Source organism: Orbicella franksi, chromosome 5 (assembly GCF_964199315.1).
Source record: "Orbicella franksi chromosome 5, jaOrbFran1.1, whole genome shotgun sequence".
Taxonomy (NCBI): domain Eukaryota; kingdom Metazoa; phylum Cnidaria; class Anthozoa; order Scleractinia; family Merulinidae; genus Orbicella; species Orbicella franksi.
The window spans coordinates 20,513,224-20,574,171 of NC_138149.1; the positions used below are offsets into that span (position 1 = coordinate 20,513,224).

The 60,948-nt window shown below is 38.8% G+C and overlaps 9 protein-coding genes and 1 pseudogene across 16 annotated transcripts; 7 read left to right on the forward strand and 3 right to left on the reverse strand.

The window, feature by feature from the left end:
• The first annotated feature begins 2,445 nt into the window (after nt 1-2,445).
• On the forward strand, nt 2,446-9,122 carry LOC145487430 (uncharacterized). Its single transcript, XM_081466207.1, has 3 exons — nt 2,446-2,512; nt 2,975-3,045; nt 3,522-9,122. The coding sequence occupies exons 1-3, from the start codon at nt 2,508-2,510 to the stop codon at nt 8,063-8,065; spliced, it is 4,620 nt and encodes a 1,539-aa protein (XP_081322333.1). The 5' UTR covers nt 2,446-2,507; the 3' UTR covers nt 8,066-9,122.
• Nucleotides 9,123-12,352: 3,230 nt separating this feature from the next.
• On the forward strand, nt 12,353-17,880 carry LOC145488011 (uncharacterized). The gene is made up of 3 exons (XM_081466774.1): nt 12,353-12,820; nt 13,488-13,605; nt 14,214-17,880. The coding sequence occupies exons 2-3, from the start codon at nt 13,545-13,547 to the stop codon at nt 16,418-16,420; spliced, it is 2,268 nt and encodes a 755-aa protein (XP_081322900.1). The 5' UTR covers nt 12,353-12,820; nt 13,488-13,544; the 3' UTR covers nt 16,421-17,880.
• A 718-nt stretch (nt 17,881-18,598) lies between these two features.
• On the forward strand, nt 18,599-25,194 carry LOC145487379 (uncharacterized). Of its 3 annotated transcripts, none has more exons than XM_081466142.1 (8): nt 18,599-18,670; nt 18,920-18,976; nt 19,260-19,348; nt 19,947-19,973; nt 20,694-21,410; nt 21,673-21,702; nt 21,801-22,739; nt 23,945-25,194. In XM_081466142.1, the coding sequence occupies exons 3-8, from the start codon at nt 19,291-19,293 to the stop codon at nt 24,706-24,708; spliced, it is 2,535 nt and encodes an 844-aa protein (XP_081322268.1). In that variant the 5' UTR covers nt 18,599-18,670; nt 18,920-18,976; nt 19,260-19,290; the 3' UTR covers nt 24,709-25,194. The 3 variants fall into 3 exon arrangements, with proteins under 3 accessions (XP_081322268.1, XP_081322270.1, XP_081322269.1); XM_081466144.1 differs by having other exon boundaries at nt 20,979-21,410; nt 23,945-25,192; XM_081466143.1 differs by lacking the exon at nt 18,599-18,670 and having other exon boundaries at nt 18,778-18,976.
• Nucleotides 25,195-26,915: 1,721 nt separating this feature from the next.
• LOC145488020 (uncharacterized) lies at nt 26,916-29,588 on the reverse strand. Its single transcript, XM_081466783.1, has 4 exons — nt 29,421-29,588; nt 28,550-28,612; nt 27,996-28,034; nt 26,916-27,414 (listed from the first exon to the last, which is right to left on the reverse strand). Exons 1-4 carry the CDS (start codon nt 29,473-29,475, stop codon nt 27,113-27,115), a joined length of 459 nt encoding a protein of 152 aa, XP_081322909.1. The 5' UTR covers nt 29,476-29,588; the 3' UTR covers nt 26,916-27,112.
• Nucleotides 29,589-32,260: 2,672 nt separating this feature from the next.
• Nucleotides 32,261-40,324, forward strand: LOC145487443 (uncharacterized). Of its 6 annotated transcripts, none has more exons than XM_081466216.1 (13): nt 32,261-32,317; nt 32,660-32,760; nt 34,151-34,201; nt 34,475-34,516; nt 34,950-35,135; nt 35,549-35,856; nt 36,129-36,278; nt 36,857-36,959; nt 37,482-37,541; nt 37,835-38,481; nt 39,438-39,467; nt 39,874-40,011; nt 40,189-40,324. In XM_081466216.1, the coding sequence occupies exons 2-13, from the start codon at nt 32,709-32,711 to the stop codon at nt 40,234-40,236; spliced, it is 1,815 nt and encodes a 604-aa protein (XP_081322342.1). In that variant the 5' UTR covers nt 32,261-32,317; nt 32,660-32,708; the 3' UTR covers nt 40,237-40,324. The 6 variants fall into 6 exon arrangements, with proteins under 6 accessions (XP_081322342.1, XP_081322343.1, XP_081322346.1 ...); XM_081466217.1 differs by having other exon boundaries at nt 39,874-40,002; XM_081466220.1 differs by having other exon boundaries at nt 34,950-35,075.
• Nucleotides 40,325-42,429: 2,105 nt separating this feature from the next.
• LOC145488062 (metabotropic glutamate receptor 8-like) lies at nt 42,430-44,158 on the forward strand. The gene has a single exon (XM_081466836.1). The coding sequence runs from the start codon at nt 42,553-42,555 to the stop codon at nt 44,149-44,151; it is 1,599 nt and encodes a 532-aa protein (XP_081322962.1). The 5' UTR covers nt 42,430-42,552; the 3' UTR covers nt 44,152-44,158.
• On the forward strand, nt 44,069-48,961 carry LOC145488063 (metabotropic glutamate receptor 8-like). Its single transcript, XM_081466837.1, has 4 exons — nt 44,069-44,136; nt 47,105-47,347; nt 47,598-47,814; nt 48,178-48,961. Exons 1-4 carry the CDS (start codon nt 44,109-44,111, stop codon nt 48,887-48,889), a joined length of 1,200 nt encoding a protein of 399 aa, XP_081322963.1. The 5' UTR covers nt 44,069-44,108; the 3' UTR covers nt 48,890-48,961.
• Nucleotides 44,589-45,738, reverse strand: LOC145488064 (52 kDa repressor of the inhibitor of the protein kinase-like; annotated as a pseudogene).
• A 3,481-nt stretch (nt 48,962-52,442) lies between the features above and the next one.
• Nucleotides 52,443-55,525, reverse strand: LOC145487231 (major facilitator superfamily domain-containing protein 6-like). Its single transcript, XM_081465955.1, has one exon. It carries the CDS (start codon nt 55,197-55,199, stop codon nt 53,292-53,294), a length of 1,908 nt encoding a protein of 635 aa, XP_081322081.1. The 5' UTR covers nt 55,200-55,525; the 3' UTR covers nt 52,443-53,291.
• Nucleotides 55,526-59,200: 3,675 nt separating this feature from the next.
• Nucleotides 59,201-60,670, forward strand: LOC145487852 (uncharacterized). Its single transcript, XM_081466643.1, has one exon. It carries the CDS (start codon nt 59,201-59,203, stop codon nt 60,668-60,670), a length of 1,470 nt encoding a protein of 489 aa, XP_081322769.1.
• The last annotated feature ends 278 nt before the right edge of the window (nt 60,671-60,948 follow it).

Below are 60,948 nucleotides of genomic sequence, written 5' to 3' on the forward strand. Positions count from 1 at the left end.
TTATAAGCTTTATGAAATTTTAAAGAACACGATCTTTCGATCAATTTCAGCTGTTTTAAAGGAATTTCAAAAACTGTCAAGGAGCGGCAAGTTGATTGAAATAAGGAATTAAAAGATATCCTGTTGTAATTTCAAGGGCCCGTCTTTCGGGTGCTATTGCAGTCATAGTCAAGGTATACCAGCCACAATCGCATTACCTTATTTGTCAGTATACCTCTACTTCACCTAATCAAAGGCTTGCTGATCTTTCTCATGTGAAAGAGTTTTATTTTTTAATTTTACATTTTCTAACAAATAAAATTTTTTTCTGCCACCTTTGGCTGTGTAAAGCCGTTTACCAACTCTAAATATAAACAGACGTGTGAATAATAACGAGATATAGTTTTTTGCCTACCGGGAAAATACATGCACATCGTAATGCTGAATGGAGCGTGCCGGCCAGAGGGTGAATCCCTAACTTTATTTCTTCTAAAAATGATGTGAAATGTCAAAGAAGTCATAACTTCTCCCGAAAATAACCTCACCTCATTTAAAACAAATATAAGCTTAGGCTTTGTAACGAACTTGTAAGATATAAAACTTCCCTACCAATCCCAGCCTAACAAACAATATCCCCTTTATTTATTCCAGACTATGACAGCCTTACCATAACGTATCGAGTCTCCAGACCTTTGTTGTAAAGCTAAGTGTCAAAAGGAAAATTTTCTCATTGGAGATTGTTTTAGCTCGGTTACACCTATTTTACTTCAATAAATTATGCTACGGTAGTTGCTCCAGGGGGAGGAAGAGCCAAATGCAAAATGTTTCTTTGAAGACAAGAACACCGGCCCAACGGTGCCAATTAACCCTTTGGTAGACCGGAGGCGACCAAAAATTGTAATACGCATCAAGGATACGTTTTTCACCTATACTGAGGTGCATGCACACCACACAATAGACCATATTCATATTCTCGGCACTGGACTGAAACTAGCTTGCAACTGAGGCTAATTAGGGGAGTCTCTTCAAATGCAAATGATATTCCCCCGCATGAGCCTCCTTTGCAATCTAGTTCCAGTCCAATATCAAGAATACGGATATGCTCCATTATAACAGAAAAAGGCTTGATGCAATGTATACAAGCATACCCATGATATGGTTCCCTTCGACAAGTAAAAATTATGTCACTAAACGCACAGGGTACAGGTAACTGGCTCGAATTCTTAGGATAAGTGTAGTCTTAATGCAATTCTAAACTTACGGGTTTTTCCTTTCGAACATGTCTGAAGTCCGTGTCAATCTTTCGGGCCATCGAGCGCAGCAAACCTGCAGGATTCAGTTTCCGGGAGCCGATATGTTTGGGTCGATGCAATCTGGCGCTCCTTCGCACTGACTATGCTTCTAGCATTACTTACAAAGGTCCTGTTCTGTATTTGCTTCTTTCATTTAGTGTCTGAATTTGATTTCCGTACATTTTAAATGTACAAAAGTCACAAAATAATCTCGACGAAAATGAACTCGGGCAATTTTCGAATTCCTTGGCCCGTAACGAAGATACCAACCACAGCGACGTACTGGCTGAAAAAAATCACAGACGTGTTTACAACCCGCGCAGGGACTAAACTGGTTTAGAACTGTTGATCTAGAATTATTGTAATTACCCAACTGATTAACTGAAGTTCCACAGTTCCTACTCTTCCTGAGTGAAGGCGGTCAAACGCGACTACGCCATTATTTCGCTGGTACCAGTCAGAACCCTGGATCAAAAAGGCATTTTGAGAGTAAAGCGTATCGACCTATTTTTTCTCCACCTTAAGAGATAAAGAGTTCACTGATTTTTTGTTGTCGATGATTAGCATCTCTCGGACAATCTACTTCCCATTAAGCATAATAATGTCTACAATTTTAAGAGATAAATCAAGAGTTTTCAAATGCCTGCATGCATATTCGTTTTATCCATGTCTTGTAACCTTGGTTATTCAAGTCATTCTTGTAATGCTAATTGTAACTTAATGGACGTCGTAGCTAAATGGCTCGGCTAGTGCAGCTGATGAACGCTTAAGTACTAGCCGAAACGTCTTTGAAATAACAGCTGAAACCAATCAGTGTCAAACCACTGAATTTCAATGTTCTTGTTATGTCGTTCAGCGGATAATTACATGTGGTGTCTCGAAGCGTCGGGCAAAATCTTATAAATAAACAGTATTAATACAATAGCATGGAACTTTTCAAGAATTAAAGTACCAATCACGGAAAACCAGGTTTTAGTGACCTTCCTTCCAAGTGAGCAAGAAAATGCAATCTCCTGCATCGAACCTCTTCAAAACCGGCTTGTCCACAACAGAACACCAGCCGGTGAAATTATGTATTTCTCCCAAAAGATCACTGATCCTCAAAGAAATAAATATTTATCACTTCACTACGTTAGAGCTGTTGAGATAATGGAAGTAGAATGCATCTCAAAAACCGGAAGGCAAGAATCGAACATCTTTTAAAATTTTTGGATTATTGAAATTCATGGCTACAAAATGAGGTGAGGTGAATACAAAATGGTAACTATCAGATAATAGTATTTAGAAATCTTCTTATGGTACACGTGAAACGAGAGCATTTTGACATTTTCAGGTGCTTTGAATATTATATTCTTGAAGACAAGAAAACCATAGTGCTTAATCCACTAACATTTGCCCTGATCAAAGTGCTAAAATACTGCTATTCACAGAAATCGCTGTGAGATGTAAGTCTGTGTGGTTTGTTTTGGCTTATTCTTCACTCTGTGGGCCAGTTATTTTGAAGGCTAGCAAAACAATGTGACACATGTTTGATTTAGTTTTTAAAGCAGGTGGTTGAAGAATTTTGGAAACGTTAAATTCATGAGATAAATCTCCCAACACCTGAGATATTGTTTCGTTCTCATTTAGTCCTTTGTTCCATTCGTGAGTCTACCATATATATTGTTTTACATATCTATATATCTTACTATTACTCTTTAAAGAGCGGAACGTAACATTGTGGTGAACCTGCTAGTCTTTGTCTTGGCGGAGGGACTCTTATTAGTTTCAGCAGGTAAGCATTCACATTTGTGTTTCCACCGACAACTTCTGACTTTTGTTGTGTCCTTAATTTCTAGAACAATTACGTTTCTTTAGTCAAAATATAAAAATAACATGGAAAGCCTACGACGCAACGGAAAAATATCGAATGCTTTGTTAATTTACTCGCAAGCTGTAAGTAACAATAAACGATCAAACGGCGTTGAACCTTTATTGAGTTTTCAACCAAGCTCGCCGAATCAATCAATGCACAAATTGCAGCGCCTTTGAATCGAAAATGAAATCAAGACATTGCTAGCTGGAAACAGAAAACCCTCGATATTTGATGAAATTAGACAGCAGTTTAGAAGAACTTAGGCGCTACCTTGATGCAAGTGTCTTCATTTGTATGATAAAGAGTGACGTCCCTGAGAAATACGAAAGCTTAGGACATCGAGTTAATAAAACAGAAAAAATGGAACGCTTACTAACGCAATTAGTTTATTACAGGATCTGAATCACCTATACACTCTTTTTCCCCTCACAACAATGGCTTAAAAGAGAAGACAGATTTGTCTCATTCCTTGAAGACAAACGAGAACCTAAAACGGGAGCGTTCTTATAAAGCTAACAACGAATTTGTAAGAAGAATAGCAAACAGATGGTTTGCTACCGAAAATAAAGCAAGGAAGCATTCCGAGGTCGCTGATGGGAGTGGCATGGTGGAAGGGAATAGAATGGGTCAACAACATGATAACAGAAACGATGGATCTGTTGGTAAATACGAAACTAATGCATCCACAACCTCTCAAACTCCCCATTTAATTGCTGATTACGGAATTTTAGGAATTTCAGATGACGAAGACAGCGTTAAGTGGGCATCTGATGAGATGAAAAAGGCAGCAGCAAACAAAGAGAGAACTTCTGGGGAAATCCAAAGCACGGAAAATGCCCGAAATGCTTCCCCTATAGCAAACATGTCAAAACAAATCTCAATGAAAGACAGCTCACAGGACTTGGAAACTTCTGTGAAGATAGCACCTGCTAATTCAACTGAAAAAAATGTTGCCAAAGTAAACGATCTTCAGCCTTCCAGTGGTACCATAACTGGAAGAGGAAATAGTACAGACTTACTGTTCCAGGTCACGAATTTGCCCGAAAGTGAAAAAGCTCCGATTGCATTTCGCAATGCGACTTCGACGGATGGTTCAGAACTAAAAAATATCACAGCAAAGGGAAAGAGACCTGGCTCTATGATTCATAACACAACTCTGGCAAATGTTCAACAGCTTCTTAAATCTAATACCACTGTTAATCACATGGCACAGCAGTTGAATACAGCTCCGGAAATGAAAATAATCAAATACAATGAATCAATTTCAAACGTAGCAATGCATCAGACAGTGTCTGAGGCTATACAAAATAACGCACCAGGAAATGCAACATCAGAGTCAAAGCTTAAGACAGTAGACAACCAGACAGTGTATACCAGCCTGTTGCCGCAGAAAAACCGAACACATCTCAGTGAGCAGTTTTCGGCGCAAGCGCAAGCTCCTTCGCTTGAAATTAACGTCACAAGTCTGAGAAAAGGTCAATCGTTTGACCTACAGATACCGAGTTCAATACCTTCCAAAGGCTCTTATCAGGATAATCACTTTCACTTTGAGCCAAAAGATACTCTCAGTTCATCTGAATACTCACCAGAGGATTCAGAGAAAAACTCTAACAACAGTTTCTTCCTAAATGCAACTCTTAATATGGTCAGTGCGGAAGAGCAAGAGAAAGTAATGCAACCTGACAAGTTTCTACAAAAGCTCAATTCAGATATACTTGCTTCCAGAGCAGAATCTTTGACAAATAATGAAAACTTGGGTAGTGAGGTTACGGATGAGACTTTTCGCGAAGAACCACCCGCGGGTAGAACTTTTGCAGAAAACCTCTTACAGCCTAATACAAATGAGGCTTTATTAAATCGTAGACCAAGCAGTGTCCAAGGTCAAGAACGTCAGGCGGAGCTACAGCAAGATGAAAGTCTTGCAAGTGCTCTGAATTCCTCTTCAGTTTCGTCTGTTATCTTTTCTGCTAACCGGGCTCTCTTCGATACCGACAAAGAAGTATTCTCGAAGAAAAGCGCTCAAGGTAGATTGAATTCCACAAATACAGAGCAAAGGGATAAGCGAAGTGACCTTCTGCACCACTTTACAAAGAATCGTAAAAACAGTTTGGCTTCAAAGTTACATTCTCCAAGAAAAACTCATACCTTAGGAAAGCACGGGAAAAACTATCGAGATGTCACTACACGCCAAGTTATTAATCTTGGTAACCATTTTCTATGGTTCGGTGGCCAGAGTTCAGCTGATGCTAACGGTTTTCCACGCCACAACACAGCAACAGAAAGTACCCCGTATAATGTCAATGGCTACATCTCAAATTTTCTTAATACTGCAAATGGAAATGAGGTAGCCAGCACAACCAAAGGTTACAAAGCCTTGCAAAACGCGTTAACGTCTATGGAATCCAATCCAGATGGACAAAGTAACCCTTCAATCTCCGACTCTATGTTTGCTTTGCCAAGTGGTAAGGAATGGCAAGACACAGATCAGGGAAAGAGTCCAGCTAGTGTTGTTATTCAGGATAACACTGGAGAACCGGTATATCAGGGAGTTGTTGACATCGTAAAGCTAAATAACACAAAATCTAATGACAGTGTAATTTCTGAATCGGGCAGGCAGAACAACAATGTTTTAATTGGTCAAAAGGATGAAGCGTCAAACAAAGAAAACGAGAGTGATCATAATCAAAACCAGCAAGATTCCTTGAGTAACACAAACAGTAGCAGTCAAACGTCAACTTCTGGTATAGGTGACTCATCAAATCCAACTTTTGCGCATCAAAATAGTAGTAACGATGGTAACCAAACTGTCACTCAAAATTCAGAGGGTTCCACTAGCCATGTGGATGATCGGAATACCACTCTACCAGGAGAAGGCAGTTCTGATCAAAAACACAGTCAGGAAATACAAGGCATCAAACAAGTTGACCAAATGCAGTCCGAAATGCAAGATCTTCCAAAATTATCAAATCAGACACAGGAAAACGTTTCACCATCTGCCATTATAAAAAAGATAAGCACGAACTCTCAAGAACCAGAGACATATCACGTTATTGTAAATGATGCAGGAAAAAAGATCACAAACGCAAATGGTCATGTTACAGTTATCATTTCAGGTCCAACTGCGACTCAAGCATCCATGCCCAATGAAAACACTTTGCTTATACCACAGACGAGTCCATCTAATTGGTCGCCTGAAAATGATTACGTTTCTTCCATCGAAAACGCCCACTCAGCAATGAGCGAAAATGCTGATCAAGATTTCTCTACCCAATCTCAAAACGTTACCAGTGGCAGTAAAAACTTTAATTTTTTGTTGCAACAAACATTAAATAACTCCTCTTTGAGGGTCAACAAAACAGATGTGATGAACGCAAACCAAAAAGCTGCTCTATCACTTCTTCAGCAAGAGATAGTGCCGGCCTTAAAGATTTCAGATGGAATAGAGGGGCAACTCAGAAAAGGCGAGGCAGATGAAGCAAGACCACTTAAAGACAAGACACAAGACCAATATGAGCAGGCTTCAGGAGCTCATGCAACAGAAAATGAAAACAAAAATACACAGAACAAAGAAAGCACAGAGTCACTGATGCAAAATGAACACAGTTTTGTCCATGTAGGACAGGATTTGGCAGGTAGTATTGATGGTCTTCAAATGGAGGAAGTTTCGCGCCCTAACGTGCAACCAGAGCAACAAAGAGAACAGGAAAACCTCCTCGAAGGGCCTGTTGGAGGATTTATAGAAGGTGAGGATCAATACGCAGGGCCGATGCAACCCCAAGACGTCCCTACCTTGAATATCGTTTTAAATCCGACTCAACGAATTCATGGATCACTCTCGGTCGATGGAAAGGTGATTCCAATCACTTCAGCTAGGGACAGAGACTCACAAGCACAACAACAATTAGATTGCCATGCCGACCCTAAAAATGAGAAAACAAGTTCGACAGTTCTAACATGTCAAAAGAAACATAGTCTAGGAATTTTTCAATCCTTCGGTAAACAACCAAGTCCCCTGACTGGAGGCGATCTATATTATGGGAACCCGCGAATGACTGGTAGTCCTGCTTTGCAGCTGGACCAGGTGATGAATGTCCTTAATGATCAAGTAAAAACCACAATCAATAAAGAAATGAAAACTGAAAGCAAAGACATTGAGAATGTGTTAACAGGTATGACGGTGCCAAGTAGCACTCTTATGGACACTGAAGAAGCTTATTCTCAATCAGAACCTCCTCAAAGGTCATCACTAATGGACACAGATGAAACCTTTACGTCTCCTCCAGACTTTGGACGGAGAGGGAAAAATCGTCACCCTTACCACCGAAAAGTACATCAATTTGAATTTCCATATCATTTTGGATTTCCCCAACTTATTGGATTAGCCCATCATCATGGCTTCCCCCATAGACGCCATTTTTTGGGATACAACCATCATTCTAATCCCTTTGTGGTAATGGCTCATAAAGATAGTGATGAAGGTTTTTGGGATTATCAACACAACATATTTATTCCCCGTGACTTTGGCCATGAAGATGACAATGATGAAGAAGAAGAGAACAGAGAAAAGCATTGGGCGCCATGGGGCCATCACGGCCACAGAAGAGGAAACTGGATTATGGCTCATCCACCAATGCAACCGTTTCATCCACGTTTCTCGCCTTTCAGGGAGCCTGACCTAGTCCATCTTCGCTTACCCACTATTTTTGGAAGATCAGGTCCTTGGAGGCCGTATCATCAGATTATTAAAACAGCTCCTCAAGTCCACAAGCAAGAGCAAGGTGCAAAGAGAACCGCAGTGGTCCATAAGGCTCTAAGAGGAGACAGAGACATGTGTCGACCGATAATCGAGGGCCCTTCTCCTCCACTTAAGGGTGAATGGGAATACTTAGGAAAGGTTCTGTCTAGCTGTCCGTGTAGGTTGACTGATAGTGAGTGGTGAGGGAATCTCTTTAACAAGTTGCAGAGCTATAGGAACAAACTTTGTTGAACGGGCACATTTTTTCGCAAATCTTAAATTAAACAAGTGCTCTCGCATTAACATATTGACAAGATTTCAGAATGGATGGTTCTACGGCTTGTTTCGCTTGTTCGAGTCGAGGTTCGCTTGTTCGAGTGCAGGTTAAAGGTCAATCAAAGTTCTATTCCTCTCGTATAAAGGAAACTTTGACCCGCTTATTTTGAGTCACGGTTCAGTTAAATAAGACTGTGAATCATCACAATTCTGATGAGAAGTAAATTTTTGGAGTATGCAAAAGTTAGCATAAATTGTTTCAAAAAACCAAAAATTCTCATCTCCTCTCTTGAAAACTGGAAAAGTGAACGAGTGGCACGAGAGTCGATAGGAGTGTCTTAGAAATTGCTCTCAAATGAGAATTTAAGTCTTGTCGACTCTTTTTTTGTCGTGTTATTTTCCTTTACAGTCAAATTAGGATAATTATAGTGAACCATTCAAACCAGAATAAGGGATCTCATTAGAGAAAATTTAAAAACAAAAATTGAAAAAATTGAATTGAAATGTTACGCTGATCCTGCACCAGTTATAGGTTAATCAGGTAATGCATAATATATTTAAATAATTTTTGTTAAGGCCTACTATTCACGATTGAGTCATAGCTCTGTTTCTGTTTTAGCCTTTTCCTTAGCGTGATTAGGTTAAAGCTTGTCGGTAAAGAAAGGCTTTGTAGCTGACATCTCCAAAATGCTATCCAGAAATCACAGAACTAATGAAAGACGTCATTACAGTCTTCAATACCATGCTTTGCTTATCGCGAAGTAGGGGATATTCATTTAAAAATTAACATGCATGGATGGGATTTGGGGGTACTTGTACATAGGAGTATGCATTTTCCCAAGTCTCAGTTTATTGATGGTTGTCAAATCTTGGAAAACATTTAGAATCTTCAAAATAGTAATATTAATAATAATAATAATAATAATGATAATAATATAATAATAATAATAATATTTATACAGGGGGCGATCTCACATAAAGTGGTTTTCAGAACGACCCTGTGGAAAATATTTATTTACGACTGATCAATCCATTTGAAGAAAATATTTGTACTTGCCTTACAAAGTAGCTTTAAGTATTGTCGCGAACAAAAAAATCACTGTGTTGATCATGATTTTAATATTAATAAAACTAGGCATTAATTATATTTTTACCTAGATTCATTTTAATGAATTTGTGGAGATTATCAATTTGTTTTATTGTGACCTGAATTCGTGTAACCGGATTTGTGAAAATAAAGTATATGAAATAACGCTATAAAGTTTGGCAAATTGACTGACCTGTTTAAAGTGATCATAGAACAACAAGATGAAAATTAAGTGACGTGGTGAAGGAAGAACATATTGTAATTGGTTTTAATGGATTTTTCCAATACACAGAGAAAAACTTTGAAAAAGTCTACCAGAAGTTTTAAATTTGACATCACAGCTTTGTGCATGCGTAACCTATTAAATCACTCCTTTTATAGCTTCCGTGCCTTTATATAGCAATATTCAACAAAACTAGACCATAAAACAGTCGAAACTCTAATAACGGCACCTCTCTACAATGGCTACTTATTTTTGTCCCGGCGGACGGTCCATACAATCACTCGTATTTTACCCTCCCTACGACGGCCACCTCTCCACAACAGCGACAGCCTCTAAAGCGCGTTCCAACTGTCAAAATAACTTCTACACAATGGCCAGTTAATCAACGACGCACGAAAGGCGCATAAAAATCGCCATCGTAAAAGGTGCAAAAGGTGTAAAAGGTGACGAAAATTGACCATATTGCGCGTCGTTAGTCTCTGCTTCTGTTTGGTTTGTGTTGTATCGATATATTTTGAATGTGTTAGGTATTTGCATTCTAGAATAAGCATTTTTTAAAGATAAAAATGTTGCACCCCAGAAAAAATAAAATTGTCATATTACACCCGTACCTCCTCATAATGGCCACCTCTCTACAACGGCCATTTTCCTCTGTCTTTATGGTGGCCGTTGTGGAGAGTTTCGACTGCATTTTAATAAGATTTCAATCAATCAAAATATGTCTTTTCGGTTTTACTTTAGAGAGTTAAGCTGATGATAGTGTCCCTTGAAATATCTCCCTGTCTCCAGTTGCCACGTCATCATTTCATTACTTCAGCGTGCTGAAAGACACTCTATTCTCTCCTCACCAGGTTTTGGGAGAGTATCAATAGTAAAAGCTATAGTGTAGTGTTACGTTGTTTGTTATCCAGGAAAACTGCGACACCAAGTAGCATTTCGATACGACAAGTTTTGAAAACGCCAACTTGTGTATTTGTCGATTTCCATTTTAATACAATAACTCAAATGTTAATCTGAGGTGTTCTTATCGCTTTGTATCAATCAGCAATCAGATTGATTTCTGCACTAGAAAGGATTGATCATATGCAGTTTAACTTACACTTAGATGACAACCGTAGTTAATGAAAACCGTCATTTTTCAGGACCACGATCAGGAAACACTTAGCAAAATAATGATTACCTGTCAGAAGGTACCAAATTATTCTCCTCAGTTTTTGCGTACATATAGCCATTATGTGAACAATATAACAAAGCTATGAAGATGCGATTGATCATCGCAGTTATACACACAACTTCTAAAAAGCAGTTGTGAAATTAAAGCCTGAAAAAAAAAATTCAGGCCTGAACGGGATTCGGACCCATGACCTCTGCGATACCGGTGCAGTGCTCTACCAACTGAGCTATCAAACCAACTGGGAACTGGTCACATTGTGAGTTCTAAATATACCCGTAGATGGTGAAGGATACAAGTGAATATATGAAAGACCCATCTACGGGTATATTATCTTCATATCTTTCTCCGCAGTTCAAATATATGGTCTTTCATATATTCACTTGTAATATAACAAAACTAACCTCCTTGTCTCCATCATAAACTCTCTGACTTTGAGAAAAGGAAAATCACTTTTCGTTCAAGGGCACTCAAATTGGCTAATTTGCTATCATAAATCCTCCTCGAGGCCGGAAGCCACATCGCACAGAGCCGTTTGAAGTATTTTTACCAACAGAAGTACTAGTTTTTCTTCACTATACATTTTATCGATAAATGAGAGACTGAAAAATTATAAATCTCTAATTGTTGTTTCAAAGACCTAGTCAGGGGCACTATTGATTGGCCTAGCGACTACTGGATATCAGCTATTATTAAATTCTCAACTTTGAAGACCTTTGAAGGGTGTTTTTCTGATTGATTCACTGAAACTCGATGTCATTTGGTATACACCGTAGCTCGGTTGGAAAATGACGTCGGAAAGTATCGCTTAGCTTAATATTTTGCTCGGGAAGCGAATGTGCAAAGCGAAAACGGCTGAAAACAGCAAATATGGTTGATCAAAATTTCCCAGTTATTTCCCAGATATATGTGTTACTTGTGATATATAAAAGTAATGTGCAGCAAAACGAACACTGCGCCACAAATTTTTCCGCCTTTTCAAACCATCACTTCGTTTAGATGAAACTGAAGCGCCCACTACTTCCAGAAAATAAATAATAATAAAACAATTACTGCACTCGCCTCTGCTGTTGGATACATGCATTCATTTTTTTTTTTTTTTTTTTTTTTTTACTATTGCATACAATACTAACATTACTTACACTACTAAGACTTCTTACAATGGATACATGCATTCAACGTGAGCCTTTGGAACAATAGTTAACTACCATGTTCGATAAATGCGGCTCTACAAAAATTTGGAAGATCTACCGATGTTTGGGGTTGTTTTGAATGAACCAAGTATTTCACTCGCCCGTCATAGATAATTATAGCCGACTTGGCGAGCACAGGCCTCGTTGGCGGTCCAGCATGCGCTCTAGAAATAATTGTTAACTACGCATCGTGCTTCAAGATTGTTACTAATAAAGTTAGAAGGTAAATTTAACAGTAAGTGTTGTATTGTAAGTATAGTATAGTATTGCTAGTAGCGTATCCCACATTGTAAGTAAGTACTGTTTTGTAAGTAGAGTATAGTATTGTTAGTAGCTTAAGTATCGCACATTGTAAGTAAGTACTGTAAGTTTTTGTATTGTAAAGAAAAAACAAAAAGTTAGAAGGATTCTTGAACTACAAGAGACCAAAATAATATGGAACACTGGGCCGGGTTGTTCGAAAGTCGGTTAACGCCAACCCAGGATAAAAAGTTAACAAGTACTTTCCTTTTTTGTATAAAAGTGTTTTTCACTGCTTATGTTTTGTGCGCGCAGTTCAGGTTTGAGAATACTCAAACTCAAAACTGTAGAACAAACAATAAAAAAACCCCTAACAACGCTCCATTCAATTTGTTTCCTTAATTATTTGTTCCGTGTCTGAATATGACTAACAACTTAGATCCCAGCAAGAGTCTAAAACTATAGTTCCTTCCCAGTCTCCCAGCTGTTTATTTCTATCCGAGTTAATGAATAACAGCCACCTTAATTAAACGGATCCAAAGGACGCACTTACCGCTGCGAATTCACGCATCTGCACGCAGGTAGAACTACATGGTAGATTTAAAATGAGATTCAGGTCATAAGCATGGCCGCGCACAGCGGTTATAAGTGAGGCAACGTGACCTTTGTCGGGGTCCGCATTACATCATCCCAAAGTGACTGTCTGAAAAATATGGCTAACGGACGGGAAAGGACTTTTATGATAAGCTGATGAATAAAAGGGCTAAAGGTAAGGTCAATGTTCAAATTGAACAACATTTTTCTCATCAATTGATGAATGACCGGATAAAGGCTAAACTGTCACTAACAGTTAATTTATTGTTATTTGTTATTGAATATTACTCTGTCGCCACCCCACCACAGTAATTTTGCTCAGTCATATTACCTGGCGAGAATCATTTGTTTTGTCTGGTCAACACTCCGACGTTCATTTGTTGCTGGTTTGTTTTAGGGACACGCATTATCCTTTAAGAAACATAGAAACATGATTCACAATTTTCGAAAAATAACTATACTGCCACCAAATTCCGAACTTGCGGATCAAGGCAGACAAACGAAGGATATTAAAAAGAGGTGCTTTTGTATAGTCACTCCCATATGAAACAGAAAATTTAAATTAAATTGCCTTTACTTGTAATTTGGGTTTATCGCTTTGATACTGAAGCAAGGACAAGATTAACAAGATAACAGGTGATATTTTTACAGCGAAAGGAAATTTGAGCTAACCACCTGCCGATTTCATACATGGATGGCTTCGATTGCTCTCGTTATCTTCATTTTTCATTCCTACAAGAAGGCTTTTCTTTTCTTTACAGCTTTTCTCGTAGCTTTCTTCTGGTTAACTGAATTTTAACTCCATTACCTGTTGTACTCTTGCACATTTTCTTTTCTTTCAGTTGTAGTCAACTGAAGACAAATGTAACCTCACTGAATGTGAAGCGGATAACACAGACATGAGAGTATTGTCGCTCGCCCTTGTAATATTTCTACCAACAATTTGTGCTTTCCATTCAGGTAAGAGTTTACAGAATGCTTTGTATGCTCTTTCAAATAAAATTTATCGCTAGAAGTCCTTGATTGTATCGCAAATCGCGGTGTTTACTAATCAGTTGCACCAATTAACTGCATGATTGCACTGACTGTAGTGAATGTTTGTTACCATTTGTGTCAACAACCATGGAATATAATGTTATTCCAAATCACCAAGTAAGAATTACTGTGATACCGCTTTAATTTAAATAACTTCAGAATATAAGTCACAAATAAGGAAATAGCAAACGATATGTGTATTTATAGGTAAAGAGGAAGCTGCAATATTTGTTTTGAATTCTTCAAACAAAGTTTAGTCCCGGAAGCATATTGGTTAGCAAATTCTTTTAAACCACAAGAGTGTATATACCTAAGATGGCATTCAAAAACAGGAAGCGAAATGAAACACATTATGATGAACCTTCAGTCTCGTGGGCGTGCATGCAATAAATCAGGTAGTAACCACAAACCGCACAGCAGTTTGCCCTACCAACTGTGCTACCATGCCGCTGTAAAAAGCAAGTTGTATTCAAATCCGTAATAGACTAAAGTGATTCAAACTCATGACCACTCTGTGTTACTCATTCAATTAGGGAACGCCAAGCCAAAGGAAAGCGATGACAAACGGGATTTTCTCGCTGATGCTATGCGTGAGATGGAATCTGGTGGAAAATCGTCGAATCTAGCATCTGCTGTCAGAAGAGTTCCAAACGTAATCAGAGTGGTTATGAGACCGGAAATTCCCCCGACCCGTCACCACCACCGTGGACACCGACATCGACACAAGGGTGGCCTTGCCTCTGTTTTCAAATTAGCCGAGGGATTTAACAAACTATCTATGCAACTCCCCGGTAGTCTCAGAAACAAGACAGCTCGCTTATTCAATACAGCAAACACATTTAAAGAAACTGTTCGATTTCTCGAAAGAGTCAATAACCAACTGGACGATATGTCAAGATCTCAAGACAAGACAAATAGACTGACAAAAACAGTTAAACCTGCAAACGCTACCCTAAAAGGTGACGACGAAGTCATGGTGACGGATTCTTTTCCATTATTTCCAGAACTGAGAAGCATCGTTGAACATGGGAAGCCATTTGATCCGGATGTAACAAGAGCAGCGTTTGCGAGAGCAAAGCAAATTGTCTGGGATACCGTTGGGCAGGATCCGACAACCACTTCAGAGATTGGTCACTTGAATAACACTAAATTGACTAATGCTGTAGCTCTGCTTGAAATGGCTGTCCGAGAGGCCGAGAAAATGGAAAGAAATAAGACAAAAACTGTCGATCAAGAAACAAACCCCATCAAAATGATCCCTAAAACCTCCCAAACCAATACGAAAGTTAATCGATCAAAACAGGATGCAGTGCAATTAAAGATCTTAAAGAATATTCTTTTACAGGAACTAAAACAAGCAAACTACACTAAAGAAAAAGCTGGCATTCTCATCAGTGATATCCCATTTCAGAAATTAAGAAACGAAGAGCAAAGCAGCTTAATGCAAAAACTTTCTCCCTCAACAGCCAATTCTTCTGTGGATTCAAACATGAATCCCGGCAAAGGAAAGCCAGTCGGTGACACCCAGGCTCTTCTCGAAAACTACACTTCGTTTATAACCAATATATTGAAGGCTGCCCATCTTAGTGTTTTAAAGAACTTGACAGGTGCGGATTCATCAAGTTCACGGGAAAACAACGCTACAAACTTAAACCGGAACACCCAACAATCAAATACTAAGGAACAAAGTGCGCAAAATATTTCTCTTCAGCAGTCAAGTGCAGTCCAACACCTGAATCCGACAAAGGAGCAGCAAAAGGGGCAGCAGTTATTCTTTGCAAATGCAGCACAGGAACAACAACAACAACAACTACAGAAGCAACATCTTCGGCCAGTCATTTTGTCTAAAGAACGTCTTGCGGCGCGAAAGGCTTTTGGTACAGCGCAAAAGTTGGTTAAAGCATTCCTAGCACGACAAGAACTCTATAAAGCAGAGAATGAGTTCTTCAATAAGATTCACGAGATGTTGAATAAAACAACTCCAAATGGTCCTTTGACTGCAGGTCAAGCAAGCGACGCAAAAAATTCTAAGATCACTAGTCAGCCCACAGCTGCAAGTCCAATTCATTCTCCACTGAGTCAGTCTCCAATAAACACTGCAAGCAGCCCATCCACTGGCGAAGGAGACAATCAGAAACAAACATCGGAGGCCCAGAAAAAGTTTGAAGAGGCAGCTCACCTTGAGGAAAAAGTGGCAGCCCAACAGGATGAGATGTACGACGCATTAATGGGCCATACAATTGGAACTGTTAAGGGTGGGGGAGATGGGGCATTTGATGAGGAAGGAGCCATTCGCGAAACTCCAGAACAAGACGGAGTAGAAGACTCTTACAACACGGAAGACTATGGCGATTTCAAGGATAGTGATGAAGAAGCAGAGAAAAAGTTCTATCACGACCATAGTCAAGGCGATTTGGAGGCCGACGCAGTGGGGGAAAGTTCTTTAAGCCTTCGTAGCAGAATCAGCTCAGCGAGGTCAGAACAGTCTGGAAGCGCAGAATCTAGTGGAGTCGCCATAACTACGTCTAAAAAAGACAAAGCGTTCAATAATAAAAACATTTATTCCACAACTGAAACGAGTGGAGAAAACTCTGGTGATGGTAATACCGAGGAAAAGCAGTTCAATATGTACTTGGTTTCAAATTCCTTCAGAACAAACAGACATAAAACCTTTCGGAAGATCGCAAAACCCCTTAGCCAAAGAAGAGAACGAAAAAGGAAGACTCATTACAAAAATTGAACTTTTGGCATACGGTTAACAGATAACTGAAGGCAGGGTTTTGTAACGTATTAACAGGCGCATGTGAAAAAACCGGGTCCTAAATCATAACGCCAATCTCAGGTTGCTATTTGGAGCAATTATTACTGAGAAAGTTAAAAGGGCCAATTCCGCAAAAAATAAAGGATATCCGTTGTTCTAGTCACAAATATTGTAAAAAAAAATCAATTATAATTCATAATCAGAGTAGATGATCTTTGACGAGAGATTAATGTTGGTTGTCAGAGAGCGGCTTACTAGAAGAAGAGTCCACGTGTTTCCTGAATTAATCAAAACGGTTACCTAACCGTTAATGGCTTTAATGACATTTCTTCTTTCAAAAAATGCCTGATTGTTTAGTATCTATCAATATCAGTGTAACGTCCCTCGCTTACTGTCATCTTCAGATAATTAAGAAACTGAAAATAGCAGATGCATGATATTCAAAGTACTCCGCCTTAAAATGATATTTGTTTGTTTGTTTGTTTTTTCTAAGTAAATAGTATTATCATAATTTATACCTGGCGAGGGTTTATTAGCCATTAACCTGAATTAAGCTAATCCCGGCGCGGATCGATGATTTCTAGTATAATGCCTGAAATAAAATTTTATTCTGTGATAGTCATTGTTTTTTGTTTTTAATGCCTTTTCTTGAATTGTCTCAGGCTTACCCTTACCCTAGTCTATTAAATTTAAAATAGAAATAAGTTGAACATGTTGAAAGAGTCTTCAAATAACAAATATATAGAAATAAAGAAAATAAATTGAACAAGTTGGCTCATCGGTGTCAGCAGTTGAATACTGCTACTTCCCCCGAATGGTATGCTAGTCTATTGCAGGTAGAATCGCATAGCTCAGAGAATTCTTGCACCCTGTTTGGTTACTTAGGCGAGATATTCAGCGTGGAATTGCGACTCTTGAAAGCGAAACACGTTGAATATTGCAACATATTCACACAGACTAGACTTAAATGAAAGAAGAATTAAAAGAATTAAAAGAAGGCTATGCGATCCATGGAAAATTCATAACCTGACTCGTGAATTCCACGTTAAATTTCACTTGAAAAACCAATATCGCACTCATCGCTTCGCGATTCATGTGATAGCGGTTTTCCGCGTGAAATTTAACGTGGAATTCCCTCATCAGGTAATGAATTTTCCTATAATACCACACCATCACTTCACCCCAATCAGTATTTTGTTGGCTTTCTCCTACAATAGGCCCTGAAATGACCAGATGTGTTATCCAAAAACACATAATAAGGAAACCAACTGATCCACGAATGTTGAGTGTTATAATTCCTGTTTTCATTTTCCGTAACCTCTATTTAGCCCCGCTTGCTCCCCCCTTTTCCTCTTCAGGTCTTTTCTCCTCGGTATGTTACGGTAACGAGATCATGCTTGCAATATGAAACTTCACGGACCATCGAAGTTATTTATTTAAATAATAAGCCAATTATTGAAAACGAATGATGGATAGTCAGGGCATTATTCATTTGCCATAAAATTAAAGAAAACTCATAAATGTAAATAGAGCTTTATCTAAGGATTGTCAGCGCAACTCTTAGATACGTAGCGATCTGGTAAATGTAAATTATGTCAGGAGCAGTGGTGGCCATTCAAAGAGGAATTGGTTGAATTCTGAAATATCACACTAGACATTACTATGGCATAGTGAATTGAATTGAAATTTCCTTCTGTCTCCTACCGCAATGTTAGGTTTGTTTTTTGATTCTTTTTCGAGACATGCAATTTATATTAGCAGTGCACTAGAGTTGGATCAGCAGGTATTAATTGTGCGACCCAATTGAGGTTAATGCCTGCCTTCATTAACCTCAAAAACACAAATTTAATGGTTCAATACTTCAAATAGTTCATTTAGCACATGAGACCAATGAGACCTTTAACCTTCTGGTAGTGCTTTACCTGAGTCGGAGAAGGAAAAATTATATTTAGCCTATCTATCACATCAATTTTGAGTGATTTAGCTTGGAACAAACTTTTAGCCAAATGTACTTTTCTACTTTAAATCTACCATCAAATCGTATGTCCCTAACAACAGACGAAAAATATTTTGGACTGTTAATGTAAATATTTAATTGGTCAATAACTGCAATTTTATGATCCGGGTTAGCAAAATATTTTATTCTTACATCAGCAGCCGAGATTTGATCTCTGGTGATTTGGGTGCAGACTTCTTTCACCAATATCGTCAAGAGTACCTCAACCTGCGGTAAGTTGCATATGACCCAACTGTCTTAGATAATCCCCTTTACTTTAGTCCTCCTAGTTTATGATGACTTACCATTAAATAATTGTTTTGATAAGGTTTTATTTGGAGCGTCTTTGGTGATAATATTTTGACATCCTTTGAGAGTTATAGTAAGTTTCGTTTAAAACGTAAATAATGTTAATTATATCTTGTAACACAGTGCAAACGCTGAAGCGAACGATTTCGTTTTTATTCTTGTCTTATGGTTAGGTTAAGTTAAAAAGCTACGATAAAAACACGTCAACAAAAGCAATTCCGAAAGCGAAGGTAAACCTGTAATGATATAAACATTGCAGGCAAGATAATCATGTTACGATGAACTTGTATGCTGCCTTTTTAAATTAAATTTACTTATTTCTCCGTTAATAAATGACCTGGAGTTTTCTTTGATCTGGGATTCGAGATGTATTCTGGTTTCTTGGCCTTACGTTTGTCTCGCTAATACTTGTCATATCATGTATTCGGATGTTTGTTTTGGTGTCATTTAGGTGGTCAGTGATATTACAGTAGACACATCGTAAAGTATTTTGTCCTTTACTTTTTTTCTCAGCCTTTCTAAAGCAGATGCAAGGAATTGAAGAATGACAAGAAAACGCCCAATGTTCCTGTCGCTACTTTTGACAGTCATTTTGTTTACAGGTAAGGAACTGGTACCAGCTATTTTCAAAACAAAGGTATTGGTGCGTTAAAAGAGGCATCAGGTGTCAATTGGTTCTTTATAATATAAGCGACTGAAACGAAAAAGCGACATCCCAGAGAAGGGCACTCAACGAGAAAAAGTATATAACTGTTGGACGTGAATATAACAGTAGTTTATCACTCAGATACAGACTAATATGAAGAACTAATTCCAAACCCAAAAATACTTCTTCATGAATTAAAGTCCTATCTACCTTTGATAAAGAGTTACCAGCCAAAGAAATGCTCATCTGCTGAGTAAAATCACGACTTCAAAAACTACCAAAGTAGCTATTCCATTCCTCAATTTTCTGTAATAGACTACTTTCCTTTTCTTATAGACTTTCTCGTCCTTTTAAATCCACGGCCAGTTATCCATTACACTACAATTGCAAATTTTGATCTTACCTATCACACCCGTTAATTTAATCCTTAAAGCTATATGCACAATATCAGTTGTAAATCCAGTTCAAGGAGCAGCAGTCGGATTGTAGCTATATTCTATTTTAGCTGTTTAAAACGTACAAGTTGAAATGATTCCTTTTTGCTCTACTTGCAGACCTTATTTGTGGCAGACCGTCAAAAGGTATAAAAACGTTTTGCCGTACAATAGGAACCAGAATTTCCATGTTTTAAGTAATTAAATTAATAGCTGAGGTACATGTTTTATCTAAAACCCTGCTGAGAAGTGATTAACGGACCATTATCACCAGGCGAGATTTGCTCTCCCATGTGAAAGATCCCTTTCAGGGAAGTCCGTAATAGACTACTTAGTCCATTAGAGACTTCCCCATCCACCTTCCAATTAAATCAGTGCGCAACAAACTGACATAGAGGGAGGAATTTACTGTACAGTGTAACTCTTCTGACTGAAACAATCAACATTGAAATAATCGTTTCCTGGTAGATTTACTTGATCAGATCATAGATCGGAATGTTTCAGTATAGCTGTATGTGATGGGGTTGCCAAAAAAGTCTTGATGCTTCCATAGCATAAATCTCTTCTTCGAACTGTTCTTAGGCTGCTCTGTTATTAGATTGACATAATATAATATCACGTTGTAGTCTACTCATCAAAGTACATTCTTTCGCATTTCTGGCTACATCACATACAGGTAGTAGTCAAAATACAGTACAAGCGCTATACCAAAAACTAATATTAATAAAATCATCCAACTAATTTGTCGTTACAGTTTATTTTTCTTCATATAGGCAACTCAGTAACAGGTCCAAGCCGTTACCCTTTCCATTCGTGTTTATTTTCCTGATACTCCTTTTTTTATTCTGTCTTAACTAAATTTTGTAGGTTGTGCTAATCAAGTGCGCAGCCTGTCCAGTAAATCTCGTCAAAAGGGCAGTGATTCTCATATCCCTCATCCCGGTGAAGCTGAGAGAGTTGTAAAGAAGTCATCTCTACAGGATGATTGTTCAGAGGATGAAGAAAGCAAAGCCCCTGCATTGAAAGACAAAAATAAAATCAAAAGCCTTCAGACAAGCATTCATAAAAACCTGCTAAGACTCTTTCATAAACTTAAAAGCACAAAGCCCGGCAGTGTAATACCTGATAGAAAGGAATTTACGAATTTTGCAGCGCAATCGAACCCAGACAGTAACCACCCAGGAGTGTCAACGGGCGTCCCACTTAGCAAAGTCAGAGATGGAATTAAGAATGCTACTAAGTTTAAAGACTTGAACGCTACAACAACACTCAAAGCAATCGACAAATTAGTCAGCGCAGTTCTCCCCAACACTACAGCAGGTGGAAACAATTCATTTAGCAGTGACACAGATACTGAGGGTGGGAGTGGTTCTGCAATGGAACCTGCAGATTTAAGCAAAGGTAAAACAGATCCTTATGCAGCAATTGCTGCTGGACCAGACCATCCTAAACTTCCTCCCGATCTAAAGATCTCTCCGGGTGGAGCTGAAGGAGAAGCACCTCCTGTTGTGCCTGTGGGGATGTCTGATGATAACAAGGCTGGCCCGGAAAGCGACGAGGGACCGCATCCTCAGAGTCCTGATGGTGAGAAGAGTCGACGAAATCTTTTTAACTATGTTTCCCAAGTAGCTTAACTACAAAAATACTTTTCTATTGCTAAAAAAAACTAAATGCCATGAATTTGATTGCAGTGGTGATTACGATATCCATGGAAAGCAATTCTTTGTCAGAAGAAGGAATTGCGCTGACTCTCTGTTCAACGTGCTCTCACTTATCGAAAGCAATTTAAACTATATAGTAAATAGTTATTTGTTATTCACCAACGTCATTTTATATTTTTCCACAGAACCCAGTGAAGCACCAAGTCAACAAGAAGGTATATATTTCCTAGCAAATTGAGTTGTTAAGGTATTAGTCACTCTCTTTAAGACAAGAGAAGTTCTTATCAAAATCCGGGTTACTTTCTTATTTTAGACAAAGACGATTCTGAAGAGCCAGACAACCCCATGGTCAAGCAAATGCAACAGCAAGCTATGTCAGTTATACAAGAACAGATGCAAAACCAGTTCAAGGCTGCCATGCAGGCTGCCAAGGGAATGCCGGGCATGGGAGGAATGGGAGGAATGGGTGGAATGGGAGGTATGGGAGGAATGGGAGGTATGGGAGGTATGGGTGGAATGGGAGGTATGGGTGGCATGCAAAGTATGGAAGGAGGAATGGGAGGAGGAATGGATGGCATGGGTGGCATGGGCGGTATGGACAGTATGGGTGGAATGGGAGGTATGGGAGGAATGGCTGGCTTCGGAGGAATCGGAGACATGGGAATGGCAGGAATGTATGGCAACCGTATGGCAGGAATGGGTGAGATGGACAACTTTGCTAACAATGCCTATGAAAGGGACAACTTAAGGAGCAATGATGGATACTTGAACGATGTCAATCCTTATTTCGCAAGAGGATTTGGTGAAGAGCTAAGGGGGCCTATGGGGCTAAGGGGGCCTATGGGGCCAATGGTTCCTATGGTGGACGAATCTGCAGTTGGACGAGATAAAGTTCCATTAGGATACGAGGATCGAGAAGTTCCTTACTTCCGTCGTTTTCATAGACATCGTTACTTTGACAACGATGAGGACTTTGACAATGAGGGATTGGACGACGATGATGACCAGCCATATTTAGTTCCCACCCATGAACATGCTGACTTTGAAGAACCTTTCGACGAAGGCCCGGAGAACGAAATGGATGACGGCTACGATGCGCCTTATGATAGAAAAACAAAAATAGCAAAAATCGGAAAGCTTAATAAGAAAGAAAAGATAAAACACATCAGCCATAAGACAGGCAAAGGAAGCAAAAGACAACCAACTGTGGCATCAAAGAAACATGTGACTGAGAAGCGAGGAAAAACATCAGGTAAACAACACCAAAGGAATCACTGAGAGCTCCGTATAACCTGCATGAGACAATTCTTAATTATGCCCAGAGATTGAGCGGCGTTAATACGTTCTTAATTAGATGCAAGAAAAAACACTGTACTTCGTTTGAAAACTCGTAAACAGGTTTTGGTTTGATCATACCTTCTTGGGACAACTGGACGAAAGAAGGAAACCAGGACACTGAAAATTAAGTTTTATTATTGAAACATTCAAGACCATCTTTCCTTCTTTGACGCCATGGTTGGTTTTCCTCAATAATCACTAGGGTAGTGAAACGGGTGTTAGGTTTCGAACATGAGGCTTTAAGTATCAAAAGACTACTAATACCTTATTCTCAAGGCTTGCTATTTGGCTCAAACTAAAAGCAACAGGTTCTCCCCGACACGAAACAAAAAAACGATTTTGCGATAAAAACCCTTAAGCTGAATTTTTCACTCTCCTCAACTCTATTTGTAGGAGGATCCGCATACCTTCGATAGTTCCTAGAAAATGATGTACACTGTATCTTCGGCATATTTAGCATAGTTTATCTTGGATTCGTAAAATCAAATGACTAATTATCCTACATGTAGCTACTCGAATCTGATAATTAAAGTACCTTGGTACCAGATTACGTTGTTGTTAGTCACAAAACAGCGCGGAAACGTAACTTAAGTTTAAATAAATAAACACTAGAAACCGGCTACATCGTTGTTTTTCTCTCGGCAGGCACTTTAGAAGAGCCGTATTCTATAGGTCCGAATTATTTGGGTTTTGAGTGTCGTGCTTACATTTTTCAATGAGCCGATTTAAGGTCTCATCGTGAAGACGAGCGTCAAGATTACCTTTCTACACCCCTCTGGGGCGATCGTTGCTGGCATCCTTGTTTACATTTTGCCTCATTAGCATGGTGCAGAGAAGTGATCATTTTCGACAATTCGGATTGACTCTTACAAACAATTAAAGAGCTTAGTAATGGTGATATGTTTAATTCTTTGGGAGTAATATTGAAGGAGATATTGACCCTCATAAATTTCGAAAATTCTGTGTGGCCCTTCAGTATTCAAGGCTTGTCATTACTTTTGGAGAAAGATCATCTAGATCATCTAATGAGGCAAATGTTGAAGGTCAAAAATTCCCTTATATCTCTGGTGGATTAAAAATCACTGTTAGTAGTAATTTCGTGTTATTATAATCTCGCAGGTGTGAACACTGATGCAGCAACTCCTGAGATGTTTTATAATTCTGCAATGAAACAAATGCAACAGCAGGCGATGGCAGGGATTGAAAAACAGATGCAAAACCAATTTACCAGTGCTTGGAAAAACGCTCATGGAATGGGAGGAAGACCAAACATGGGAGGTGGAGGGGGAATGGGAGGAATGGGAGTAATGGGAGGAGGAATGGGCGGTATGGCTGCTATGAATGGAATGGGTGGAATGGGAGACATGAACAAGATGGGAGGGATGGGAGGGATGGGTAGAATGGGAAGTATGAACAGAATGGGAGGTATGGGTCAAATGCAAGATATGCCAGGAGGCATGGGACCAATGCAATCCATTCCTGGAGGTATGGAAAATGGTGGTCCTATGAACGACATGCCTGAAGGCTTGGGAGGTATGGGACCAATGAATGACATGCCAGAAGGCTTAGGAAATATGGGAAATATGGATAGAGCTGGTGGTATTGATGGAATGGGAGGAATGCCAAGTATGGATGGAATGAACGGAGGGATGATGGGTGGTGGACAAGGCAATGGAATGAATGGATTAGGAGGAATGGAAGGTATTGATGGATTCACCGGGATAGGTAATCCGGGTATGACAAGTATGGGTAACACGCCTAATGGCTTATTCAGAAGGGAGTTTGAAACCAGAGCTAAAGGAAAATACAATCATCATTACCAGAAATTTAAAATTACAAAGTCCAAGAAAAGCGCAAAGAAGGTTAAAAATAAATCCCTTTAAATATGTTTAACCACTCAACCAGAAAGTTGTATCATTAAAGTTAGAAACCTGAAAACTTGAAATTGCTTATTGAGGATATCACAGACATTAAAATGGCATAATGAACTTTAAGGCTTTGTGAAATCCTAGTATATAGTTTTTTTTAATTGCCAGAACGTAACATCATCTACGTATGTGACAAGTTACACTACATTTGACCAGTTCCACTGTAACCAAAATATTTTATTAATAATAGAACGAATATTTCATGAAACATTGCTGTATCATGATCATAACGAGAAGACGAAATTGGCACTTTTAGTTCATGCTTGTTGGAATTGTCTTAAAACGGGTAGTAGGAGGGATGTAATGAAGAATTACTTGTCCTCGAATGTAAATCTACATTGTATGATAAATAAATTTACATTGAGAACTGATTCTTTCTCTTAATTTATTGAACGGATGAAAGCTATTGGGACTTGTTATTATGTCCGATAACTGAAACTCCTATTTTCCGCATGGGCAAGAAATGAATGAAACGCTTGCGCCATGGCTGCCTGAGAATGGAATAGTAAAACTTACATGTAAACCTTTGTGATGCATCATGAGGGTCTGGATGAGGTTAAGTGACAACTGACAAACGGCGAAAAAAATAAATGCAACTGACAAATACCTGAAAATTTAACTGAAAACTGACGTTTGTAGTCAGATATACTGGCAACTGACAAAAGGCTTGAGCTATTGTCATTCGTTTGAAATTCACTGAAAATTTTTTCGGTGGAAAGGTTATTACTTTAACCTTTGTATTTTAATATGTATAACCCTTAGTAATGAATATGGTCAGGGTGTTGACTGACCACAGCAAATTAACAAACCCTTTACTTCTTGGTGTCGTGGAAACTATTGTTAGTTGTTGTCTAATCACTCTGCAGTGAAACGAAAACAAAATAATTTCTATCTAAGTATATGTAAGAAAACGTCAGTCATATAGGAGGGGGCATCTCGTTTATTGATCAGACATAAATTGCCCTAGGGTAGTTATTAACACAATAAACGTAGTAGACAAAACACGGAAATTCACTAAAACAAAATTTCCAAAATGAACTGATCAAAAGCGGAGATGCTGTCGAAGTGACAACTCCTAACGGAGAGACTCCTTAAATATTAACTTCTTAGCATAATTACATGACCTGCATACCAACGAATCTACATACCAGCACAAAACTATCTTACAATAACAACGTGAAAAATTATATTTAGCTATTGTGTTTTGGTTTGAGTCAGTTTGCATTGTTATCTTTTAAATATTTTGTTTTACTATCCGCAACACCAGGAAAATACAGTTTCATAGTCTGTTTGTTCAAAGCTCTTTTACTTTCTCGTAAGATTGTCGAGCGCGCATGCGAAACAAAAAACGGGGGAGATTAAAGACCCAGATTTAGTCAGGATGCATTGCGCGCTGTGAGCATTGCAGAAAACAATAGAGACCTCTCTACCATGTACGCCACAACAATTACAGACGCGCGAAAAGCCTAATGGTCAATACTGGGTCTTTAAATTCGCAATGCGAAGCGGTACGGGGTGGGTAAAGGAAAAAATCATTAAGGGTTTTGCATTTAATTATATGCTTTCAGTTGAATCGTCACAAACGGTCCTTACATTCGCTCTTAATTTAACCTCTCTACAACAGCCACATCTCCATAAAGGCAACAGCCCTTTAAACGCGTCCCAACTCTCTATTGTCCCCAAGGTGGCCGTTTTGGAGAGTTTCGACTGTATCCTCTATGCAAGGGGTCAACTAGGAAAGGTTAAAGCCATTTTTAAAAGACCTTGAGTAGATTATTAACAGCCACATAAATGACAACTGGCAAATGGCCCAAAATATAGCTAACAAATAGACGACATTTTAACTGACAACTGACATTTGCACACCCCATTCAGACCCTCGTCATATATTTGCACCCCCTCTTGTAATCGGAAGACAAGTTATCACAGCATAGTGAAATAGCTGTGGATCCACCAAGCACTAGTTAAATAAAATGAATGGAACCATTAATTTACCTGCTTTTCACTCTTCGTGGAAGGACACTCATTTCTAGAAACAAGTTAATTTGCTTTTTCTGCATTTTTTTTTTAAAATATCATATTCTTGTTTTACACGTTCATTTCCTACAATCGACTAATTTCAAAGTTGACGAAATATCACTTTTGTATTTATTGGTGGCCTTCATAGTAGAATTATCAAATGTCTGGATGTTGTGTTGCAATTGTTATACTATGCCTGACGGGCCGGATAAAGATGTAATGCCACAAAAATCAGCAGTGTTAAAATGATATCATTTTGGCTCACAAAATACTAAAAATTGAACAATTCTACGAATATACAACCTCTATAACAACGTGATCATTAGTAACGTATTCACAATCATCCGCCTTTAAACTTCAGAATAGGAAGAGGACCAGCAGCGTGCACCATTCGATTGACAGCTCTAATCAGTTCATCCTTTTGTTCGTCTAAACTCTTTTTCTCTGTTTGTCCCAATAAGAGTCTTGCCACGTGCTCCTCGTGTTTCTTGTACTCGTCTTTTCTTGTAAACATCCCGCATATGATTTTGTCATAAATTGAATTATCTTTCGTCCATTTATCGCGTAACTGAATTTTTCCTGAACATAATCGATGCAATCTTGTCGTTCTCTTTTCCCCTATTACGGCCTTTGCTGTGTTTGCTGCAAATAAGGATGTCACGCAATTAATAGGCACCTTCCAGTTATATAATGGCCTTAGTTCCAAAGGCGTAGTGTGCATTTTCCTTTGGGGAACACGCACCTAACAGGGTTTGGGGGAATGCCCTCCAAGAAATGTTTTCTTCAGGATATCTTTAAAGCCATTTCCCATGTTTTCCAGTGAACAGTTTCATAAATCAATGCATTGAAGAACGTTGAGTATTTAGTGACTTATGTTGTTTATGAGTAAACCTTTAGGATAACTGATATTGGATTTAACAGGAGACTAGAGACTGTCAAACCAACACATTTCATTATTAAAGACGCTTTTCGTCAATGAATACATATATTTTTCTGGAATTCTGGAGGTATACGCGAGTGCGTACTTGCGTTTATGGTTGCTACGCCCCTGAGTTACAAGTAAAATCCTGCTCAAAAGTGTGTCTCACGAAATGACTTTGTACCAGAATCAACCTTTATACTTGTAGATTGCATTTAACTAAACCAATATTGATCTTTGGCTTCTAGTCAATAAACTTGTAAATAACAGTTACCGGGAAGCTGGAGTTTCAAGTTTTACTTACGATTTCCTTTAGGGTCTCCCAGAAGATATTTTAGCCAAGCTGTAACAAAATTGATCATATGGGGTTGTTAAATTATAAAACTGAAAAATTGGCGCTTTCTACGTTTGAAATAAACGCTCACAAAAGATACTCGTATATGGTATAATCACTACAAAGCATAACGTCAACTCAGTCTTGAATCTGGACTTTTTTAAGATCATTTTACAACCGAAGTTCCTCTTCAAGTGCAATTCATTGAATGAGACAGTTCTTGGGTATGTTTTGCTTGATCAAACAACCAGGAGGCTAAGAGGTTTCACTTATCTAAATTCTTGAGCCCTGGCCGACACACTTTAAATTGCAACTTCTTGATATCCAGAATGGAATTACTTCGTGTATGCTGTCAAATTTACTGGGCACTTGGTTGATCGGTATAATTTGAAATATTGCTCAACATACAAGTTGACGTTCGATCTTACCCTCACAAATTCTGCCATAATACAATTTTGGAATATGCGTCCAACTTTCTAAGAATTAGAGATGATGGCAGTAGCTACTGTTGATTATCTACTTACCGTATTCCCACGGTCTTTGTCTGTCGATTTTTATCTCGCGTTTTTGTGCTCTTCTACTGGAACCTAAAAATAATTATGTGTCTTGTTTTTTTACTTATTTCCAAACATTATGACGGTACACCCAATAAAAAAATATAAAATACGCTAGGTTTCTAAAAATGTAACGTTGGTTAACTGACGCAGCTAAGGTTATCTCGACAGTCACACAAACTTCACAAGTCGTAAGAGAGGATGGACATTCGATGAAAATTATTTCTCTCTGCTATGTAAGCATTTATATAATCCTTTGTGCCCACGATGTGTAAAATGAAGGGCCATACAAGCTGGCAACAGCATAAGAACATTTTGTAGCCTGCAAACAGGCTCCCGGCGAAGGCGGAACAAAAATCCGGCGACCGAAGTGAGCCGTTTAGCGAGAAATAAAGAATTCCGCGAAGCGAGTAGAGGAAAATGCGCTCCACCTCGTCACCAGACTGCTCTCGGCTAGCCCCGTTCCCCATAGACCACACTCGGCTAGCTCGCACTAAACCCAACCGGGATTCTTTTCGCAGGCTAAACATTTTGTTATCTTGTAAGCTACAACGGGTGTGCTTGTGGTAGACTTTAGATCCAGTTATCACTACCCCCTGCAGTGGTCAATCGCTACTTTCACTTTGTTACGTGATAACAACTTAATGAATACTAGCATTGGGGCAGAAATTGTTCAAAAATTTGTATAACTAAGCAAGAAACTCGCCATAAAGTAGCTAGTCCTTCTCTAAAAAGAATTTTTATCATGATTTAGCACCCGTCGAAAATCTTGTGATTAGGAAGTCCATTTGAACAAAGAAGATCAATGAGGCGTTTAGCCTTGATTGTACGTTCATCTTACCCGCGGCGACCACCTCCAGACAAGCTATAACTGCTGTGACGACCACCCACTTCATTCCCTTGTAAACATGGCGTGCAACTCAATCTTTGTACCCTAAATCGAAAGTAAATCAGCTTTACATAACAACCAGTATCAAATGAAGAAACGAAATACGTGTGTTTAAACTTGTAAAACCGTTGTCCAAAACCTTTTCTCTACTGTAACATTGGCTAGTGCTCGACAACAAATCTTCATGGGTCGGAAACTATCACGCATTGATAGTTTTGAATTAAATTGAACCGATTGAAGTAAGTAGAGGGAAAACGGATACTTATTCAAATTACCTGCCACCAAAAAATGATGTCAGTTACACGACATAAAGAAGTACTTCCACTTACCAAAACGTTTTCCTTCGTCTAATCGAAGTGTAGTCGCTTTCAATACATAACCGTAATCCCAAACACTGTCATGCCTTCCTTTACGTTTTGCGACATACCGGCTACTTTTAGACCCCGTAGTTTATATGACGTAATGTTTTGCCACCACCACAAGCCAGTTGCTGATTTTCTCTCTTTGTTCTGGTTACTTTTGAGCTTTATTGCCCTTAACTGGTTCTTGTTTAGCTCAAACTAAGGTGCAAGTCGTTCTGTCTAGGTTTGGCCCTCGTTTTTCCATTTGACTTGCTATCAATTGGGGGCGTATGAACCCTGGTTTCTATTATGGTACACCTTACAGTCATACCTGCTTCAACCTGTTGTCATTATTCATATATATAAGCACCAATCCCCAGCTCCCCAAACAACTCCCTTGCGTTCCAACCCAAAACGTTTCAATTTTTCCTGCTGACATATGTTTTGGGCCTGAACATGTATTTCCCATACGCATTTCCTATAGTTCACCTATATTTGCTTCATCTGTATAATCCAAGCTTCTTTGATGCCTTTTTGGGATAAAATTAATATGTTTTGTCCATAATAAATATACTTCTTCTTAAAGTTATATGATCTAAAGTGTTTTCTCCATCGGTAAAGTGATAAGACGTCTGAATGCGAAAGCGATGCTCATTGATTTTGTAAAAGCAATAATCATTCACTTGAACCAACAGACGTGAGCTTAAAAAAATTTTTTTTTTTGTCTTGTGTAATCATAATTACTCAAAACAGTCAGCGTTAGAACGTTCTGTCAGACAATATGATTTAGCGGGAGTTACGCACTACGTTCACCTATTGCCCAAATTATACAACTGTTATGACGGGTTGTACAGGCTAATTGCTTTTACCCTTTCACACCCCCTAACGTAAAATAGGGAAGAGACCCATCTTTTTGGCAACGAAAAACCTTATTTCGGTAATAACGCTCTCCACCGGCATGTTACGAGCCCTTATGGAGGTGGCCGTAAGGAGAAGCCTAATTGTATTGACTTGCTAACGCCATCGCTGGATATTGCATTGAATTGTACTTTAAGTACAAAAAGGCAGAGAATGATAGAATGTAGATCAAAGGGTTTAATCAGGGTTGCCTCTGCATATATTTGGTCGTTTCTTGTCAGCTCATTTTCACGCGGTTTTGAATGGCTTATAATCCCCCCCCCCCCGCCCTCCCCTTGGCTCCTACCCATGCCAACTGCCGATTTGACTTAAAACTTGTTTATGTTTTTAATTATATTGCTGGTAATTAACTCTAGTAATTTAGGTAGCAAATATTGTTGGGAACGACCATACGGTTCTCCTTACCTTTAAATGGCATCAAGTCCAGTAATATTATGTTGAAGTACTATACGATACCCACTATAACATCCAAATTCCAATTCAGCCAGGATAGAGGACCCAGAAGAAAACCAGCCAAGGCTGATGTGACTTCCTCGCGAAATGTTGATTTTTTTTTAAATTCAAGTCGTCGCCTTGAGTCACTGACCCAGATCACGTTTTTGTTTATGTTGAACTTTACAAATGATGAAAAGATAAAGCTTGTAGTTTAATATGGGTCGAGGGGTTGAGGCAAATAGCCACAGTCGCTGAAAGTAAACTTAAAAAAACCGATGCTTAAACGATAAAGATCTTTATCGGGCGTTTACCTTGCAACAAGTAAGGTGAGGTCAGTTTTTTAAGTTGATTGGTTAGGGAAAAGAGATCTATCTCAGAATGGCGATCTTTTTCTACACGTATATTTGAAGTTTTAAATTTGAGAAAAGTTTCTCCTGAAAATTGAACACGCGCAATTTTTCATCTGTCACATTTCTGACACATGGCCATGTGACCAAGACGTTTTATTTCGAGGATTGAGGAGAACTGCACAGGAGATTGTGCAAACATTCAACACTCCAATATCTGAGCTATTAATGAATCCAGCGGAAGTAGATTACAATTAATCCAAATGATGGGTAGTGTACATGCTGTTCAGATGTCCATGGTCGGCAGAGTGAAAACAAAGGCAACCAATTTCTTCTTCTGTTTAAATCACACTCGTCGATTACCGCACCTGTAATCTCCTTAAGCAATCCTTGTTTCGCATGTCAGAAGTATTGGAGCATCTCGGAAGCGAGCTGATGAAGCCGTTTATCTGCAAGAATGGTCATAGGTTTTTAAGTTTGAAGCTAGCAGGTGAGAAATCACGAGACAATGAGCACAGTTAAAGTGTTGCTAAAGCGTAGAAACCAAAAATACTACCGCAATTAAAGTAATTTTAACAATTATCACCTTAATTTCTATTGATTTTGATAACACAGTTGCCATCGATGTTTTGCTATTCTCAAGCTATAGAGCTGATATTTTGTAAACTCGATAAGGTGCAGAGTGGTAAATATTTAATCTTGCTTAAGTTTAAAGACTTTCTGGGTTCTTATGACGTCATTTATCGGAAATGACCAAATAGGAAAAGTTTACAGGCCCCCTTTGATTTGGATTTTTATTTTTTGAACGGTAAGTCCCTATTTTATTGACGTTTTGACCACACAAATGTATTTTTAGTTATGAACATTACGCTGTGGTCGTTCGCAGTGAAAACAAGCTATATTATTTAAACAATGAACGGTCATTACAAACAAAGTAAGAAGACCTGCTTCTCTTTGTCAATTTGGTGTAGAAACTGAAAAAACAGAGTAAATTTCTCTTAAAAATCCAAGATTTAGGAAGTATTATAGGCTTTTCGCCGATGCCGTTTGTTTTCACTTCAAATTGGTAAATGCTCTTGAGTAAAATCATCCACTACTTCGCAACAGATTCATAACCTTTGGTGATAAACTTCTGTCGTTTGCCTAGCAGGTACAAATTTGGGATAAATAAACAATATCGAACAAGGAAAGGCTGTGGAATGAACAACAGACTTCTTCTAACGTGCCTTACATTATGTTTGTCGCACACAGGTGAGTTCAACGATAGTCGATATTCAACATCGTTTGGCTAACAGTATATTGGCATAATGGCAGATTTGTTTAAGACATGTTCCTTTTCCTTCCTGCTGTGCGCCAGGTCTCAACAGGTTTGATGTGTCTTCCATGGCCCATATGTGTCTTCTGTAATTTGTTTTTGTTTATCTCTTACAGAAAATTTCATTTGCATTTTAGGAAAGCAACGTTGAAGTAGCAGTTTTCCTAATCTATCCATTCGACATCATTTGAGTTGTGATTTGACTTCCTGTTGACCATGTCAGAACTTAGTAACGTGTACTGAAGATTTTATCAGTAATTCAAAAGCTTTTAAACCGATTATATTGTGAACCCGTTTCACACTTTTAAAAATAATTTTATTTGCCTATTTTTAAAATAAAATTGTTATTCTTCGACTCGACTGAGCCAACATGGCGTACGTCGACGGGATAGAATGCAAATTTCCAACATCCACCTGAGTATCAGTTATTTTATGTAATAATGCAATGATTCAGACGTGTTTGAAAGTAAAATGAACCTCAAAGTTTTGCTTGTAAATGTATATCGTAAAGAGGTGCAAATGTCATTGCACCACTTCCACGGGAAACCTGCATATATGGGTCAGATGTCCATTGACCAGTGTTAGTAGCAATCATAAATTGCACCCAAAAAGTTAATTGAGAGTGAAACAGGTGTTACATTGTGTTTTTTACTCAAGGACTACTACTGTCTTTCTTGATTCGCGGTGGCTTTACTTACTCACGACAAAATTCAAAAAACAAAAAACAAAAAACAAAACAGATTGAAGGCTCCAAGATATTTTTCTTCCTACAGATATTTTTTTGTAGATTACGCCAGCAAAATAAAATAGTGGCTCATGGACCTTATTTTTGATTTCCTAACTCGGAAGCAAAAGACTAGCATCACAGTTTAAACATTAGCTAGTATACCTCTACCTTTTAAAATGTTGAACTGTACGATTTAACTGATTAGTAGCTTTATCGGCATGCAAAGCTGTCGATTGAACAGTCAATTACTGTACAAACTAAGATTTATTTCTACCGATCGCCTTGGTACAGGTACCTTGAATTGGGCGACTTTGGTGGCAATAGAGCTAAACTTTTCGCTAAAAAATTAGGGTGGAAAAACATTTTCCAACTGGTACATGTTATAAATATACAGAAGCACGTTAATTTCTCTTAAACTGATTTGTTTACTTTATTCTTCCGTTGGTTTCTCCAGCTTGTTTGGTTGTCGGTTTGTTTGTTTGCTTGTTTGTTTGCTTGTTTGTTGGCTATTTGTGGGCAAGGTTTCAATTATCAAAGCAAGTGTATTTTGTCCATGTGAGTTCTTGTCAAATTGTTCTCATTAATCTTTTTATCTTTAGTCTTCTCCGCTCCTCTCGAAACTTCTACTGTGAAGTCTGGAGCAGAGGAAGGTACGTTTCTAGATAAGTTTGTCTTTGAAATGCAAGATTGATTAAAGATTTCAGAGGTAAGGCCAAGACCAGTCCGGAAAAGGACCATTCGTTGAGGTTACCAGTATAAGTTGACCGTCGTATGAAAAGACAAGCAATCCGTTTTCTTAAAAAAACTGGAATTTGTGGGTTGGTTAATTTAGATAACCGTTTTCATTCGAACAGGCCAAACAGCGGTTAGCGTTTTCTCAGAGATCAACAAAATACAAACATTTTCATTTAATTCGTTCTTAGCGCATCCGGCGACTCCAAAGTCGGTAAATCTGGAAGATAAAGGTGAGTGGAATTTTCAAACGATGCATGCGATTTGTCCGTGCATGGTCTGGAAAACACTGAATCACCAGAGAAGAAACAAATGCAGAGAGCATTTCCAGTTACACACTATTGTGGCACACAGTTGCCGTTTATTTCCTTTATGACGAAAAAGTCAACATCACAGCTTTGATTGTAAATATAGTCACCTTCCAGGGATTCAATGACGCTATACAGTACATAAGACGTGGAATGCCTCCAAATTTTACTGCTTTGCATTAGGTGTTTACATTGTTTGTTTTTCTGTTGGCAAGCCTATGTGCCATTTGCGTTTTCCTGCCCGAAAGATAAACCTCAAGTGTGAGAGTTACATTGTAATGTTTTTTTTTATGTTATTACTCCGCACTAGACACCGTTGATTTTCAAGTTTTAACAACCTTATGTTTTATATTTTTAGTAAAAGAAGCAGTGCAAAAAGCTGAGTTAGATGCTAGCCTTGCTGCTCAGGATGCAGTGAAGCATGGGCATAAGGCCGAATCAAGAGTTGAGAGAATCAGAGGGTCGGCTGAGCCAAGTCATGAAAGTAATGATGAGACTGCAGACGACAAGCCAAATCAAACATCCAGAAAACATGCGACTTTAGGCACGCTTTATATGTCTATTTAGTTTATCTAAAGGAAGTACTTTTCATGTTTTGAGATGAGGTCTTATTGGGACGATTTTAAATTGAGAGGCGAGGGTAATCTGACATTACTTTGGTTTTTCTATGCTCATGGTATTTTTTCCTCTTGGCGCCATCGGGAATTTACGAAACAAAGTTAGGTACATACATGTACGTATATATAATTTACAAACTTCCAACTGAGACAATTTGCTTCCCTCATTGTTAACACACAAGTGGAAGTGCGCAAAAGGCTACTTCTTTTGGTTTGGTTTCTTGATAGGTTTTGTGAGGTCTTTGCCTTTTACTCCTTAATGTGTAGGACCTAATGAAATGCTAACTGCTTGTAATGTTTATCGTATTGCTAAAATTATTATGGCTATACACTTTTTCAGTAAGTGACATCGACGAAGGACCTCACATTAAGCGAGTAAAAGAACATAAAGTGAACCGAAAGCCAGGTGGTATAGGCAAAATGATGGGATTGGGTGAGCTAGGAGACCTCGGAGGTAATAACAATGATTACAAAGAAGACACCAGATTAGAGGATCGTTTAGCTATGGAAGCTGAAGAGGAAAAGAAATACGAAACAGGAGAGGGGTACGGCGGTGGAGGGGGTGGAGGAGGTGCAGGAGCAGGGTGGGAAGATGGGGGAAAAGGTGTCAACTGGGCCACAAATATACAAAGACAGGACGCTGCAGAGGTACGGAATGGAGATTTTAAAATGCTGTCAATTTAATTTGTTTTATCCCTAGGGCTGGCGAAGAACTACAACCAACCATTCTGCCAACCTGCGTCTTTCTAAAGCACTTTTCGCACACACAACCTAAATTTATTGTTTCTGTCAGGATGTGGAGAAATCCTTAAATAGTGAGGTTAAACATATTCATATCGCATAGTCGTACTAACAAAGAACACTTAAAGAGAGATGTAGCAATTTAGCTGTCACGCGATAACTTCTTATATCTAACACAGAAACAAAGCATTCAGGCCCAGGTCGCCTCTGAAAGTGCTCATGAGCTGGACGAGATTCAACGTGCAATCGCGGCAGAGTCCCAGTCCTCTCGTGGTTCTGCTTCCATTGGCAATGGAGGTGCTTCTGTGGTTGGCGGAGCTCCTGCAGGGGTAAAGAGACATTTTCATGCTGTTGGCTGTTTTCGCCGCAGTAGAGGGACTGGTTTTGCTGTAGTTGTTACAATAATTCAATCAAAGCAAAAGCTGTTCAATCAGCTGCCATCGTGTATTTATCTGACTGACTGCTTAGTTGACAAATGCACATGCTTACATCTACGTACTATGAATAGCCTCTATAGGTACTTTAGTAACACCAAAAGGTTGCCGTTTTCTCACGAATCTTGTTGCAATTTCTTTGACACAACAGATATAAAGAGTTTGCGATGATCTCGACTATGGTAAATGTGACAAAGAGGACCTTGAAGCTTCCTCATATAATTTCGCATAATATTTCTTAGGGTATAAAAATGCATCTAGCATTGCTTACAGAGCAGAGATGGGAAAGATTTACTCTTATCATCAAAAAGCATAGAGAGCTTTACAATATCACAGATGAGTCATCACGAATGGTGACGGATTATAGAAACATGTTTTGCGCAATTAAGGTCCTAAGCTCTCACGAAATGTAGCATGCAGAGGCCACTGAAGTAAACGGATGTCTGTTAATTTATACCTTTTTAAATAAACAGGCACAGCAAGAAGGTATACAACCGAGAATATCTAGCCCTCAAGAAGAAGGAAGAGGAGGTCAACCAGTGGCCTTTGGGGGAGGTCAACAAAGAGAGAACCAAGGTAAGCACATCACTTTCTTTATGGATTTCTGGTGACTTTGTGGACAAGCATAGGTCTTACTCTCCGTCTTACCCTGTGTTTTCGTTTAACTATTTTCGCGCTTCTCTTGACCAACTCTTTATCTAGCTAGCAAATTTCTTTCTGCCAAATGTTATTCAAGGAGAAAAAGATCAAACCCATCTCAATAACAATGATGTATAAATAAAGTGGAGGTAAGAGTACGACTAGATGCTGAAGAATTTCCTTCAGCAGAATGTCCCCGGACCGCCGAACAAGGACGTTAACTTCTATGTGAATTTGATCACATACGGGAAAAGATAGTGTCCATTGTAGCATGCTGTTTGAGCTGGCTGTTTGACTTTCTTTAAGAAATTCTTTCCGTCGAACAAGATTAGGAAATAGTTCTATCTATAAATGAATTGCGTTACTGCATTTGCATGTTCTAACTGGACGTCTTGTTGCACGTGTCTTCCTTTTGCATGCCTGCATGATGACGGACACAATAAAATCCCGGCCACGTAGACGAATTTCAGGAATATGCTTCTCCTTATACATCCCAACAATCATCTTTTGTTCAGCCAGGTTGGTTTAACAGACCTTTCATAAAATTTATAACAAATTTGGTTTACCTTTTTATTAGGTGGTTCTCTACTTTCTAACCAACAAGAAAATGTGAGAGGTGATTTCAAATCATTTGCCCCTCCTTTTGGCGTCCTACAGCTTTGAATAATTCTCGTTTAATTGTAGTGCAGTAACAGAAGTAAAAGAAGTAAATCGAATACGAAGAAGCCCTGGCACTTTTGATAAATTGTTCAAATTCATTGTTAAGTGGCCCTTTCTATCATTTTTTTGTTTACTGAAACATTGCCTCGCAGAGATTTCAAGCCTTATTCACCAAGCAGACAAAATGTTGCCAAACGAAATGAGAGGATCTTCACAACAAAGCAACATGGAACTCGGTAGTTTGGGAGCACGTGGAACTCAATCTTTAAATGGTGGCATGGAAGGCTTTGGAGGCCTTGAAGGAGCGCAACAACTAGGTGGACAAGGTCAGGCAGCACCAGTGGAACAAGCTCCCATGGGAGGATCAGAGAGAACGGGATTTGGAGGGGCCATGGATGCAGGTGCGATGGGACAGGAGGCGATGGGACAAGGGGCGATGGGAGGAGGTGGAAGATTGAGTGAATCTGCGGTAAGCCGCATGAGTGAAGGTTCCCTTGGAGGTGGTGGTTCTTTGCAAGGAATGCAAGGTGTTCAGAGCGTTCAAGGAATGGAAGGAATGCAGAGCATGACATCTGCTTTTACAGGAGGACAGCAAGTTCAAGGAGGGATGTTATCCGATGGTGGTGGTGTTAATGCTCTACAAGGGCAAGGAATGATGGACGGTAGTCTTCAAAGTAACAGTCTTCAAGGAGGCGCTCTCCAAGGAGGTCTACAAAGCATGATGGGTGGAGGACTAGCGGGACTTCCGGCCATGGGCGGTGGGGGAGAATTTGGACAGCAACAAATGGCATTTAAAAAGGTAAGTGACTAACAATACATCAGCATTAAAAATGCCCACATGGAGATGCAACATCTTCCTGCCACCTGACGCGCTTCAAAGGCATACTGCTGCTGTTATTTTTGATTAAAGCTTTTCTAAATGCACATCTCTTATAATAGTCACAGTATTTCAATTCTTTGATAATTGATAATAATAGGACCAAGCGTATAAAAATCATTAATGCCTCTTGTATTGAAATTTGGTGTCCGGTTAAAGACCTGTGAAAAGATGCAGATATGATACATTAAAATTCTGCTATAAGCCCTGGCTTATAGAACTAGTAAAAGGGGTTGGGTTGGCTTACAAACAAACTCAGTGGGAGGTTTACAACATCCAATAGTATCAAAACGTGTTTTCCATTTAATGGTTTTAAGCTTTTAACCCCAAAAGTAAGAAGACATACGGCGAGGCACAGAGGTCATTGTATGGAGCTTCCTAATAATGACAAAGACCAGAAGTTGCGCTGTATATGTTGGATTTTATGGTATTGCGGTAATTTTGTATTCCACGGTTTGTATTCGCCGTTCGATGATGGTTGTCCGCACAATAGAGAGGCATACCTGATATTCTCACATAAAATAGCTCGATTAACCCATCACTTGTTTCCTGAGAGAAAAATAAAATATTCCACCCATATCCATAGCGTTTGTAACAAAGGCAATTAACAATTAATCCAAAGCTCAAGATTTTAAAAATACAGAACCCTCAAACATTAGCAATTCTCTTGTGTCCAGTTAAGAGATACAAAGCTTTGCAGTTTGTTCTCTTTTAATAGTGAGCTTTAAGACTGATAAAATTGCCCCCAGACTGATGCATTAAGCTCCACTCCTTCTGCTTTTCAGGCTTACGGCCATGAGACTTAATCGTTTTTTACTAAATATTAACAAATGGACAAAGCAATTACCGACTGACGACTTACTTTTATCCTTAAACAGTCAACAATAGCAAGACCAAGTGATTTCCAGGTAACGACATCACTTTATTCTACTGACAGTACCGCTACCTACACATAACATCACGAACGTTACTGGACGGCGTTCTCATAATACATAACTTTTAAACGTAAAGTTAAACCTCTGTTGGGCGGACACCATCATCATCTTTTATAATTTAGTTTATTCTTTAACATATTTATCATTTTCGTCTCTTGCTCCATTATAAAGCGGTAAAACCTCAATTAAAATATCCCTCTTTCGTGGAAGTTCAGTAAGATTACATCAATGAAATGAGTCAGCTAAATTACTAGAAAGACCCCAGTCGTGGAAGGGAACATGTAAAAATCTCGCTATTAACTTGATTTGTCAACAAACAAGCGTATTTCAACATTTGAGACATTTTGCATAGCTGTTCTAATCTAAGTTTATTTCCTAGCGCTCCAAGACACATCAGAAGGAAGAAAGCAAACGTAAACTAAAGAAGACCTCACAAGAATACAAAGATGCTACTGCAAAGGGTTCAACGCCAGCTAAGCATCTTTTGGAAGACAGAAAGACTGTACCGGTAAAAAAGGTTGATGCCATACTCTTATTACATGTGTTGATAAAAACCAAAACTTAGTAATAATGATTATACATTCACACTTAATGAGCCCTTCCCCCATTTTTAAGCAAGAAAGGGTCCTTCTCAATTTCAGCGTTGTATCTATGACCATCTATCTAAAATTTGTCTCTTTCTTGTCCTCTCTAGAGTAAAATGACAAAAAGGCAACATTCAAAACACTCGAAAACGCAGTGAAGCTGATTAACTTGGTCGTAGTCTACTATTGCCGCTACTTGGAATGCATCCAGGAAGAGGACATAAAGCTTGGACTCTTACGACACACACTGCAAGATGATAAACAGTTTTTTTAATAACAATTGTCTTGGAACAATCGTTTAAGAAGCACTCGAATAAAAAACAACTCTTATCCGTAGGAAGCAATTCATAAATGTAATAAACATAACCCTTGTGTGATCACCCAGCGTATTTCAAGGACTAAATGTTTAAACGTGTGATATTTTTTATTTGATACTGTCTTAGAGAAGAAATAACGTGTATAAATAAAGAAAAATACAGAAGAAGTCTTTGTTGGGGGGTTTATTGCGGTTTTAAAAAGAATCTCGAAAGGTGAAAACCCTCAGCCGTCTTGCTACAACACAACGCTCGCAAATGTCTGCTAGGCCTTGATACATTTTGGCGCTATCCATGATTTAATATACCCTCTACTGTAATCAGACTCCTTCCGCACTCAAAGTGTCGGCCATTTTTCCATGCATTGTAGCCTTTAGAGCGTGTTGTGGACACAATGGCAACCTTAAAATAGCGAAGAGAGGCGTACTTTCCATATCCTCATTGTAGCTAATAGTGGGGGTATTGACGTCGACCCGAATGATGTGTTATTCGCTTGATTGCGGGGTTTCCATGAACGTGATTCCTTCGAAACAAGAGAGGATGTAGGATAAGAAAGTTTATCACTCATATAGGCCCTATATTCTCAAGGTAATCCCTCTCAGGTTACTTTTAGATATGGGATCCAGTTCTCCGCGTATAATGCGGCCACGCAGTTGTTTTTTTGGAGGATGAAAATGCATAAAAAGCCGCTTGAGATGTCCATCACAGGATTGGTTGCGGGACCATCCCGGTTTTAATGAAGCCGGGAGTGATCTAAATAAATCTTGAGGGCTATTACCTTGAGAATAAGCCCTATATGGGCGATAAACTCTCTTATCCTTCCAGCATCCTCTCTCGATCAAACTCGTTTCTTGTCCACTTATTTAATCAAGTTTTCAACGCACTTTTCTCGCAATAAAGCAATGACGACGAGCGCCAAACATATATGGAGGATACGTTTAGAATAGCGTATGGGAAGTGTGAACAAAGTCTCTGAAATGAAATACGTCATTTTTAGAGATAATTATATCACTTTTCAAAGTAGAAGCTAAGAACAGTCAGAAATCTGATTTAATTTTTATTGGCGGCGATCTCTGGTAAACATCTCAAATGACAAAACTAACACAAATGAATAATCTGCTGATGTAAAATCTGAATACACAGCATATCTGCGTGCTTCAAAGAAGAATGTCATCCTGATTCCGGTTTGTATCGATTGATCAAAAGATTAAGAAGGCTTTTTATTTCATCCCTATAAAAATATATAATAACCAGCTCCTTCGGAAAAAGGAAAATAAAGTTTAAGATTAAACAAAGTTAATGAAAACGACTCTAATCCCCATAACTTCATGTACGACCATGACATGTCCGACTTTTCGTAGACCCACATCATATCCTATGTACATAAAAATTTAGCCATCTAATATTGCAAGGACAACTCCAAAATTTTGTAAGCATTAATGTGAAATACGCAAAGCTATTTTTATAGCTTTACTTCCTGATCATGCAGTTTGTAAATAAAGATTTCCCTGTTCAGTAAAAGCAAACAGTTCAAGTGCGCCCTCTCACAGCTAAATGCAATGTATCTAATCACGGGATTTTGGTTTTAATTACTCGTCTGAAAGCAGGTGTTTCGGAAATTTTGTTTTACATCTCGGGAAAAAAAACGACTTACAGATAAGACCACACGCTTCTTAAAATATTTTAATTTCTGCAAATCAAATTACAGCCCCAAATTAGAGAAAATTTAAAACTGTATCTGCAAATCACCAAAATTAATCAATACTAAATATAGAAATTTCTCAATTGCAATCACGCCCCCAAGTTTGCTAAAGCTTCTAAAGAAGATCCAAGAAGACCTTTGTAATTTGATGATATGTCAAAAGCGATTGTTGGCGAAACAGTGTCATTATTTGCGATCAAAGTAGCCGCCTCAATTATGCCACAGCCGTGCTACAATTTCTCTTTCCGGATGTAGGCGTCATAAAAACATAAACAATTCTTAAAAGGCGTTTATTTTTTTCTTTCATTCAATTCAAGTAGTGCTTTTTTGGGGGAGAAAGCAAGTATCGAAAATCTTAGAAGCAATAGACGGCTACTGTTAAAGCCCAGACGATAAAACCTTCCATCTTAGGCATGAGCTTGGGAAAAACAATCTGTCAGAGTTACTGTTGATCAGCCATGATTTACCAAGCCAACTCTTTCCGGATCGCCTTGGCTCTGCATTTAGTACTGTCATCGACCTGTAGTCAGCAATCAAGCCAAAGCGAAGCTTTCCAAGCAGGAGATCTCATCCTTGGTGGTTTGTTTCCTGTTCATTCGTATTGCCCGAGTTCTTGTCAAGACAAATGCGGTGATTTGCGATCACGGGATGTAGTTTATTTCACCGAGGCCATGATTTACGCCATCGATCAAGTAAACAAGAATTCAAACATTCTTCCAGGAATAATTCTTGGATTTAAAATCCTCGATTATTGTTCAAAAGACGTCATAGCATTAGAAAAAGCGTCTTATTTTCTCCCTTCATGCTCGACCTCAAAACCACCGCCAATCGTCGGAGTTGTGGGACCATACTCAAGCAGTGTTGCTCTTCAGGTTTCCAATCTCCTCGGACTTTTTCAGGTGCCGCACATAAGCTACGGCGCTACCAGTCCTCTCCTCAGCGACAAAAACCGTTTCAAGTATTTTGTACGAACAGTACCGTCTGACGAGGTGCGCGCAAGGGCCCTCGTTGATCTTTTACTTTTAAACGGCACAAAATATGTGTCTGTCGTTTATTCGGACGATGAATTTGGCAGAGAAGGAAGTAAATACTTCACACAACAGGCAAACAATCGCGGCATCTGCATTGGTACAATAAAGGCACTTCCACAAGGTGATGCAGTGTTAACTTTTGATGAAGTAGTGAAGGATATAAGTCAAAAAACGAATGCCAAAGTTATCGTCCTCTTTTGTTCCAAAAGTGATATAAGTTTACTTTTTAATGCAGTAAAAGAGCTCGGAAAACAGAGCGTCTTTCGATGGCTTGTCGGAGGTGATTCGGCTGAAATGTCGGTTTATTTAACTGGAAACGAAGACATGGCGAATTATATGGTGTTATGCTCTCCTCAGAATGAAAAGGCGACACATTTTGAAAAATGGAGAGACGAAAATAACGGAAGTCGCAATCCATGGATTTCAGAAATGAAGCAGCAAAGGAACAGGTCAAAATATCGTTCAGAAAATCCCCTTGATACCTTTATTAAACGAGAAATATTTTATGCAGATATGTACATTCAAAGCGTGATTAACTCCGTGTACACTTTTGTTAACGCACTGGACAAAATCTTCAAACTCTCTTGCAAAAATTCTTCAAATACTATATCGTGCTTGCAAGAACAATCACAACAGCGAAAAGCTTTGCTTGACACTATTCTTGATGTAAAGTTTGAGACTCTAACCGGAAGGCAAATTGAATTTGACGAAAATGGAGATATTTCAGCAGAATATGACTTGTTAAGACCACAGAAAGATGCCTCTGGAAAAACGTGGAGGCTCGTAACGTTAGGTCACTGGGGTCTTGAGAGAAATGGTTCAGGTCCTGCTAGGATGAAGCTATTTCAGCACACCAACATACTGCCCCGTACATTCTGCAGTCGTCCCTGTAAAAGAGGAGAAAGAAAAATTACCATCGAGCCTTGCTGTTGGAAATGTGATCCGTGTAAACCCAATGACGTCACGAATAGCCAGCAAACAGGATGTACGCCATGTGCCCGAGGTTTTGTGGTGAGCTTGAATTAAGTTATGTGAATGAAAGCAAGTTAAAATGAATAGTTGTATTTATTTTGTCATTGGTTTCAATGAGTTGACCCGGAATTATATCATTTACCTTAATTTTTACCATTTATTCTATTATTTACTCCGCGCCCGGAAAGGCTTGCCATTAAAATTGTCACGGCTTCATTTTGATCCAGTACTCGATGTTAGCTGTTTTCAGGGGCGGATCCAGAAAATTCAGAAGAGGGGGCCGAGTCTCTCACCCTTCCTCCCCCGAATGAAAACTTCACTTTTCAGGAGATATGCAGCATACATGATTGTGGGTGTATTCGGGATGCAAAGTAAAGTAACGTTAACGTTTCGGAAGATAGAATTAAAGAGCATTTTATAAAAACGATTTTCAAAGCAAAATCGTAGTGTTAGTGGTAGGCGAACTGTTAACAGAGTCATTGCATTGCATTTATACATCCAGTATTAATCGAAATAAATCACTGCAGTGGTTTGATAAATGTCATCCTTTTCTGGTTTCGTTTGGCGTACTCGTCAACAGCTGCATTATAATTTAAAGGTATGTCTTTGTGAATAAAGAGCAACAACAGTGCATTTAGACGTTCTTCTCCCATGGTGCTGTGATAAACATTCTTCACAAAGCGCAGTGAAGAGTTGTTATGTTCAACAGTTGCACTTGTGACTGGGGTGATTAACAGGAGGCGCAGAATTGTATGGACATTGGGGTAGAGGCTTGACCTGCAGGCTTTCAATCTCTTGTAGTGTCGTGAATTTTACGGTAGCGTTGTTCCTAAAAATAAAAGCAAGAATTAACATATATTTCAAGACAAGGTATAATCGGTTTTTTCAGCTTATCACAGTTTCATATAAACTTGGTAACCCATGTATAGTATTAACGCAGAATAACATACCAGAAGCACTTCCGCACTGCTTGGGGACGGCAGATCAGGGGAATAATGCTGAATAAGTTTCTCTTGAGAAGACTCGTTAAGCTGCTGTAAGTTGGCAGGTATCAGTAGCAGTCCAAGCAATGCCGCTTCTGATCGTCCATTAAAGCGGGTATTTATTTACTCCAACAAGTTGTCAAGGAAAGGAAGAAATATTGCCCGTCGAAAGTAGGCGACTGGTGTCCTGGCATTACCGGGTGTTGTTTCTTAATGTCTGCCTACCAAAAGTTCGAGGGATGCTTACCTTGACGTTTGCCTTCTTAGCCATCTTCTTGATCTTTTCATACACAGAACTTGCAAATGTTGTTTTAGCATTCTTGCGCATACCTTTCAGCTGTTCCTTCACAACGTTAACATGCTTGCTGCCTCAATAACATTCAGTGTGGAACCCTGTAACGAACGGCTGAGTCCTACAGTGAAACGTTCCAGAAGGGAAACGTTACTTATCATAAAGACAGCGAATGATAATCAAACTTGCTCTTTAAAACTCGCTTTCACCTGGCACAAGTAGAAACAACTGATCCATTTTTATAACATCGTCAGCAAACTGTTATTGCTGTAATGATTCTAATCGTTTCTGTCAGAATTTTCTATCGAGAAATCAACTCAGGATTATAAATCAATTTACGCAAAACCCTTTGCGACAAATCATTACATTGAGTGCTTAATATAAGCTAAAGTTTAATATTTTTACTTCATTTGCCTTTTTGCTGGGGCGGATGATCACCAAACAAAGTCTCCAAGGCAGATACAGATCTAAAAAAAAACCATTACGTTTAACTTAGGTCAAATAAGTAACGTACTCACCTGGTTCACGATGAAATGTAAACAGTGTCTTCTTTGCTTTCCTCGAAAACTTCAGAAAAATATTTCACTCTTCAGCAGTGCAGCAAGGGACACGGCGTGACAATATTCGTGTCCGGTGTTACTCGTCATTTCAAACCGAAAGAAACGCATGTTACATTTGGCGTTAACAATGAGCGCGAATTTTAATTTTTGGGTTAAGTTTGTTTGAATATTTGATAATATATTATAATTGTTAACACAAAATATATTTTAACTAAGGAAAGCTCCGAAATTGAATAAAATTGGAACCTGATTGTATAATTATAACAACACTCAAAGGACGGTTTTGAAAATACAAGAAAATACAAGAAAAGAAAGGGGGGGCCGCGGCCCCCTCAGCCCCTCCCCTAAATCCGCCTATGGTTTTGTTTTAGGTTTTGGTTTGCTTTTTTTTTTTTTTTTCTTTGGACCGATTTCACTTTTTGCGCATTGTAGAAACCAAATGAAAATCTTACTTTCTGCTGTCCGTAGTACCTTAACTGCAACCAGGGTATCGGCCTTTTCTCTTTGTTGCAGAAAGTCTTTGATAAACGAAAAATCTCATATCAGCAACTTTTCCTGGCAAGGATTTTGTCGCAACAAATACGTTAGAGCTTACAATATTCACATTTACTGAAATTGATCTTCTGCCAATTTCATGATGTCATTAGTTTTTCATTCAAGTTCTTCAGATCTCAAAATTATTTATACGACTGAAAATCTAAAAGTTAAAAATCTGGGAAGATATCCTTGTTCGTGACAGGCTAGAAACACCCTCATCCAGGACGTCACAAACAGGCCACGTTCGAACATCAATATTCTAACATGGCTTTCAGGACAAAATTTGCGAATGTTCTAAGTTTCTTTCGTCCATCAATTCCCAAAAGAAACTTGGATACAAAGGAAACACAACCAATTTAGAAGTTTGTCTTGAAAGCCTGAGCCATGTTAGAACATTTATATATTTGAGCACTCGGCCAGTTTCAAATAATTGTTCTGGTTCCGAAACAAAGCATTGAATCAAGACCAAATTTGCGTAGCGATAAAACGTTTTTGTCCGATTTAAAGTTTAGTTGTTTGCTAGAAATTTGATAATGTAAGACACGACATACCCACTAATTCTCTCACTCGCCCTCATCATATCAGGAGGGAAAAAGGCTTTGATTTATTTGTTTACCTTTTATTTTTTTAGCCAGATGTCAACAAAACAAAATGCCTGCCTCAACCTGTTGCCAATGTGGACCCGTCGCCATCTTTCATCCTGGTTACCTTGTTGTTCTCAGCGGCTGGACTCGTCTGTACGTTGTTAACTCTGATCGTGTTTGTCACTCTGAAGAATCATCCGGTCATCAAAGCGTCCAGTCGCGGACTTAGTTGTGTTTTATTGGTGGGAATAATGGTATCTTATGGCGAAAATTTCTTAGATCTCATAGCACCAGGTAATTTCTGCACACACGGGAAAAAAGTCGAAAAGCCTTAAACAACACAGGAACAAATAAATGCTATTGTGAGCTCATGATTTAAGTATAAGATGTAGGCTAGGGAACTCGCCGAGCCCGTAATATACACAACATCATGGTTGGTACGTATTAACTGTTAACAAAGTCAAAAGAGAGCATAGCACCTTTTGTCCCGATGGTGACTCCCAAATGATATCGTTGAAAATATAACTGTTATTTCTTCATACAGATAAACGCGTGTGTAGCATGAGAGGGTATACCTGTCTTGGCCACGTAACTTGTTATGCTGTGATGTTTTCGAAAACCTTGAGAGTGAATCGTCTATTTAACTCTTCCCTCCGTGAAACTATGAATCCAACATTTGTCAGCACGCGATCGCAGCTACTGGTGATTGGTTTCATCTTAGGACTAAGTATAGTTTTCTCGACAATTTGGGGTTTTTTCACGTAAGTATCTGTATTGTCTACATATTACGGTGGTTTAATTTCACTTGGCACTTCACTTACATCTTACAGCGATTTTCACTTGAGTGTAGAAAGCAATTCGCATTTGATTTGGTTTTACATTGCTACGCTAAACGATTGACATCCAATCAGAAGTGAACCAAAACATGAGAAACTGCCATTTCACTCGCACACGTTTCCTGCGTCTTGTGTCCGCCACATGAGTGTATTTGCTTCGATTTTGATTGGTTCTTTGGATTGTTTGTGTACTTTGTAATTAGCCAGATTTCTTTGGTTTTGGTTATACGATACTCAGATGAAAACCTCTCCATACTGATACAGTTTTGACTCTTGATTTTGTTTTAGATACCAAGACAGTGTATTGAGAATCTACACACCAGAACAAGTCGTCGTGCAGTGCAGTGTTACAGATTTGTGTGTGTTGATCACAAATTCATTTTATCTCACCCTACTTGTTTTGTGTGCTGTCTACACATTCAAAACCCGCAAACTTCCAAAGCAGTTTCGAGAAACTAAAGGTTTAGCTTTCACAATTTATTTAGCTGCCACATTGCATCTCATTGTCTTATCCATTGTTTGCACCATGGACGAGCAGAATTTGGTTCGAGGAAGAGCGGTCAAGTTAAGTCATCCGCTGGCGGCCTCGGTTGTGCTTTTCCCAATTTTCTTACCGAAATTGCACAGTGTAATTTGTCGTAAAGAAAAGATGGTAAATAAGATAGAGAGAAGCAAATATTTATCTGGAAATGTTGTTACGGATGGTTGCTTGTTACGAATGAGTCAATCAACTCCAGATCTTCTCCGCCGACGACTTGATAGTGCCACCAACAATCTTCATTTAGAAGGGTTACCTGGTAATTCAAACCGAAGCCATGCTGAATCATTAGCGACACTCGTCGAAGATTCCCGTACAACATCTATCGATACATTACGAAGTAACATTGGCATGCTGGACCGAAGTATATCAGCAAATGAACTGAACAAAAGGGTAGAAAGAAGTGATCGTTCATTGTTGGAAAATTACGCCAATCATTCCATCTATTCGACTTGGTTATAAGTTGCATATCAAAGAGGTTCAAAACTGACTGCCACAAATTTGTATGAGTATACAGCCATGAGTCCTCTCACAACAAACCACACTAATGGAGTAAGAACAATTAATTTATCTATATTTTTTATTTATTTTGGTGTTTTGAAACAAGAAAGTGGACTTACTAGGCATATTTATCTACTAAAACATCATTTTCTTTATTTGCATACGGGAAGTATTGATAGAGATAGAGTTACCAGTTCTAAGAATATAAGGATGCGTTCCTTTGGGGTGATCAGGATCAGGATCAGTGATCCAAGATCACTCAGATCATGGTGCATCTAAGGAATCAACGAATCCACTCTGGTCACGGATTCATCGGTTCTTTTGATGAACTACGATCCGAGTGATTTTGGATCACTGATCCTGATCCAGATCACCCCAAAGGAACGCACCCTAAGAATACGAAAATTCAGCGGCTGCTACTCCAGTGCTCTAGTGCGTCTGACGTTTGAGCTTTGACAAACGCCTCAGAAACAAGGACTGCTTTTTATATTTCATATATCAGACTTGTTGTACTCAGCTTACAAAGAACCTTGATAGAGTTGTCGCTATCGTGCTATAGACCTCATCAATTATGAAGTTTATTTAACCAATAAAAAAGAGTGTCTTTAAAACACGTGGATTTGTCTGCGAGGGACGTACGTTTCAGAGAAGTTTGAGGTTATCTGGATCAAGACAAGATGACGGGCAAGAAGAGAAAGGGAGGAAATACCTTAGAGAAAAGCACAATATCTCACTAAACTATATTGCCTTCGTCTGGGGTCTGATCGACAAAGGAATTTTAAATATAAAGTGGATTCCCGATTTCTCGAGTCCGCCGGTTCGATTTTTCAGACTTCCAGACAACTCGAACCAAAGGTCGTTTCCCTCCCTTCTGTCAAACGTTCTGATTTTCGTTTCCTTTGGAGACTCGAAAAATCAGGGAACTTCATTGCATTCGGTGATGTTTAGACCAAGCTTCGCTACAGTTTAGTCACTGTTTATTACACTCGCCATTTCTATTCGTTTAGCGACTATTGTCTATAAGAATCATCTGCTATAGCATGAAACACCATAGACTTAAGAGATTGTAATAGCGATTAATATACCAGAATGAGGAATTTAGCCCTTAATTCTAGCAAGCTTTCATACATTAGCTACAGGTCAAATTTAGCTTGGCAAATTTATGTTCACTGAGACAAAACAAAATGAATATATTTTTATCGATTTTTCAGCATATTACCTATGGCAACCAGTTAAATGTACAATTCTGAAAACGCTGAAAGAAACTGAACGAATTGAATATTTCAAGTAGATTTAACTATGCTATTCAGTTAAAAAGCACACTCCGATATTGGATGAAGTCTAATTTCCTGAATATTCTCCAGTTCTCGCAGCTCAGCTAAAAGAGCTCAGTCACGGTATTTTGAGTTATTTTGGCCACATACAAAATTACCTCTAAATGGTAGGAAACCTGAAAATAACAGTTTAATAAGATAGAAAAACACCAATTGAAAGAGATAATGATAAACCATAAAGGAACAAGGATGGCTAAGGATGGAGAAGATTGACACGGATTACAAACAACGAATTTGAAAAATTGAGGCTAAACTCTTCAATATGCGCAAACCGTGACTGAGCTCCTTTAATTTCGACTAAGTTGTTTAGTTCTATATATCTCCACATTGTTTAGTCGTCTTGTCAAGAACTCGTGATATTTAATTTCCTACTGAGGTCGCCATTCTCTCCAAAGTTTCCTTTTGTCAATACAAGAAGAGCCTTTGTTTATTGGTTGGCTTGTAGGCCAGGTTCGTAATGTAACGGCCAGCTCCTTCATAACCAACATTTTAAATGGTCTTCCATTTTTCCTGAAAACGCTTCTTGTTGTCTTTCTCTGATAAAACGAGCGTCTTCGAACGTGTTGGAGCTGGGTTTGTTCCTTGGTCAGCTGATAGTCACTCAAAACGTAGCCCATTCGTCTATTGTAATCTTTCCTCTAAAGCAACAACATATTCACTGAAACTGGCGAAATTTCACGAACAAACCAAAATTAATTTCACTAAGAAGATTCATCTTAACGTAGAAAAAAAATTTGGAAAGGCATCGTGTAAAATGAACCTAAGAGGCTATTTCATTCATTTTTCAAATTCACCAAAGTTCAAAAACACCCCACCTTTCCTTCTTACACATATATCCACAATTGAAGTAAAAATAAAGTAACTGTTAAAGTCGTACCTCAGTAACACACCTTTGATACTCAGACGAGAAAAGTCAAAACGTATTTTCAGTCGCTTTTAGTGGCAGTGTTGGTCCTTGGCGAAAATCGAATGTATTTCCTTGATCGTTTCATTCACTTATAATTAGTCCCAAATGTGCTATTACAACAGATATTGACTCCTGACATGATTTTATACCGTTGAATAGTGCAATTATTCCAGCTTGGTTCCTGGGGTGATAAAAACAATAGTTCTTCTTTGAAACCCTTGGCCTCGATGAGATTTCTCTTTGAATGAATGAATGAATGAATGAATGAATGAATGAATGAATGAATGAATGAATGAATGAATGAATGAATGAATGGATGGATGGATGGATGGATGACTGAATGAATGAATGAACTTTATTTAAGTGTCAAAGTGTTTAGCTGATATTATTTAATTGTGGACACTAAAAGAACATTCCAAATAGAAAATGAAAAAATTGAAATAGGGATGCAACTAATGTTAATAGTCTGTTTTAAAATTTACAATTTTGATTGTTGTTTTTTTAAGAATATTCACAAATTTATTATTTTTTTTACAAGGTAATAAAATTCAGTTGTAAACGTGGTTAAGAGATAAATAAGCTACAATTGATTCACGTGCCCTCAATAAAATGAGTCAGGTCTTTCTTTCTAAGGCTCTTTTTTTAATTTTTCCTACCGCTGGCCTCAAGTTACAATTTGTTCTTGTCACTAAGGCTAAAATTCAGTTAAACTGTTAGACAAAAAAAATTGAATGAACATTAGCACCGCAAATAATAATTTAAACAAATCAAGACTAGAGTGATAAATTGAGCTATTAAGGCTCAACTGCAGTCATTTTGAGTCTACATAGACAGCTTTAGAATTTCATTTGCAAAAATAGTTTAAATTAATTACAAAGGGATCGGAACGGCTCTTATTCAAGTTGAACCACAAAAATGCCGGTTAAAAATTCGGCTATCGAGCAAGTACATATTGGTTTTTGACTTGAAAATCTTTTAATTTCCTCAAGATTATCGATTCTCTTGCGTTTTTTTCTTCAATTAAGACAAGTGTAACCTGTCAAAGTTGTTGTATGTCAAAAGAGGCCCTGTTTGCCTTCAAGAAAACAAACTTAATTGGAGAGCAAATGGCTCAAAAACCTCTTTGAAAAGTTTCCCAATAAAATTAGAGGATTGTTCGGCTTTCGAAATGCGAGCTCTCCGGGAGGAAAACTCGGAAATTTTAAGGGAGAGGAAACTCAAATAGAACGGAAATTCCTTGTAAGATATTCTTGACAATCTGGGTATACGTATACCTAACAAGGATGTCCTGATGCAAAGCTATATTTAGCCTTTTGGTCCATATACAGATACAATACAAGTGAATATATGAAAGATCACATGTTTGAACTGCAGAGAAAGATATGAAGACATGAAAGATCGCCACAGTTGTACACACAATTTGTTTCAGTTGTGAAATTAAGGCCTGAAAAAATTCCAGGCTTGAACGGGATTCGAACCCATGCCCTCTGCGACACGGTGCAGTGCTCTTCTAACTGAGCTATCAAGCCAACTGGAGCTGGTCACATTGTGAGTTCGTAATGTACCCGTAGATGGTGAAGAATACAAGTGATGATGTCACCATCTACGGGTATATTACGAACTCACAATGTGACCAGCTCCCAACTGGCTTGATAGCCATCTGGGAGGAATTCCGAGACAGACCAGGAATTCCGAGACGGACCAGGCAAGAGTCTCAACTTCGATTATTGGCACCGGCCGGCCGACAATTTTTAGCAGAATGCAATGTGTCAAGATTTCATCAATCAATAATTTTAAACCGTGAAGAAGAGTAAGAGTAGCAAGTCACAGGACTAACATTAAGGTAAGAGAAACAATTCACACGTACGTTTCTTCCGGATAATAAAGACTTTTATTATTATATTAGCCACGAAGAGTGTCCGCCTTGAAGTTTACCTTTAATATTCTGATCGCTTATTTGATACTTTTATTGACCTTAGTTACATCACCTTGGTTCAAAGGCAATGAGCAACTTGCACCATTTCCCTTACAACTGATATTGAAAATAAAAGGAAGTTGTTTAATAGAATAATCAGTGACAACTGGTCAAGTTCAGGTCTCAGAAACTCCGCTTCATCTCTCATTATTTCACCTCTTTCTTGGCTAGTGACATACAAATTGGCACTAAAGGAGAACTGTATGACGGCAAAACCATTTTCTTTACTTGCAGCGATCCCCCAGTAGTGTTTTTTGATGGGATGTAAACAATTCCACGTTGGCTGAAATCGAAAATTTCATCTTCACTGTAGCTGGAATAATCATCCTCATCTGTGAGGAAGGGTATGGTGTCTGCTTCAGATGGAAGAGTCTCGTACTCTGATGACGGCTGAATCATCACGAACAACAGGCACGTCAATACACTGACAAGACCAAACAGACGGAAGGTTACATTGGTGTCATAACCCTGGATTAAGATCCCACCAATTATCCCTCCGAGGCTTCCTCCTACCCCTAGATACAAACCCTGGAGTAGAAATAACCCTGTGGGAAAGGTAGATCTCGGAGTGTAGTTGGTGATGTACAAGAGAAATGCTGACCAGGCAGTGGAATGGGAGATTCCTTGCAGAAGCTCAACCGGTGGGGTAACCCACGCGGAATCTGGGGTGCTCAGCCACGAGTAGATCAGAAATCGTAGGGCATACGAGGCAAGGCCGAGATAAACCATTCCGATATACCCCATGTACATCATCAGTATCGGAGCTGACAGGGACATAATGGTGTCGGAGAGATACTGACTGACCACCGTCAAGCCTACCACGAGATCTGAGCCACCTATATCCACGATATTCCAGTAAACAAAGTTGAACAGGACCCCCCGGAGAATACCCATGATAAGTACTATGAATAAAAACATGACGTTGCCCACTGGTATCAATTGCCCCAGTGATTCTTTTATTTCGAAGCTGCGACGGCGCCTTCTGTATGTGAAATCAAATTTGATTGAGATCACTAGGGCTACGGCCATGAGCAGTGAGAAGATTATGAAGGCGATATGGTAATTGGCGTATTCGACGTCACAGATTGTTATTTTAGGTGCGAAACGGAGCGTTAAACCTGTAGCAAAAGCTATGAGTCCAATACCAATAGAACTGTAGATATTGTTGTTAATAACATTTTGATATAGGACCCCCAAGTGTTCCAAGAAAGTTCCGTCAAAATGAGTGTTGAGATCATCTGTTGGCGACTGAAAGATTTCACTGGCGAATACAATAAACAGCAACTCGGTGAATATTGTATCAGAATAAGGGTTCTTTCTCTTGTTGTAGTATGGCGCACCTCGTGATTTAAAATCAAATGGTTTTCGTTGACTTTTTGCTGCGTTGTTGCTCGTCACAACTTCCAATTTCATTCCCGATAAACTAAAACTATTGACAAATGACCTTTTTAAAGCAGCAAATCGTAAATGGCTTGATGAGGATCTACTTTTCACGTAAGTATGTCCAACGTCTCTTTTGGATGCCCTTCCATGTAACCTTTGTCCTTGGAAATTGCGACCGTTTTGTTCGTGTTCTGGCAGATCGTTAGGTTCCTCAAACGAAACTAGTCGATAGTTTACAAGCGAAATATTCTTTAGCTCTCTCTTTTCAAGATCTGTCAAGGAATCTTCATCTGTAAGGCTAAGTTCCGAACTGGTGTTATTTCCTTGATTGGGACACTGATCACTTGCAAACGAATGTGGCACAAGCAAGAGTGGAACAGTGAAAGCAATCCAGCTCACCAGCGAGAAAACAAGTATAATTTTTCTTATCTTATACTTATTGGACACAAAGCTCCATATTGGAGCACAGAGTAAGGCGATGAGGGGCCGAATTCCTCCGAGGATTCCGATTTGCCATGGGTCCATTCCAACAGCTCGGTAGTACAAGTTCAGAAACGGGAAAAGAGATCCCAGTGCGCCATAGAAAAAGTAATAATATGCAGTGGGTAGCCATGTTTTCAATTGTGCCTTGTTTACTTTCCAGTGTCCGCCTTTTAGAATTTTCCCCATCATAAAATATTTTGAGGAGAAAGTTATAACAGCAGCGAGATGTGACGCTTATTTTTCAATTTCGTTTGATTGAATACGTTTGGTATATCCTTCCTCGAAGTTTCAACCCTAACTCATGATATGGTTCTTGTTAAGAAATCATCATGGGCTCAATCTAGAGGCAATAAGTCAATTCCACGGAGCCAAACACCACCTTAACATGCGTTCCAAGAAGATTTTCACAATCCAAATGTCCTTTTTTCGCGGTACGATTTTAAAATATTATTTCCTTGATTGTAGCAGCTAAGAACGACGTCTTAGAAATATAAGAAGAATAAAGAATATATTAACAGCCACACTGTATATAATCATCAGATTTTTGTCGATTGCTTTGGTTGCTAGGATTGACAAATTAACATAAGTGAAAGTAGAATTGAGTGAAAAAAATATTAGACTTTGAACTGAAATCTTCTTTGTATTTAAATATATTTTTGCATTTCTAGATTTTTATTTTTTCCCTCGAAACTTTTGGTTCCATAAACTGAGCTTGTAATCAACAAAAAAGAAAATATGCAAGATTTCGGTTTAACGTTAAAAAGCTGGTGCAGTTTAAATCAAAATAAAGTGGGGTAACATTTGTCTGATGCAAATTTTTAGACGCCTGTACAAATAATACTTCGACCAACTGACAAATTGCTTTGCGAATGAGTCACAGAAAAAAACATTTACTCCAAGACTGCTTTTTATCTGTTTACTTTCGCTCTTTTTCAGCTTCTTTGCTTTAGGTTATTTTTGCTCCGTTATGCTTCAGTTTTTCGACCATGAGCCGGGTCACTTCTAACAGGACAAGTTACCCGCATTAAGCAGTATTCGCGAGACTGTCACGCAAGCTTTTGCTATGAGTTTGGGAGGGGGGCTTAGTGACTCATAGGCATAAAAAAAGACACCTTTTACAGATAATAACGTAAATACTGGCTTAAGCACATTGTTGGCATCCGTGATACATCTATGTTGTTTTAATAGCGAAACAATACCCGTAAGGTTTGCCTGTCGATCAGGGGATTCATATATAGACACCTTTTATGACGTTTTGAAAATTAAGGTGGCTATGAACCCTAAGTACAGGATTTTTTAAACTTTGCCACAAGTTGCGTCTTATCCTGCCAGGGCCCATGATCCTGCTTATCAAAATTTGGTAGTATAAAAAAATTTCATCGTGCCGTTTTTGAATTATAAGCGCTTAAGGTGGCCAAACTCAGTGTTTCATTCATCTTTTCCTCCAAAACCCTTGATCCTTTGGTCGCCAAAAATGGCAACACGCAAGTTAACAAAAACTTTGGTGTTTTGATAGTTATGGCGTACGTCCCATTGCCATGGCAACATATATAAATAGAAACAAGCCTTAAAAATCAGTTTTGTTTATTTGCAGAAAATCGAGTCATGAGGTTTTCTTTGTCATTTGCATGCAACAAGCTTGTAACGATGCTCACAAGTTAAGACTATTTGAATTTATATTAGTTTAACACAGCAATCTTTAATCACCTTGTTGAAGGATAACTGGAATATCTAGGATTTTCTCTGTTAAATTTCAAAAAAAAATTCATACTCCAGGTACTTATTTCCTGAGGCATTTTTGTGCCAAATATCGTGAAATGAGTGGTTCCCACTGATTGACTAAAAAAGATTCAACGAAATGAAACTTCATTTGGAGGCTTCCAAGATCTAACCAATTGCAGCCATACAGCTCTGACAAGCTCTGAAGGTCGAAAAAAAAATAGTGACATTTTTCATGTCATCATCATTACTTTCGGCGGGTGCCTTTCGCGAAGAATTCTTACGCGCGTCAGTTTCAATAAAACGAGGAAGCATGTTTCCAGAAACATTCACAGCGCGTGCGTATGAGTGCATGTTTCCCCAACGTTCCCGGTTTTGCCATACGGAAAACATTGTTTCCAGCATCAAATTTTGCTTCCAAGATGCAGATTATGCTTCCGCTACACGGCAGACAATTTTAACGAGAATTCGAACTGGCGAGCAGTTAGAAAAATTGTGCGAGCACGAACAAGTGAGCACTCATCTAATTTTTGCGAGCGATTCGAGCAAAGGCAAAATTTTGCGGGCACCTTTATATTGAATAGGACCATTCTATACCCTTAATTAACGTTCGCACACGTATACTTGCTCGCGTCTAGTTGTCGTGACATTATTCTGAGCAAGAAAATGCGTATAAAACTGTGAGAGTCGATCAAGTTCTTGGCAGTGTACATTAAGCGCCTCAGCCAGCAAGATCTGGGAACATTTCATCGTCAGGTTTGATCGACCGGCGAGTCTCCAGCGAAGAATGAGTAATAATGAAATAATAATTACAAGGGATTTGGTTCGTTCGGGTTACAGAATTTTTGTAGAATTCATCTTGACGATTTAAAATATTATCTTTATTTGAATTCATTAAATGATTCTGGTGATCGCTGCCGATTTGAGTCGAAGTTTGAAATCGTTCTTAGTCTGTTTACACGTACTTCGCGAACGATCGACTCGATTCGCGGCACTTCGCATTTGTGTATAGTCTACTGATCTGAACGAATAGCCACCGCAAAAATTAATATGTGAGACTTTCGTCGGCGAATTGCCATCCAAATAGTTATCCCAAGTCATGGTATTGTGAAATTCTTTCTTCAAATCTTCGAAGCGATTCCGGTTTATTTAGGTCAGCTTTGCATTCCCTGTGGAATGAGTACGCTACATCAACTGGAGTTTACAAGCTCATGGAAACATTATTTCAGAGTTAAGAATCTGAAGAAGTTTGGATGATAAACGTGCAATATAGCTAAACAACTTTAAGATCGCCAAGAAAAGATTATTTCATTGACATGTATATGTTATTGGCCGGCTGGGAGGTCCATATAGTGAAAAACTGTGACCGAGGTCTTGAAAACGATGCCCGAGGCCCCAGGCCCCATTTTCGAGCCCGAGGTCACAGTTTTTCACTATACGAACCGACCCAAAGCCGGACAATAACATTTCTATCATTTTTTCTTGCGGTAAATTGGCTTACAAGTGCGTTTGTTTACGCAACTTTGTCATTGAATTGGCTTACGCGCCGTGCACAAACCATTCGAAAATAAATCTAACGAGCGAACGAGCGAGTAACTCAGGTGCTAGGCAAAGAAAGATGTATTAAAGACCATTAAAGTACAGATTTATTTCGAACTAGTTTATGTTAGTTGCATGTAGTTCACTAGTTAAGTTCTCCGAAAATGTTTTTCCGATGTGAAATTTCGTTCAAAGATTGAACTTGTACTACAAAAACAATTTCTTCAGTCGTTGCGAATCACTCGAAATCAGAGTTTTCTACCGTAAATCGAGTAGCACATAGCGAGGAAATTCGTTAAGTATATTCCACAGAAATTCTTTCAAATACAGCAATGATCATAGAGATAAACTCAACGGCAATTGACTCATTTTTTTACTTAAAATTGTACAGAGAGACAGGATTACGCGCCATTACAGCGCCGAGCTTCAAAGAGCCAAACAAACTCTCAACCTCAAAAAACTCAATTGAATTTACTTACTGTGACTTTCCTTGCCATTTAAAGTGAATAGAGATAAACTTGCGTTGATTAATTGTCGATGGAAGTGTAAAAAGGGCGAAAGATTGACCATTACCACTAATTCGTTCACGAAAATAAACTGATCAACTTGACGGATTCCGCCCGCTCCAGCAACCAATCAGATTGCAGGATTTGTTGAATTGGGCCTGCTCATGAACTGAGAAAAAGATAAACTACGGAAATTCATTAAAGTGCCTATGAAGTGAAAATTGTTTTTGTCTAGTTATAATATTTACCTTTTGAAAAACAAGATTCTAAAGTTTGAAACGTCTAGCTTAAAAACTAACGATTTTATAAGCGCTCAAAGTTGTACCATTTTGACCTCAAAAATGGTCTTTGAATACACACTTACGCCATAAGCCGGAAGTTACATGAAAGCGAGGCCTAAGGGCCCTTCAGTCGGCGCGAGTAATTATGGCGGATGCTATGTTAGAAAGTGCAAGATCAAATAGTGCTGCACAAAAGACCCCGCATAAGTGTTGTGTCGCAGCACTATGTACTAATAGGTCGGATAACAGAAAAGACCTCACGTTCCACACATTTCTGAAAGATTCTCAACGTAGGATGGAATGGGCAGTGAAAATGAAACGATCTGACAGCAAGTTTAAGTCGAACACGTCTCTGTTTTGCTGCTCCGAAAATTTTGTTTCTACAGACTACAAGCGCAGTTTAACTGGGAAAAGGAAAGATCTTTTGCCTACTGCTACTCCTTCACGGTTTCAGTGGACCAAAGCGTCAAGTCATGAGATCGAAAGGGCAAAGCGATGCGAAAGAAGAGAGGCGAAATCGACAATCACATACTCGGTTGCATGTTCAGAGAAAAAAGGTGATCCACTGGAAACCAGCGAAGTAAAAATTGAAAACGAGCATCAAAATGAAGATTTGGCAGAAGTCGTTGCAGATTTAAAACGTCAACTGTTACTTTCCAAGTTTTGTATAGAAAGATTTAAGAATAGTGATGATGATACTTTCTTTTGTACGGGTTTTCCAAATTACAATACTCTAATGGCATTGTGGGAGTATGTTAAACCCTGTGCAGAGTCTTTAATTAGTTGGAATTTTGCTCGAAGCAAAAGCGAAGAGAACTTTACCGCTACATTTCCATATCTACATGAAGTAGACAAAGAAAGGGAAAGGAGCCGTATTATTGATCCAATAGATCAGCTATGGATGTTTTTGACCAGAATTAGATTAGGATTATTTGAAAGGGATCTGGCACACAGGTATGGCGTTTCTGTAGCTACAGTTTCTGATATTTTAGTGACATGGGTAAACTATCTGTACATCATGCTGGGAAGCCTGCCAATATGGGTTTCCAAGGATAAGATCAAGAAGTATCTGCCTGAGGGATTTAAAGGCCAGTATCAAGATATCCGAGGGATTTTTGACTGCACAGAGATTAAGTGTGACATGCCAAAGGACTATCAAACACATTCTGAAATGAACTCTGACTACAAATCCCACAATACATATAAAGGCTTTATTTGCATCACTCCCAACTGTTGGGTGACTTTTGTCAGCCACCTGTATCCTGGGCGCATAAGTGACAGAGAAATTGTGGAAAAGAGTGACTTCTGTAGTCTTGTGGAGCCTGGGGATAAATACCTTGCTGACAAAGGATTTGATGTACGCGATCTCATGGCCTTGAAGGGTGCAGGTTTGTATATTCCGCCCAAAAGACAGGATCAATTCACAAAGGACGAATGCTTTGAGACTATGAGCATTGCTAATGTGAGGATCCATGTGGAAAGATCAATCAAACGGGTGAAGGCATGGCACATATTTGATCAAGTAGTACCATTGTCTATGCATGGCTGCATAAATCAGTTGTGGACTGTTGCATCATTAATAGTCAATTTTCAAAACCCTATTCTTTCAGTCTAATTTTGACATTTTAAAAGTTACTGTGATTACTTGAGGTCAGTTCATGTGAACTAAATTCATTGTACAAGAACCAAATTCCTCAATGTTAATAAGTTTTAGGTTCATTGAACAAGAAAAAATCCAGAGCATGGTTGAAATAAAATGATTTCAATTTAGGAACCATAGTTTTGGACCACAAGTCTTTGTCAGGAAACACTCGTTGTTTGAATATGTCTCCTATGCCTGAATGTGCCACAAAGTCAATCCATGAGAGCACAGAAAGGCCCAACTGACCCTGA

Bases quoted from the DNA above. Each gene is read 5' to 3' on its own strand.
- LOC145488062 (XM_081466836.1), top strand. From the start codon at position 42,553: ATGATTTACCAAGCCAACTCTTTCCGGATCGCCTTGGCTCTGCATTTA.
- LOC145488020 (XM_081466783.1), bottom strand. From the start codon at position 29,475: ATGAAGTGGGTGGTCGTCACAGCAGTTATAGCTTGTCTGGAGGTGGTC. The intron at 28,613-29,420 runs GTAAGATGAACG...AATTATTTTTAG, and splicing joins TCTGGAGGTGGTCGCCGCGG to GTTCCAGTAGAAGAGCACAA. The intron at 27,415-27,995 runs GTAAGTAAAACT...CCTTATTTGCAG, and splicing joins GGGAGACCCTAAAGGAAATC to CAAACACAGCAAAGGCCGTA.
- LOC145488011 (XM_081466774.1), top strand. From the start codon at position 13,545: ATGAGAGTATTGTCGCTCGCCCTTGTAATATTTCTACCAACAATTTGT. The intron at 13,606-14,213 runs GTAAGAGTTTAC...TCATTCAATTAG, and splicing joins AATTTGTGCTTTCCATTCAG to GGAACGCCAAGCCAAAGGAA.
- LOC145487443 (XM_081466216.1), top strand. From the start codon at position 32,709: ATGAACAACAGACTTCTTCTAACGTGCCTTACATTATGTTTGTCGCAC. The intron at 32,761-34,150 runs GTGAGTTCAACG...TTTTATCTTTAG, and splicing joins ATTATGTTTGTCGCACACAG to TCTTCTCCGCTCCTCTCGAA. The intron at 38,482-39,437 runs GTAAGTGACTAA...ATCCTTAAACAG, and splicing joins AACAAATGGCATTTAAAAAG to TCAACAATAGCAAGACCAAG.
- LOC145487231 (XM_081465955.1), bottom strand. From the start codon at position 55,199: ATGATGGGGAAAATTCTAAAAGGCGGACACTGGAAAGTAAACAAGGCA.
- LOC145488063 (XM_081466837.1), top strand. From the start codon at position 44,109: ATGTACGCCATGTGCCCGAGGTTTTGTG. The intron at 44,137-47,104 runs GTGAGCTTGAAT...TTTTTTAGCCAG, and splicing joins CATGTGCCCGAGGTTTTGTG to ATGTCAACAAAACAAAATGC. The intron at 47,815-48,177 runs GTAAGTATCTGT...ATTTTGTTTTAG, and splicing joins ACAATTTGGGGTTTTTTCAC to ATACCAAGACAGTGTATTGA.
- LOC145487430 (XM_081466207.1), top strand. The intron at 3,046-3,521 runs GTAAGCATTCAC...AGTTTATTACAG, and splicing joins ACTCTTATTAGTTTCAGCAG to GATCTGAATCACCTATACAC.
- LOC145487379 (XM_081466142.1), top strand. From the start codon at position 19,291: ATGACAAGAAAACGCCCAATGTTCCTGTCGCTACTTTTGACAGTCATT. The intron at 19,349-19,946 runs GTAAGGAACTGG...CTCTACTTGCAG, and splicing joins GACAGTCATTTTGTTTACAG to ACCTTATTTGTGGCAGACCG. The intron at 19,974-20,693 runs GTATAAAAACGT...TAAATTTTGTAG, and splicing joins TTGTGGCAGACCGTCAAAAG to GTTGTGCTAATCAAGTGCGC.
- LOC145487852 (XM_081466643.1), top strand. From the start codon at position 59,201: ATGGCGGATGCTATGTTAGAAAGTGCAAGATCAAATAGTGCTGCACAA.